Source organism: Mixophyes fleayi, chromosome 9 (assembly GCF_038048845.1).
Source record: "Mixophyes fleayi isolate aMixFle1 chromosome 9, aMixFle1.hap1, whole genome shotgun sequence".
Classification (NCBI taxonomy): Eukaryota; Metazoa; Chordata; class Amphibia; order Anura; family Limnodynastidae; genus Mixophyes; species Mixophyes fleayi.
This window is the reverse complement of record NC_134410.1, coordinates 110,958,575-111,030,663: the sequence shown is the minus strand read 5'-3', so window position 1 is coordinate 111,030,663 and position 72,089 is coordinate 110,958,575. Positions and strand designations below refer to the sequence as shown.

Below are 72,089 nucleotides of genomic sequence, written 5' to 3'. Positions count from 1 at the left end.
CTGGAAAGGTGCATTATCTAATCTATTTAGTAGTCTGTATTCTATAGTATAATGCTCTCTGTGTTGTATTTGGGATAGTAGAATGCCCTTTGTGTTGTATTTGGGTTAGTAGAATGCCCTTTGTGTTGTATTTGGGTTAGTAGAATGCTCTCTGTGTTGTATGTGGGTTACTAGAATGCTCTCTTAATTGCAATTGCTAGTTAGCGGTTTTCCCATGCTCCAATCAGACACAAGCCATTCTGACTGACTTTTCCGTGTTTAGCTGTTCATTCATTCTAATTGCAGCTCCACATGGAGCAATTAGTGTCACTCTCCTAAGGTTTTATATTTTAACCCATCTGGATGACTTCAGGAAAGAAGAAATACCAATCATTTAAGGGGTTAATAAACAGGTAGGTGGTTCCTGTAATATTAAAGTATTTAAAAATCCAGTGTCTGTGCCTTTCTCATATATAGACAAAATTGTGGAATTACATGTTCAAAAAAGTGTTTATGCTTGAAAGCCATCCCTGCTCCCTTGAAGAGGTAGAGGGTATTGGGAGGGTGGAACCTCTTCTTGGCGGCAGGGATGGCCTACAAAGTGACTTTGTGCTGGAAAAGTGGATTATCTAATCTCTTTATTAGTCTGTATTCTATTGTATAATGCTCTCTGTGTTGTATTTGGGATAGCAGAATGCTCCCTCTATTATAATTAGGTTAGTAGAATGCTCTCTGTGTTGTATTTAGGTTAGTAGAATGCCCTGTGTAATTATTCAGGTAAATTATTATTATTCAAGAAAGTGTTTATGCTTGAAAGCCATCCCTGCCCCCTTGAAGAGGTAGAGGGTATTGGGAGGGTGGAACCTCTTCTTGGGGGCAGGGGTGGCCTTCAAAGTGACTTTGTGCTGGAAAAGTGGATTATCTAATCTATTTAGTAGTCTGTATTCTATAGTATAATGCCCTCTGTTGTATTCAGGTTAATAGAATGCCCTGTGTGTTTTATTAGGGTTAGTAGAATGCTCACTATGTTGTTCTTGGGCTAGTAAAATTAATATTTGTTGATTTGTAGAAGCTAGAGTTTTCAGGTTTAATCCCAGTTATATTTAAATTATGTATTTATTTTATCTTTGAAAGCCATCCCTGCTCCCAAGAAGAGGTAGAGGGTATTGGGAGGGTGGAACCCCTTCTCGGGGTTAGGGGTGACCTTCAAAGTGACTTTGTGCTGAAGAGTTGGATTATCCAATCTATTTATTGGACTGTATTCTCCAGTAGAATGCTCTCTGTGTTGTATAGGGGTTAGTAGAATGAACATTTGTTGATATATGTAAGCTTGAATTTTTAGATTTAGCCAAAGTTATATTTAAAGTATGTATTTCTAATTATCCTTGAGTGCCATCCCTGCCCCCTTGAAGAGGTAGAAGGTATTGGGAGGGTGGAACCTCTTCTTGGGGCAGGGATGGCCTTCAAAGTGATTTTGTGCTGGAAAGGTGGATTATCTAATCTATTTAGTAGTCTGTATTCTATAGTATAATGCTCTCTGTGTTGTATTTGGTATAGTAGAATACCCTGTGTGTTTTATTAGGGTTAGTAGAATGCTCACTATGTTGTTCTTGTGCCAATAAAATGAATATTTGTTGAATTGTAGAAGCTAGAGTTTTCAGGTTTAATCCCAGTTATATTTAAATTATGTATTTCTTTTATCTTTGAAAGCCATCCCTGCTCCCAAGAAGAGGTAGAGGGTATTGGGAGGGTGGAACTTCTTCTTGGGGGCAGGGGTGGCCTTCAAAGTGACTTTGTGCTGGAAAAGTGGATTATCTAATCTCTTTATTAGTCTGTATTCTATAGTATAATGCTCTCTGCTGTATTCAGGTTAATAGAATACCCTGTGTGTTTTATTAGGGTTAGTAGAATGCTCACTATGTTTTTCCTGTGCCAATAAAATGAATATTTGTTGAATTGTAGAAGATAGAGTTTTCAGGTTTAATCCCAGTTATATTTAAATTATGTATTTCTTTCATCTTTGAAAGCCATCCCTGCTCCCAAGAAGAGGTAGAGGGTATTGGGAGCGTGGAACCCCTTCTTGGGGGTAGGGGTGACCTTCAAAGTGACTTTGTGCTGAAGAGTTGGATTATCCAATCTATTTATTGGACTGTATTTTATAGTAGAATGCTCTCTGTGTTGTATTGGGGTTAGTAGAATGAACATTTGTTGCTATATGGAAGCTTGAATTTTTAGGTTTAGCCAAAGTTATATTTAAAGTATGTATTTCTAATTATCCTTGAGTGCCATCCCTGCCACCTTGAAGAGGTAGAGGGTATTGGGAGGGTGGAACTTCTTTTTGGGGGTAGGGATGGCCTACAAAGTGATTTTGTGCTGGAAAGGTGGATTATCTAATCTATTTAGTAGTCTGTATTCTATAGTATAATGCTCTCTGTGTTGTATTTGGGATAGTAGAATGCCCTTTGTGTTGTATTTGGGTTAGTAGAATGCTCTCTGTGTTGTATTTGGGTTAGTATAATGCTCTCTGTGTTGTATGTGGGTTACTAGAATGCTCTCTTAATTGCAATTGCTAGTTAGCGGTTTTCCCATGCTCCAATCAGACACAAGCCATTCTGACTGACTTTTGCGTGTTTAGCTGTTCATTCATTCTAATTGCAGCTCCACATGGAGCAATTAGTGTCACTCTCCTAAGGTTTTATATTTTAACCCATCTGGATGACTTCAGGAAAGAAGAAATACCAATCATTTAAGGGGTTAATAAACAGGTAGGTGGTTCCTGTAATATTAAAGTATTTAAAAATCCAGTGTCTGTGCCTTTCTCATATATAGACAAAATTGTGGAATTACATGTTCAAAAAAGTGTTTATGCTTGAAAGCCATCCCTGCTCCCTTGAAGAGGTAGAGGGTATTGGGAGGGTGGAACCTCTTCTTGGCGGCAGGGATGGCCTACAAAGTGACTTTGTGCTGGAAAAGTGGATTATCTAATCTCTTTATTAGTCTGTATTCTATTGTATAATGCTCTCTGTGTTGTATTTGGGATAGCAGAATGCTCCCTCTTATAATTAGGTTAGTAGAATGCTCTCTGTGTTGTATTTAGGTTAGTAGAATGCCCTGTGTAATTATTCAGGTAAATTATTATTATTCAAGAAAGTGTTTATGCTTGAAAGCCATCCCTGCCCCCTTGAAGAGGTAGAGGGTATTGGGAGGGTGGAACCTCTTCTTGGGGGCAGGGGTGGCCTTCAAAGTGACTTTGTGCTGGAAAAGTGGATTATCTAATCTCTTTATTAATCTGTATTCTATAGTATAATGCCCTCTGTTGTATTCAGGTTAATAGAATGCCCTGTGTGTTTTATTAGGGTTAGTAGAATGCTCACTATGTTGTTCTTGGGCTAGTAAAATTAATATTTGTTGATTTGTAGAAGCTAGAGTTTTCAGGTTTAATCCCAGTTATATTTAAATTATGTATTTATTTTATCTTTGAAAGCCATCCCTGCTCCCAAGAAGAGGTAGAGGGTATTGGGAGGGTGGAACCCCTTCTTGGGGTTAGGGGTGACCTTCAAAGTGACTTTGTGCTGAAGAGTTGGATTATCCAATCTATTTATTGGACTGTATTCTCCAGTAGAATGCTCTCTGTGTTGTATAGGGGTTAGTAGAATGAACATTTGTTGATATATGTAAGCTTGAATTTTTAGATTTAGCCAAAGTTATATTTAAAGTATGTATTTCTAATTATCCTTGAGTGCCATCCCTGCCCCCTTGAAGAGGTAGAAGGTATTGGGAGGGTGGAACCTCTTCTTGGGGCAGGGATGGCCTTCAAAGTGATTTTGTGCTGGAAAGGTGGATTATCTAATCTATTTAGTAGTCTGTATTCTATAGTATAATGCTCTCTGTGTTGTATTTGGTATAGTAGAATACCCTGTGTGTTTTATTAGGGTTAGTAGAATGCTCACTATGTTGTTCTTGTGCCAATAAAATGAATATTTGTTGAATTGTAGAAGCTAGAGTTTTCAGGTTTAATCCCAGTTATATTTAAATTATGTATTTCTTTTATCTTTGAAAGCCATCCCTGCTCCCAAGAAGAGGTAGAGGGTATTGGGAGGGTGGAACTTCTTCTTGGGGGCAGGGGTGGCCTTCAAAGTGACTTTGTGCTGGAAAAGTGGATTATCTAATCTCTTTATTAGTCTGTATTCTATAGTATAATGCTCTCTGCTGTATTCAGGTTAATAGAATACCCTGTGTGTTTTATTAGGGTTAGTAGAATGCTCACTATGTTTTTCTTGTGCCAATAAAATGAATATTTGTTGAATTGTAGAAGATAGAGTTTTCAGGTTTAATCCCAGTTATATTTAAATTATGTATTTCTTTCATCTTTGAAAGCCATCCCTGCTCCCAAGAAGAGGTAGAGGGTATTGGGAGCGTGGAACCCCTTCTTGGGGGTAGGGGTGACCTTCAAAGTGACTTTGTGCTGAAGAGTTGGATTATCCAATCTATTTATTGGACTGTATTTTATAGTAGAATGCTCTCTGTGTTGTATTGGGGTTAGTAGAATGAACATTTGTTGCTATATGGAAGCTTGAATTTTTAGGTTTAGCCAAAGTTATATTTAAAGTATGTATTTCTAATTATCCTTGAGTGCCATCCCTGCCACCTTGAAGAGGTAGAGGGTATTGGGAGGGTGGAACTTCTTTTTGGGGGTAGGGATGGCCTACAAAGTGATTTTGTGCTGGAAAGGTGGATTATCTAATCTATTTAGTAGTCTGTATTCTATAGTATAATGCTCTCTGTGTTGTATTTGGGATAGTAGAATGCCCTTTGTGTTGTATTTGGGTTAGTAGAATGCTCTCTGTGTTGTATTTGGGTTAGTATAATGCTCTCTGTGTTGTATGTGGGTTACTAGAATGCTCTCTTAATTGCAATTGCTAGTTAGCGGTTTTCCCATGCTCCAATCAGACACAAGCCATTCTGACTGACTTTTGCGTGTTTAGCTGTTCATTCATTCTAATTGCAGCTCCACATGGAGCAATTAGTGTCACTCTCCTAAGGTTTTATATTTTAACCCATCTGGATGACTTCAGGAAAGAAGAAATACCAATCATTTAAGGGGTTAATAAACAGGTAGGTGGTTCCTGTAATATTAAAGTATTTAAAAATCCAGTGTCTGTGCCTTTCTCATATATAGACAAAATTGTGGAATTACATGTTCAAAAAAGTGTTTATGCTTGAAAGCCATCCCTGCTCCCTTGAAGAGGTAGAGGGTATTGGGAGGGTGGAACCTCTTCTTGGCGGCAGGGATGGCCTACAAAGTGACTTTGTGCTGGAAAAGTGGATTATCTAATCTCTTTATTAGTCTGTATTCTATTGTATAATGCTCTCTGTGTTGTATTTGGGATAGCAGAATGCTCCCTCTTATAATTAGGTTAGTAGAATGCTCTCTGTGTTGTATTTAGGTTAGTAGAATGCCCTGTGTAATTATTCAGGTAAATTATTATTATTCAAGAAAGTGTTTATGCTTGAAAGCCATCCCTGCCCCCTTGAAGAGGTAGAGGGTATTGGGAGGGTGGAACCTCTTCTTGGGGGCAGGGGTGGCCTTCAAAGTGACTTTGTGCTGGAAAAGTGGATTATCTAATCTCTTTATTAATCTGTATTCTATAGTATAATGCCCTCTGTTGTATTCAGGTTAATAGAATGCCCTGTGTGTTTTATTAGGGTTAGTAGAATGCTCACTATGTTGTTCTTGGGCTAGTAAAATTAATATTTGTTGATTTGTAGAAGCTAGAGTTTTCAGGTTTAATCCCAGTTATATTTAAATTATGTATTTATTTTATCTTTGAAAGCCATCCCTGCTCCCAAGAAGAGGTAGAGGGTATTGGGAGGGTGGAACCCCTTCTTGGGGTTAGGGGTGACCTTCAAAGTGACTTTGTGCTGAAGAGTTGGATTATCCAATCTATTTATTGGACTGTATTCTCCAGTAGAATGCTCTCTGTGTTGTATAGGGGTTAGTAGAATGAACATTTGTTGATATATGTAATCTTGAATTTTTAGATTTAGCCAAAGTTATATTTAAAGTATGTATTTCTAATTATCCTTGAGTGCCATCCCTGCCCCCTTGAAGAGGTAGAAGGTATTGGGAGGTTGGAACCTCTTCTTGGGGCAGGGATGGCCTTCAAAGTGATTTTGTGCTGGAAAGGTGGATTATCTAATCTATTTAGTAGTCTGTATTCTATAGTATAATGCTCTCTGTGTTGTATTTGGTATAGTAGAATACCCTGTGTGTTTTATTAGGGTTAGTAGAATGCTCACTATGTTGTTCTTGTGCCAATAAAATGAATATTTGTTGAATTGTAGAAGCTAGAGTTTTCAGGTTTAATCCCAGTTATATTTAAATTATGTATTTCTTTTATCTTTGAAAGCCATCCCTGCTCCCAAGAAGAGGTAGAGGGTATTGGGAGGGTGGAACTTCTTCTTGGGGGCAGGGGTGGCCTTCAAAGTGACTTTGTGCTGGAAAAGTGGATTATCTAATCTCTTTATTAGTCTGTATTCTATAGTATAATGCTCTCTGTTGTATTCAGGTTAATAGAATACCCTGTGTGTTTTATTAGGGTTAGTAGAATGCTCACTATGTTGTTCTTGTGCCAATAAAATGAATATTTGTTGAATTGTAGAAGCTAGAGTTTTCAGGTTTAATCCCAGTTATATTTAAATTATGTATTTCTTTCATCTTTGAAAGCCATCCCTGCTCCCAAGAAGAGGTAGAGGGTATTGGGAGCGTGGAACCCCTTCTTGGGGGTAGGGGTGACCTTCAAAGTGACTTTGTGCTGAAGAGTTGGATTATCCAATCTATTTATTGGACTGTATTTTACAGTAGAATGCTCTCTGTGTTGTATTGGGGTTAGTAGAATGAACATTTGTTGCTATATGGAAGCTTGAATTTTTAGGTTTAGCCAAAGTTATATTTAAAGTATGTATTTCTAATTATCCTTGAGTGCCATCCCTGCCACCTTGAAGAGGTAGAGGGTATTGGGAGGGTGGAACTTCTTTTTGGGGGTAGGGATGGCCTACAAAGTGATTTTGTGCTGGAAAGGTGGATTATCTAATCTATTTAGTAGTCTGTATTCTATAGTATAATGCTCTCTGTGTTGTATTTGGGATAGTAGAATGCCCTTTGTGTTGTATTTGGGTTAGTAGAATGCTCTCTGTGTTGTATTTGGGTTAGTATAATGCTCTCTGTGTTGTATGTGGGTTACTAGAATGCTCTCTTAATTGCAATTGCTAGTTAGCGGTTTTCCCATGCTCCAATCAGACACAAGCCATTCTGACTGACTTTTGCGTGTTTAGCTGTTCATTCATTCTAATTGCAGCTCCACATGGAGCAATTAGTGTCACTCTCCTAAGGTTTTATATTTTAACCCATCTGGATGACTTCAGGAAAGAAGAAATACCAATCATTTAAGGGGTTAATAAACAGGTAGGTGGTTCCTGTAATATTAAAGTATTTAAAAATCCAGTGTCTGTGCCTTTCTCATATATAGACAAAATTGTGGAATTACATGTTCAAAAAAGTGTTTATGCTTGAAAGCCATCCCTGCTCCCTTGAAGAGGTAGAGGGTATTGGGAGGGTGGAACCTCTTCTTGGCGGCAGGGATGGCCTACAAAGTGACTTTGTGCTGGAAAAGTGGATTATCTAATCTCTTTATTAGTCTGTATTCTATTGTATAATGCTCTCTGTGTTGTATTTGGGATAGCAGAATGCTCCCTCTATTGTAATTAGGTTAGTAGAATGCTCTCTGTGTTGTATTTAGGTTAGTAGAATGCCCTGTGTAATTATTCAGGTAAATTATTATTATTCAAGAAAGTGTTTATGCTTGAAAGCCATCCCTGCCCCCTTGAAGAGGTAGAGGGTATTGGGAGGGTGGAACCTCTTCTTGGGGGCAGGGGTGGCCTTCAAAGTGACTGTGCTGGAAAAAGTGGATTATCTAATCTATTTAGTAGTCTGTATTCTATAGTATAATGCTCTCTGTGTTGTATTTGGGATAGCAGAATGCTCCCTCTAATATAATTAGGTTAGTAGAATGCTCTCTGTGTTGTATTTAGGTTAGTAGAATGCCCTGTGTAATTATTCAGGTAAATTATTATTATTCAAGAAAGTGTTTATGCTTGAAAGCCATCCCTGCCCCCTTGAAGAGGTAGAGGGTATTGGGAGGGTGGAACCTCTTCTTGGGGGCAGGGGTGGCCTTCAAAGTGACTTTGTGCTGGAAAAGTGGATTATCTAATCTCTTTATTAATCTGTATTCTATAGTATAATGCCCTCTGTTGTATTCAGGTTAATAGAATGCCCTGTGTGTTTTATTAGGGTTAGTAGAATGCTCACTATGTTGTTCTTGGGCTAGTAAAATTAATATTTGTTGATTTGTAGAAGCTAGAGTTTTCAGGTTTAATCCCAGTTATATTTAAATTATGTATTTCTTTTATCTTTGAAAGCCATCCCTGCTCCCAAGAAGAGGTAGAGGGTATTGGGAGGGTGGAACCCCTTCTTGGGGTTAGGGGTGACCTTCAAAGTGACTTTGTGCTGAAGAGTTGGATTATCCAATCTATTTATTGGACTGTATTCTCCAGTAGAATGCTCTCTGTGTTGTATTGGGGTTAGTAGAATGAACATTTGTTGATATATGTAATCTTGAATTTTTAGATTTAGCCAAAGTTATATTTAAAGTATGTATTTCTAATTATCCTTGAGTGCCATCCCTGCCCCCTTGAAGAGGTAGAAGGTATTGGGAGGGTGGAACCTCTTCTTGGGGCAGGGATGGCCTTCAAAGTGATTTTGTGCTGGAAAGGTGGATTATCTAATCTATTTAGTAGTCTGTATTCTATAGTATAATGCTCTCTGTGTTGTATTTGGTATAGTAGAATACCCTGTGTGTTTTATTAGGGTTAGTAGAAGGCTCACTATGTTGTTCTTGTGCCAATAAAATGAATATTTGTTGAATTGTAGAAGCTAGAGTTTTCAGGTTTAATCCCAGTTATATTTAAATTATGTATTTCTTTTATCTTTGAAAGCCATCCCTGCTCCCAAGAAGAGGTAGAGGGTATTGGGAGGGTGGAACTTCTTCTTGGGGGCAGGGGTGGCCTTCAAAGTGACTTTGTGCTGGAAAAGTGTATTATCTAATCTCTTTATAAGTCTGTATTCTATAGTATAATGCTCTCTGTTGTATTCAGGTTAATAGAATACCCTGTGTGTTTTATTAGGGTTAGTAGAATGCTCACTATGTTGTTCTTGTGCCAATAAAATGAATATTTGTTGAATTGTAGAAGCTAGAGTTTTCAGGTTTAATCCCAGTTATATTTAAATTATGTATTTCTTTTATCTTTGAAAGCCATCCCTGCTCCCAAGAAGAGGTAGAGGGTATTGGGAGGGTGGAACCCCTTCTTGGGGGTAGGGGTGACCTTCAAAGTGACTTTGTGCTGAAGAGTTGGATTATCCAATCTATTTATTGGACTGTATTCTACAGTAGAATGCTCTCTGTGTTGTATTGGGGTTAGTAGAATGAACATTTGTTGATATATGGAAGCTTGAATTTTTAGATTTAGCCAAAGTTATATTTAAAGTATGTATTTCTAATTATCCTTGAGTGCCATCACTGCCCCCTTGAAGAGGTAGAGGGTATTGGGAGGGTGGAACCTCTTCTTGGGGGCAGGGGTGGCCTTCAAAGTGATTTTGTGCTGGAAAGGTGCATTATCTAATCTATTTAATAGTCTGTATTCTATAGTGTATTGCTCTCTGTCTTGTATTTGGGATAGTAGAATGCCCTTTGTGTTGTATGTGGGATAGTAGAATGCTCTCTGTGTTGTATTTGGGTTAGTATAATGCTCTCTGTGTTGTATGTGGGTTACTAGAATGCTCTCTTAATTGCAATTGCTAGTTAGCGGTTTTCCTTTGCTCCAATCAGACACAAGCCATTCTGACTGACTTTTGCGTGTTTAGCTGTTCATTCATTCTAATTGCAGCTCCACATGGAGCAATTAGTGTCACTCTCCTAAGGTTTTATATTTTAACCCATCTGGATGACTTCAGGAAAGAAGAAATACCAATCATTTAAGAGGTTAATAAACAGGTAGGTGGTTCCTGTGATATTAAAGTATTTAAAAATCCAGTGTCTGTGCCTTTTTCATATATAGACAAAATTGTGGAATTACATGTTCAAGAAAGTGTTTATGCGTGAAAGCCATCCCTGCCCCCTTGAAGAGGTAGAGGGTATTGAGAGGGTGGAACCTCTTCTTGGGGACAGGGATGGCCTTCAAAGTGACTTTGTGCTGGAAAGGTAGATTAGCCAATCTATTTATTAGTCTATATTCTACAGTAGAGTCGTCTTTGTATTGTCTTTTGGTTAGTATGCTTTTTGTTTATTAATTACGTTAAAACATTGTATGTTAGCATTTGTTAAATTAAAGAAGCTTGAGTTTTCCGGTTTAAACCCAAGTTATATTTAAAATTATCTATATCTTGCTAAGTTTGAAAGCCATGCCCCCAAGAAGAGGTAGAGGGAGGGTATTGGGAGGGTGGAACCTCTTCTTAAGGGCAGGGGTGGCCTTCAAAGTGATTTTGTGCTGGGAAAGTGGATTATCTAATCTATTTATTCATCTGTATTCTATAGTATAATGCTCTCTGTGTTGTATTTGGGATAGTAGAATGCTCTCTGTATTGTATTCGGGTTAGTAGAATGCTCTCTGTTGTATTTAGGTTAGTAGAATGCCCTGTGTTTTATTCGGGTTAGTAGAATGCTTTTTGTATTGTATTCTGGTTAGTAGAATGCTCTCTGTGCTGTATTCGGTTTAGTAGAATGCTCTATTTTTATTAATTGCTTTAAAACATTGTATGTTAGCATTTGTTGAATTATGGAAGCTTGAGTTTTCAGGTTTGTCCTAAGTTATATTTAAACTATGCATTTCTAATTACCTTTGAAAGCCACCCCTGCCCACAAGAGATACAGAAGGCATTGGGAAAGTGGAATCTCTTTTTGGAGGTAAGGACATGTCCATTACCATGACTGTAATACCCACAGGTGTGCTTATTCTGCCTACCAGTTGTTATGACCTGCATCCTGCAGCTCCTAACTGCAGGTACTTTGTTGGACCATTGTATATATTTGTATCCTGCCTGTAGTACCAGTGTCTACCAAAGGGGCCACTGTGGTACTTAGACTGCTCTTACCTGCCTCGTTATTGCTGGAAGCTTAAACACCTGCTTCTGGGCTATATAAGCTGCCTGCCCCAAGTAACCTTTTCCAGATCATCTGGTGCAATTACCTGTGTTGCTGTGCCTGTTCCCTGGCTCCTGTTTGCAGCCTGTTCTCTGAGTCTCCAGCACATCTATCCGCAGATCATTTCAGCCACTGTACTCCAGTATCCTGTGGCAAAGCTCTGCAGGTTATTGCTACCTGCTCTCCGAGTCTCCAGCACATCTATCCGCAGATCATCTCAGCCATTGTGTCTACTCCAGTATTTTATGGTATCGCTCTGCAGATTATTTCTACCTGTTGTCTGAGTTTCCAGCACATCTATTCGCAGATCATTTCAGCCACTGTACTCCAGTATCCTGTTGTAACACTCTGCAGATTATTGCTACCTGTTTGAAGTCTCCAGCACATCTATCCGCAGATCATCACAGCCTCTGTCTACTCCACTGTCCTGGGTAACGCTCTGCATATTATTGTTTCCTGTTCTCTGAATCTTCAGTGCCTTGCTCCGCAGATCGTAGCACCTTGTGTGCTATCTCTACTACTTCATGGTAAAGTCCTGCGACCATCGCATTCTGCATCTGTTATCCACTGTGTTCTTTAGCTATTTCTGCCATTCTCTACCGTACTGAAGCGAACCTGAAACCTGTGTAACCAGTGTTAATAAAAAACACTTCATTTCACTACGCTCTCTCTGTGGCTTTTATTGGGAATCCTGACACCAGTGTTTGCACCTCCTACAAGTGCAATGTGTCTCTTACTTGTGTGTGTATCTCTCAATCAGGGCCGGATTAACCCGAGGTCTAACTGGGCTATAGCCCAGGGGCCTCGGGCATCCAGGGGGCCCTTCAAACTCCTCAGCAGCATTATTGATCGGTCGGGGCGCGGGCGCCCCCGGCCCGATCAATGCTGCTGAGTACTGTCAGTGCAGTCCTCCGTCCCGGCGCGCTGTAGTCTGCTTACTGAGGATATCTCGCGAGAGTTCATGAACTCTCGCGAGATCTCCTCAGTAAGGAGCTTACAGCGCGCCGGGACGGAGGACTGCACTGACAGGTAAGTGCTTGGGGGGGTCCTCGTGGACGGCGGCGGACGGCTCACATTGGGGGCCTCGCAGGGAATGGAGGGCCCCTTAGCCCAGGGGCCTCCATTCCCTTAATCCGGCCCTGCTCTCAATGCGTGTTGCTTTGGCCTCGCTTGAATTTATACCAGTTAACAGAAAATAAATGATCAAAAAACTCTTTGGGGGGGTATTCAATTGTTAGTTTTAACGCGCTAAAACACAAAAAAAACAAGTGCTCGAAAAAAACTTCATATTATACGGTAATTTTGCGCGCGTAAACAGTTAATACGGTACTTACTCGCTGCCAGCGGGCTGAATTTCAGCTCGCAGCTCAGGGAGCTGCGAGCTGAAATTCCGCGAGTAATTACCGTATTAACGGTAAGAATTTTCGAGCGCTCAATTGTTAGCGTTAACAATTGAATACGCCCCTTTGTCTCAAGTGTTTTTTCTTATAGAAACATAAACACTACTGTAGAGAGAGGTCAGTATCTGAAATTATTTCAGGAAGCAGGTACATTCCAATAACTTTAAACATATGGTCATATGCTACAAATTGACTAATCTGCCATGATTTAAACAAACAAACATTTAAGGTAACCAATAAATTCAAAAGAAACTATAAAGTATCTTACATGTAGCTGTATGTAAAAGTATCATGAAATTGAAAGAATTAAAATAGGGTTTTTATTTACAATTAAAACTACTTTACAAATTTTTTCAAATATTAAACATTTTTGACTTTGCACAGATTTTCCTTAAGCCAAGTGCTGAAGTTCAATTCTAGAGAACAATCCTAGATGTTTGACTATATGAGGACAAACAAAGTTAGACTCTGTGTCAAACATATGACCTGTCCTGTCCTGTGAAACAAAGGACCACACAACAGGGTAGTTAGTGCCATATAGGACTTCACAATGAGTATTTGTTGCTAAATAAATATATTTATTAATCAAGGTTTTTTCCTTTTATTCATATAATTCAGCGAAGTTATTTTTTGGTGTTTTGGGTTTTAATAGAACTTTTCAGTCTCTGACTACAGCTGCTTTAGTCAGTTATTTGTTCAGTGTCTTAGAGGGGTATTATTTTTGTTTTTTATTGAGTGGTGGTTGGGAAAGAGAGACTAGTCTTCACCCAGCAGACAGGGATACTCATTGTGTTTGAGGAAACCGTTCCCTCTTAAAAGTGCTATGTTACACTCTGGACTCAATTCACCTTCCACATCAGAGAGACACAGAATGGTACTGTTTTGTGTTGGATATTAGGAAAGATCTCGTTGTTAGATGTCCTGGTCAGGACAGTTTCTGGGCAATGCCAGTTACAGAAATTTAGCATTTCATGTTTAACCTCATATAATAATCTAGATAGAGTCTGGCACTTTCCAGCTGTAGATAGCCAATAAATCAGGAAAGGAGAGATTAAAATTTGCTGCAAAATGTTAATTCTTTAATAGAGATGAGAATCCGACCAACATGGCCACTAGGCAATAAACAAACCAGGATGTGTCAAAAGTTATTTTGTATTTGATATAGAAGCTTGCAATAGAGAAAAATGCAGCAATATTGTTTGTGTTACCCAATATTCTATGTTCTCTTACATGACATCTACTGTATAGCTTTTTTGCCTATACTTTACAGCGTTCATCATTTGGCAGAACTTTTCCCCCCTCTCTCAATTAAAATCGCAACAAGGCAGGGATGTCCCTTGTCTCTCCCGCACTTCCACTCTGTGCCCAGGACGATCGCCTTCAGTCTCTGCGCAACCCCGTCCTGTCGCCTACAGACGAGATGCGCTCCGTTCTCTTTGCCTGGCATCAGCATACACATGCGAGGTTCACTCACATCTCCGTCACATACGTAACAGGACGCTTCTGTTGGCGTCCTGCACGCCAAATTCCTACCACCAATCAGAGGCTCCCTTACACTATATAAAGAGGCCTCTGACACCACGGTATCTAGGTCTTCTTATGCTCCAGCGCTCCTGTTTGCTCTCAAGCACCCTGCCTGATTATCTGGACTCTGACCCGGTTCTGTCTGACTCTGTTTTTGGATCTCCCTTTGGTTTATACAGATCTCCTGGTTTGACTCCTGGCTTCCTGACTCTGCTTTGTCTGCTCCTTCGGTACTTCCATTGCCTGTACGGTTTGACCTCAGATTGCACGACCACGCTTGTTCACCAATTACCTCGCTGGTGGCTAACTGGAAGGGCTGCGACCTCCACGTTTCTTAGCTGCAAAACCCAAACCTCCTTGCGGGGGTCCCTGGAGAAGACTGGGGGCGTGTTAAGACTCCACGCCTCTCAGTTTAGCCACGCCAATACCAGCAGGTAAACCTTCAGTCACGATACCTGTGACAGACAGACTTTAGACAAGTATATTCCAAGTCCAAGTCTAACTAAATAAATTCCATCTCACAACCACTAAATCCCCTGGCTCATGGAAAAGAAGACCCTCTGCCTCAACAATCTCATTTTGTTCTCCCAATAACACTTTATTCTGGGGCTCTTCTAATTGTCAGTCGGCCATGCTTGATTCTGGTGCTGGTAGCAATTTCATGCATATCACCTTTGCACAGGAAGCAAAAAAGCTCCTGTGAATATGGATACTGTAGAAGGATCACCTTTGTCTTTTGGGCCTGTAAGTCATGAAACCATTTAGCTACAAATGGCTATAGAACCAGGATATCATGAAACTATAAGCTTTCATTCGATTGCTTCACAATTAAATAATTTCCCATAATTTTGAGAATCTACTCATAATCCGTCTGTCAACTGTGATATTTGTACTTTATCCTTCTTCACTGAGTACTGTAAATTAAACTGCCTTTCTGGAACTTTGGTCTCTTAAGTCAAGCAGGTCACTGAACTCTCTTCTAAAGATTTGAAAAAATTGTCACCGCAATACAGAGAATTTTGGGATGTCTGTGACAAAAAGAATGCAGATATGTTACCTCCCCATCAATCCTATGACTGTCCCATTGAGCTATTCGGGGATCATCAATATCTTTTGGGTGGCTTTATCGTCTGTCTGAACCACAGTTAAAAGACCTATGGGAATTTCTGGATGAAAACTTAAACAAGGGCTTCATTTGCCATTCTACTTCTCCTGCTGGTGCAGCTTTATTATTTGTTGAAAAGAAAAACTCCACTTTATGCCCCAGTATTGACTATAGGGAACTGAATAAGATTATGCTCAAGAACAGTTATCCACTCTCCTTAATTCCTCAATTGTTTATGAGGTTACAGAAGGCTAAAATTTTTACAAAGCTTGATTTAAGTGGGCATCCAATCTTGTTCGCATTCGACCTGGGGGCATTTTGAGTCTTTGGTCATGCCTTTCAGTCTATGTAATGCCCCGTGCAACTTTCCAGCATTTAATCACTGGCATCTTTAGAGATCAACTAGATCAATTTGTTGTCCCCTATCTGGATGATGACAGTGTCATATTTTCTAAAAATCTGGAGGAACATCACAAACATGTCTGTACTGTACTTAAAAGAGTTCGGAAAAACCAACTGTATATTAAATTGGAAAGTGTGAATTTGAACAAGCTCAAATCTATTTCTTAGGATATATAATTTGCCCTGATGGTCTGAGCATGGATCCCAGTAAGATTGATGCAGTTGTTAATTGGCCTTTACCAGAACCTTTATTCTTCTCTGGTTTTAACTTCATAATTTCTTACCGACCTAGATCCAGAATTGCAAAGCGGATGCACTCTCTAGAATGTTTTCTGAGCCCCATCAAGAAGCAAATTCTGGAAAAACAATGCTACCTGAGCACAACTTCTTAGGGTCCATGGTTTGTATGGATGTACTCTCTTTTTTTGAAAAATGGTTATGACGCTGACCCTTTCTTCAGAAATCATTCAGATGTAAACATTTCATAATGGCTACTGAACTCAACTTCATCACCGTTATGTAGTCAGTACGAGTTGAAGTATTACATTTAGTCCATGATTCCAACCTTGATTGACATTTAGGAGTGTATAAGATTCAAAAATTGTTGGCACATTCCTTCTGGTGGCCAAATTTTAAAAGAGATGTCAAAAGATACGTTTCATTATGCCTGACATGTGCCCGAAACAAGACTCCACGCAACTCGACACTGGGTCTACTTCAACCTCTTCCTATACCATCTCATCCCTGCGGCTTTATCACAATGGATTTCATCCCTCATAAGGGATGACAACAATTCTAGTTGTAGTGGACAGTCTTACTAAGATGGTTCATTTTATCCCTGCTAAAGGAGTACCCACTGCTGAACAGACTTCAGAACTTATGATTCAGTAAATTTGCAGGCTTTATGTCATCCCAGTGTTAGGAACCCCTCCAGCCGGCACAGCACAACCCGGAGTCTACTCTGCCAGTCAGGTGTTCACTGGAGCCCCTGATGGTGGGGACAGACTGGGCTGCAGACTGACAGAGGGTCGTGAAGTGTGTACCGGCTGGGGAGAACCCAGGCAAGCGGAGTGAAGTCCAAGCAGAGGTCAAGGGCCGGCAGCAGGCAACAATACCAGTATACATGCTGAGGTCAGGGGTCACGAGCAGACAGAGAGATCGGTATTCAAGCCAGAGGTCAGGGTCACGAGATTCACAAGCAAAGTCCAAATCCACGCCAAGGGTCATACACGGGTAAATAACAGCAATTCCAATAGACAGGAACAAGGCAGAGAGCAGATTCAGCAGACTGGATACAGAAACTATAACCGGCAGTGAGGCTACAGACCTCACTGCCCTAAATACTAGTGGCAACCAATCAGAGCCTAGCTCTGAATCACACACAGCCCCCTGCATGATTAATGTACAAAGCATTAATCAGCCCACAGGCTAGAGCAAGGCTTGTAAAATCAAGCCACAGGTTTGTTTAACTGCTGTGCATGCGCGCCCGGCTTCCTCCGTTGCCGGGACGCAGCGCAGGGCACAAAGCTTCCGACCGTTGCCTTGGCCAGGATCCGTAAGTGACGCCCCAGTCGTCAAGGTGACGGCCGGGACGCCAGAGGGGGCCAGAAGCGAGCCGCAGCGGCTGTGAGTACTGCCACGGCTCGTTACACCCAGATGATATAGTTTCTGATCATGGTGTTCAATTCACTTCTAAGTTCTGGAAGAGTTTCTGCACTGCCCTTGTTGTGAAGGTTAATCTGTCCACTTCTTTTCATCCACAGTCTAATGGGCAAATTGAAAGGACTAATCAGATTCTTGAACAATACTACAATGCTTTATTGATTACCTTCAAGAGGATTAAATGGATGTTCTACCCATTTATAGTGAACGTAGAGGAATTACAGTTATAGGGATTAACCCATAAAAAACTGAGGGGAATAAGGCCTAATCATAACTGCAGTGTAAATATGGTATATCAAATAAATCCATTGATAAATTGAGCTACTAAGGTGTAAAATGTGAAGTCAGAGGGTCTGGTGTGTTTACTTGGTGGTTCTGCCCACCTCTATGTTAAAAAGATAACAGCACCACTTCAGGGGAAGCTAAGCAGCTTCAAAGGCCCTTGGGGTGAGCTACATGCTGACATGGGTCCTGAGTTTTTTGACGCCTAAGGAGACATTGGACAGACGGGAGGGAGCCGTTCACAGCTTTTGGTCTTACCCAAGGAGACCACGCGAGGAATGACTATATTTTGTATAGGCATATATATTCCAGTTTCCAAAATACCTCTTAAAATCAATAAAAGTAGTGATCAACCGCATATTCATCAATAGCATGATGAAGGGCAGCCCATACGTCAAATAAGGCATTCTGTCACACAGAGAAGTTGAGGAAATGAGTATAAGCTCAACTAATATGCTGGACCTAGGCCTGTTTGGTATCAATAAATTAGTAAATTCATATTAGATCTATTACTAATGAAATAGGGTCTGCATAACACTCCACAGGAAAGTTAGGTCACATAATAGAATTGGGTAGTAAATCTGGCAACATGCAAATGGTGATTGTAAAAAGTGTCACAGACCACAACCCCTGAAGGTGGGGATAGGTGTAGAAGTGTCTTCAAAAAGCAGAGACAAGTTACAAGAAATGGTCAGCTTTTTTGGAAATCAATCATCATTGAGAAGTTGTCCATCTTCAAGCCAATTTCTGTTAGCGTAGAGCAGTGTTGGCTAACCTGTGACACTCCAGGTGTTGTGAAACTACAATTCCCAGCATACCCTTCTAGCAATAAGCTGCTATATATTGGCAAAGCATGCTGGGATTTGTAGTTTCACAACACCTGGAGTATCACAGGTTAGCCAACACTGGCGTAGAGTATACCACTTGTCTGTAAGCTATATTCTGAATGTAATCCCTTTATTTTAAATTTGTTTTGCTTGTGTATGTCAATTGTTTACTAATTGTTTTTATAAACTGTAAGCATTATACTTTTGTATGTTAAATCAAAAAATTTAATTAGTGTTTACCTTGTATGCTAGAGGTGTGTCAGGTGCCATCCCCGCTGTTCCTCCATTAAGCGGGGACGGTCATCTGACGGATCCGGGGCTGGGGTGTCCTGTTGCTAGGCAACAGGCACAGTGTCACCGGCCGTCCTGGCTGTGTCGGGTGCATGCGTGCCGCCCCTTCCGGTTGCTAGGCAACGGGACACTTCTAGCTCTGCGCCTCTGCCTGCCCATCTTCTCCTCCTATCAGCCTGCTGCAGCCTCTATTTAAATCTCACTCTGGCACAATTTTGGTGCCAGAGTATCAGGTCCCACTGTTCTCCAGCGTTCCTTGTTCCTGTGCATATTTGGTTCTGACCCGCCTTCCACTGACTTCCCTCCTTGTTCCTGCTTTCTACCTTGGTATTGACCCCGGCTTGCTGACTATTCTCTGGATTGCTCATGACCCTTGACCTAGGCCTGGCCTATTGCCTGGCTGGGTAGGATTGTCTCTCTTAAAATGAATATATTACCCCATTTACTATACCTGTTTCAAACGCTTCCGGTGAGGGTACCCAAATCTACTCTGCTACAGTTGCATCAATGATTCTCACAATTTGTCTGGCCTCACAAACCCCCAGCTTTGTGACGTTACGTAGAGCCACCCACAATGGAGGTAGGGGATTTCCGGACATTAACCTTTATTATAACGCTACCCACCTGAGTCTGGCCGTGGCTTGGTTCTCGCAAGGACTTGGCCCACGGTGGATAGATCTGGAATCCTCCGCTTGCAAGGTATCTTTCTTAGGCTCGACGTGGGGGATGCCAGTGAGCGACAGACCTGGAACTATGAAAGCTCACCCGGTTATTTCATTGACATCCAACATTTGGGACTATTGCAGACTGCATTTTAAGACTACCACATTACCCTCTCTTATAGCGCCTCTCTGGGACAACCCTACTTTCTCACCAGGACAATGTCATTCACGTTTTCAATCCTGGCATGTGAGAGGCATAAAGTTGATTAAAGATGTACTTGAGTCTGCTCATTGTATTCTACTGGCGACCCTTAAAGAAAAATTTGATTTTCCGTCAATCAACCCTTTTGAAAAACATTATGTTGAATCCCTCTCAAAACCTGATGTTACAAGAGAGTTGACCCCTTTAGAATCTATTTGTGTGAGAGATTCCCTTCAGAGAGGAATTATTTCCAACTTATATAACCTACTTGTTGCCTCTAGACAGACCAATAACCCTCCTCATGAACTTAAGTGGGAGGCTGATTTGGGCAGCCCACCAGATGAGGACACCTGGTCAACAATTAGAGAGTGGGTCTCAAAGACCTCTATCTCCTCTTGTGAAAGAAAACGCTTATAAAATCTATTTTAGGTGGTACCTTGTCCCGACTAGGTTGAAAACAGTCTACGGGACCACATCTGACCTATGTTAACTAGGATGCGGCGACTGGTGATCATTCCTCCACATCTGTTGGTCTTTCCCCAAAATTGCTTTGTTCTGGGACGATGTGGCTGCCTTAATAAGTGAAGTTACACAGATTCAAATTACTAAATGTCCCTGGTCCTTCCTTTTGGGATCTCCACTTGATAAATATGCAGAGGAGCTTTCTACACAAATCCTAAATGCAGCCAGATGCCGAGTGGCTAAGAACTGGAAAAAAACCAGACCCTCCATCTAGACAGCATCTCATCAATAAAATATGGTTCCTGCCATTCTTCCAGCTTTCCTTGCTGGTCATTGATGTTCCTGAGCCTGCTAATGTTTGCTTGTTTCTGGACTACCTGCTTTTTTATTTGCTGTTTCTGTGGAGATGCTTGTTTTAGCCAGCTCCTGCTACTCACTTGTACCTTATCTCCAGGAAACCCACTGTCACACATTGCACCAGCTAAATCTGCATTATGGTCACTGTTCTCACCTGTCTCCCTCTTTCTTCATTCACTTGCTGGGCTGAACTGAGCAGGCACACACCTGGTCTGCTCAATACTTCCTGCATCCTCTTGATTGGCTAATTGCCTGTCAGCTCTGTCTATTTAAAGTAGAGATGGTCACTGACCCCCCGTGTTTTGGTTTTGGATTCGGTTTTGGATCTGGATTACCGTCGTGTTTTGGTTTTGCAAAACCGGCATTGCGTGTTTTTTTTTTGTTTTGCTATTTTGTTGGAAAATCAATGTTTTTGGGCCTAAAATAACCCAATTTAGTGCTCCAACTGTTTTAGAGATAAGGAATCTAATTGTAGAGGTAATAAATCATCCAAAAAACAGTTTAATTCTTCGTTGGTAGGCCTTCATTTATTCTACACACAAAACAGATTGTCTTCCTCTCCATCTATGCATATTGGCAATGCAGCCATCGTCTTTGGATGTATATTACACCCTACACTTATAGTTAAATATGTAAAGAAATGGAAAAAGGCAGTTTGCATTCTGTCTCTATAGGCCCCCCTCCACTTGTTTAAAAAAACTAAAAATTCAGCTGTTATAGACTGTACAATATTAATTGACATGGAGAAAGCCAGTTTGGTTTCTGTCTCTCTAGGCTCCCCTCCACTTGTATAAAATACAAAAAAATTCAGCCGTTATAGACTGTACAATATTGACATGGAGAAAGCCAGTTTGGTTTCTGTCTCTCTAGGCCCCCCTCCACTTGTATAAAATACCCAAAAATTCAGCCGTTATAGACTATACAATATTAAGAGAAATGGACAAAGGCAGTTTGTGGTCACTCTGTCTACGACACCCTACCCTTAAGGAGAAATTGCCCAAACAGCAGCCTTTCAAGACGGTACGTGATATGGAAATGCCACATGTCCCTTTCCTCTTTGGGGGTAGATTGCACCCTACACTTACATAGAAAGTTTAAAAAAAGATGTTGTCGTCATCATCTTCAGCTTCATCCTCACCCTCATCAGTGTGTATGTCATAATCACAGACTATCAATTCATCGCTGCTTGAATCCGCCAATAGAGAACAGTCAGTGCTTGGATGTCTTGGATGGTGAAGGCCTTCCTCGTGGAAGATGTAGTTCATTTTTATAAACCTCATTTTCTCCACATTTTTAAAAAGTAACCTTCTACGGCGATCACTGATTAAGTTCCCTGCTGTGCTGAACACTCGTTCAGAGTACACACTGGAGGGTGGGCAGCTTAGGTATTGCAAAGCAAGTTTGTACATGGGTTTCCAAATGGCCTGCTTTTCTTCCCAGTGAGGAAAGGGACTATCTGACATTTCCATATCAACTACCTCTTGAAAGTAATCCTCCACCATCCTTTGCATGTTTATACTCGTATTGGATGGAGTTACGGGCAAAGTGACACATTTTTTTGAAAAATTCTTCAAACCAGCCCAGATGTTAAATTGTTCTGGTCTGCCCCCTGCGTCTTCCCTGCTTCTTTTTGGGAAATTTAATTTTTTACGAGCAGCAGCAGCTTGAGAAAGTGAAGGAGGACACGTTGTCAAGCCGAGGCCCAGTTCAGCGGCCAACTTGCTGAGCAATAGCTCCTTGCAAAAGTTCACATCTCGCTCATTTACAAGTAAAGAATCAATGTAGGTTTAAAACCTTGGATCAAGCACAGTGGCCAAAACGTACTGATCCGAGTTCAAGATCTTAATAACTCGAGGATCATTGTGAAGCAAATTAAGTACTTGATTGACAAGGCCAACATACTTTGCTGAATTGCTCTTCCTTTATTTTCTCAAGCTGCTTTTCCAATAGTCTAATTAAAGGAATGACTTGGCTCAAACTAGCAGTCTGCACTCACCTCACACGTCACAACTTCAAATGGTTTCAGCACCTTGCACAGGACTGAAAGGATTCCCCACTGTGCAAGAGTGAAATACATCCCCCCTCCTTTTCCAATGTCATGGCTTGTGCAATATGCTTGGATGGCTTTGCGCTGTTCCTCCATCCTCTGAAGCATGTACAGGGTGTAATTCCACCTAGTTACCACCTCTTGCTTAAGTTGGTGGCAGGGCAAGTTAAACTGCTCTTGGAGCTGCTGTAATCTCCTACATGCTGTGGCTGAATGCCTGAAATTTTACGTGCCACCGAAAGCATCTCCTGCACCTCACGGTTATTTCGTAGGAAGCTCTGCACCACCAAGTTGATGGTGTGAGCAAAACAGGGAATATGTTGGAAATCACCCAGCTGTAATGCTTGCACTATATTGTTGGCGTTATCAGAAATGACATACCCTGGGGAGAGTCTGAGTGGTATAAGCCATGCATCAATCACATCTCTCAGTTTGCGTAACAAATTGTCAGCCGTATGCCTGTTAGTGAAGCCAGTGATACAAAGAGTGGCCTGCCTGTGACAAATGTTACGTAGTGGTGTACATGCTGCTGCTGTTTCTGCTGGTGAAGGTAAATGACCAACCCAGTGGGCTGTCACAGCCATATAGTCTTTGGTTTGGCCACTTCCACTTGTCCACATATCTGTGGTTAAGTGGACAGTGGGCAGAATGGCATTTTTCAGCGCAATCTCTACATTTTTACACACTTTTTGGTATAGTTGTGGAATTGCTTTACGGGAGAAATGGTGTCGCGATGGAATTCTGTAACGCGGACACAAAACCTCAATTAACTGTGAAAAACCAGCTGCGTTTATTGTGGAGATTGGACGCAGATCTAACACTAACATTGCAGCCATGGCGTCTGTGATTCGCTTGGCGACTGGGTGACTGCTGTCATATTTGCTTCCCCTCGCAAATGATTGTTTCACAGATAATTGCTGAAATGTAGGACTACTCATTTTCTTGACCTGCCTCTGGGATGAAGATTCACCCCCAGCAGCAGCAGCAGTGGGACTAACGCTTTCTTCAGAGGAATCAATTATAGTGCAGGAGTCATCCAGCCTTAAGTGGGATATCGGGCTAACTCCGAGCGCTACTGAGGATATTGATGAGGATGGTGTGGTGGGTGTATTTTGTAGCCGTCGGGATGTCGGTGAGCGGAGGGTCTTAGCTGATGATGGAGTGCTTGTATTTTTTGGGGAAGAACTTTCAGCTTTTCCCAACACTTTGCCATGAACTCTCGTTAAATGGCGTAACATAGACGAGGTTCCAAGATGGTTAAGGTCCCTCCCTCGACTGACTGTGGCTTGACATACACTACAAATGGCTATACAATTGTTGTCTGGATTTGGGTAGAAATAATTCCACACATAAGAAGTGGATTTTTTTGTTTTATGCCCAGGCATGACAATGGCCTTTTTCTTGTCACGTGCCAGAACTGCTGCCACTGGTGCAGGACTTACACAAACAACCTCATCCTCATCAACATCCTCATTAGCGCCCTCGTCGCCTACACAAATCTCCCCCTCATCCTCTTCTAATTCCAAAGTGGCATCCTCAATTTGGGTATCACCGGCTACACTCGGGCTATTAAGGCACAAATCAGCAGAATGCTCAAGATTAGACATCCCACTGTTGGATGGACTCTCCACAGAGATTGTTGTCATTTGTGAATCAGAGCAAACATTATCCTCTAATGCCTTACTGTTATCTTGCAGCGCGGCTTTGACGCGTAACAATAGTTGTGCACCAACTGTAGCCTCGGTAACTTTTTGGGATCTGCCACTAATAGCCAAAGGTGAAGGCCTCATTCTCTCTTTTCCCCTGCGTGTGTAGAATGGCATGTTGGCAATTTTTTTTTTTATCGGCACTTAACTTCTGCTCAGTAACACTTCTTTTTCGCTTTAACACAGTAAATTTATTTTTTGATTTTGTTTTTTGGACTGCTTTCGAAACACTCTGCAGTTTGACATCGCCTTGTCCAGATGACGTACTCGAAACACTAACATCAGGACTGGTGACAGAACCTGGTTGCTCATTCTGATCAAATGTGGACTGCTTTGAATCCATTCAAAATTATTTGGTAAGATGCTGCTGACAGATATGACTTTTGACAGCCAGAAATATTTATGCACAATTATGGGGGACACCCCAAAAGCACTGAGAAGTGCTAAAAATTATTTGGTAGACACTGCCGACAGATATGACTTTTGACAGCCAGAAATATTTATGCACAATTATGGGGGACACCCCAAAAGCACTGAGGAGTGCTAAAAATTAGTTGGTAGATACTGCTGACAGATATGACTTTTGACAGCCAGAAATATTTATGCACAATTATGGGGGACACCCCAAACGCACTGAGGAGTGCTAAAAATTATTTGGTAGACACTGCTGACAGATATGACTTTTGACAGCCAGAAATATTTATGCACAATTATGGGGGACACCCCAAAAGCACTGGGGAGTGCCAAATATTACAAAAATAAAATAAACCTCTATCCTCCTCTCTTCTCTCTTTTTTTGTTACAGCAATTGGAATAAGAATATTGTATTCTCTGTCCCTGCTCTAATCAGCCTGTGACTACACCCTGCTCTCTCCCTCTGTCAAATGGCGATGGATTGCTGTGGAGGCGTGTATTTATAATCTTGAAGTATCGCGAGAACCGAGCCACGAGATCCGACGACGTCACGATGATTTGGATTTGGACTCGGATACCCAACGTTCGGGTGGGTTCGGTTCTCGGGGCTAATTTAAAGCATCTGCTTCTCTACCAAGTTGCCAGATCTTCAGGTCTACTTTCCTGTTCAGATGTCCTGTTCCCTGGCTCCTGTTTGCTGCCTGTTCTTTAAAGTCTCCAGCACATCTATCCGCAGATCATCACAGCCTCTGTGACTACTCCACTACCCTGTTGCAACGCTCTGCACGTTATTGCTACTTGTTCTCTGGGTCTCCATCACATCTATCCGCAGATCATCACAGCCTTTGTGTCTACTCCACTATCCTCGTGGTAAAACACTCTGCCGGTTATTGCTACAATCGCTACCAGCCTGCTGTGTTAATCAGCACACTACTCTACTGTCTCCTAATCTGTGTTTTCGCTGTAATAAACAGTATAATGTTTGTATCACATTTCTGGCTCCGTAGCTATAATTATAAGGATTTAGATTTTGAACAGAATCCGAACACCCAGTTTCCACACAATTTCCAACTGTAACTGACAGAATCACAACTTTACAAGAAACTCAAGAGAGGCTAATTGAGACTTTGAGAGAGTCTCAAGAACCTTATAAACAAGCTGCAGACAGATACTATATTGCTGTACCCAATTTTCAGATTGTAAACAAAGTCTGGCTATCCACTAAAAATCTTAAACAGATGCCTTCTCTGAAACTGGATGGAACCATCTAAGAGTCTATCACAAAGTAATAAAGTTGCTTTCCAGTCTCTATGAAAATACATTCAATATTCCATGTTTCTTTGCTTAAACCTTAAGTTAACCCCTTTCCTGGTTGAATTTTGGCCCCATCACCAATCATTGTGGAAAGAGAAGAAAAATATATTGTTGAAAAGATTTTGGACTCTACAATCCACAGAAATAGACTACAATATCTGGTCAAATGGAGGGAATATAGTGCGGAAGAAAATCATTGGGATCCAGCAGAAAATGTTCATGCCTCTAGATTAACTAGATAGTTTCATCTATGACATTCAAACAAACCTGCTACCGAAATGTTCAGAGGACATTTCAGAAGTAGGGGACAGCTATTCTGCCTATTGGACAGCTCCCTGCGTTTACTCTGTGTTCTAACTCAGTTTAACTGTTCTCCTGATGTTCCAGCATGTTCTAGCTCCAGCTCTCGACTTCCTATATAAGTCTTGCCTGCTCCTTTCTTCCTTGCCAGATCTAAGACATTGTCTTATTTTTATGAATATTAATACTGACAATATTTTCTACTACAAAGAGCACCGGCTCAAATACAGATCCCTGGAGTAGACCATAGTTAACTTTTAACTCCTCTGAATGCACTCCATATATTACAACTCTCTATTGTCCATCCTTCAAACAACATCTTATTTACTCAACCACCTTTATCACAGTGGCACAAGGGTCAGCATTGTTGTCTCACAGCACTTTGGTTATGGCTTCGATTTCAAACAGAGACCTATCTTTGTGGAGTTTCTATGTTCTGCCCTTGTTTGTGTGGGTTTCCTCCAGCTACTCCGGTTTCCTCCCATTGTCCAAAAACTTACTGGTAGGTTACTTAGATTCGACAAACATGGATCTGTGTGTGTGTGTGTGGTAGGGAATTTAGAATGGTATGAATTATATATTCTCTGTACAGTGCTGTGTTATATGATTGGCGCTATATAAACGATGATAATAATCCAATTCCAGTTTATTTAACATTCTTCAATGTGGGACATTGTCAAAGGCATTACTTAAATCTAGATAAGCTATATCTGTGACCCACCAATAATTCCATGCTGCTTGGGCTCATGTACATTGTTAGATTTTAGACATTCTGCTGTTCTTTCAGCAGTGATTCCATTATCTTTCCCACTGTAAATGTCTGGCTCACTGGACTGTAGTTGCCAGAATTTTCCTTATTTCCACTTTTGTGCAGCGGGACTACTTCTGTTAATAGTGACTGGTTGAGTCATTTTAAAGGTGTCCTTAGATTTAGTTTCTCTGACTCCACTGACATGTCCACTTTGAATTTTGAGAGCTTTGTTAGGATATTCTCTGTGAATAGACTTGTATACTATTTATCTCCTTTTCATCAATATTCATGCTAGTACATTCTGGTCTCTTTCTTCATCTGTGAATACCGAACAAAAATAATTATTATGATCTGCTATACCCTTGTCTCCCTCAACAAGATACTTTTCCTTTAGTTATTAAAGAACAGAGACTATATTTTCAATTTCAATCACGGCACTAAGTCTATGGAGTTTGCATACTGTATCCGTGATTGCATCATTTTTTATTCCATGCTCTTGTTTCAGCCCATGGTCCAAAAACAGCAATGGGGGGTGTGTGTGTGTGTGTTATGTACAGAATTAAGACCAGCAATGGCCAACAGGCAGCTCTACAGCAACATGTGGCTGTTTGAGCTCCTTCGTGGTTTGTGGTCAGAATTGTTTGTTATAGCTTGCAACAGTTGCTTAAACTGCCTGGTGATATTTTATTAGACAGGCATCTATTTCTTTGATTTAATATATTGTTTTGGCTTATTATTGAGATATGGGTAATGGATGAACCTTTTAAAGTGTATCAGGTTGCCTACCACTTATTCAGACCATAACTCCTAAATTTCCTGATTTGGGTAGGACAGTCCTGATTTGTGAACCTAGAAAAGGGGTGGGGCTTACAAAGTTGATGACGTTTTGCCCCAAAGTGGCCATTTCTGCACAGATCTGATTTGGGGCAGGGCTTATTTTGTCCTGATTTTGCATTCCTAAATGTTGGGAAGTATGATTTAGACTGTAGGATCCACTGGTATGGGGACTGATGTGAATTATTAAACTTTCTCTGTAAAGCACTGCATAATATTTTTCAGCTATATAGAGGATAATAATAGCATTCATTCCCCCTTATTTTTCTCCTTTCACTTATATCTGTGTGGAATTTGTATGTTCTCCCCGTGTTTGTGGACCTTTCCTCTGGGTGTTCTAGTTTCCACCCAGTCTCCAAATTCCACCCAGTCTCCAAATACTGGTAGGTTAATTGGCTGCTGACAAAATTGACACTAGTCTGTGTGTGTTAGGGAATTTAGATTGTAAGCTCCAGTGGGACAGTGACTGATGTGAATGACAAATATCCTCTGTACAGCGCTGCAGAATTGGTGGCACTATATAAAAAAAAATGATGATATACCTTAAGACAGTTTGCCCCATTTTCTTACTGTTTGTGAAATTTCCATGAGACTCCCTAATTAGGGGCACTTGTCTCTCAAAATGGGCTGGGACGTAGTGTAATGACACAAATTAAGCTACCAGCGCCTCACCAACCTCAGTGAACATAGACCAGTGAGGGGAGAGGTGATGCAATTAATGTCATCATGCACACTCCCTCCTGAGCTGGGCCAATAGTGGGCTACCTTGGGCTGGGTAACCAGACTTTTTTTTTCATTTAAAGTGGGGTTTTTTTTTTGTTTTTTTTGCACGGTGCTCTCGAAAATTACAGCGCATAAAAAAAAAAAAGTACTCAAAAACACAAAAAGGTGCCCAGGGGTGCGGTACGTCAGACCTTCATCAAAAGAGGAAAGGCCCCTCTATCCCCGAACCCCTGTAACCAAAATGCCTCCCAGTGGGCAAGGGTCTTTTAACCCCGCTTCCTTCACAACAAGGCTAGGAGGGGTTCCTTTCCCTGGGGATCCACTGAGGCATCACCGAGGGAATGAATCTTCTGCCTCATCAGGAGGGGAGACACTAGGACCACACCACCTCTCCTAGATCTTAAGAAGCAGAGCCCATAAGGGTCAACCACACCCCGTCCAATCCAAGTGAAAAGACAAAAATACAAGTAAAAGTGACAAAATAGTGAGGGAAAATTAATAAGTGACCGTGAATATGGCTCTATCTTTCCGGTCAGATTTGTAAATAGTTTCCCAATCAGCCAAAAGGCCTGGACAAGGACGAGAGTGCAACAAAAAGTGAGACCAGTGCTTTGGGCTGTAGTCTTTTTACATGGGATCACTACTCAGTGATTTTTCGCGCATCCCTGGGGCACTACTCAGGGGGCACCTCTGTCCAAGACTTTCTTGTTGCCAGCTCTTCAGCCAGAGGACCAAGGTAGACCATCCTCTATAGAAGGGAAGCGGCTTATCCTCCTAAGATAGTACTAAACATGATCTTAGTCAAAAGGCTGCAAAGAGGCTAATAGGCTGCTGAGTAGTCTCACCATCATCATCATCATTTATTTATATAGCGACACTGATTCCGCAGCGCTGTACAGAGAACTCACTCACATCTGTCCCTGCCCCATTGGGGCTTACAGTCTAAATTCCCTAACACATACACAGAGAGAGAGACTAGGGTCAATTTTGATAGCAGCCAATTAACCTACCAGTAGGGGAGGAAACCGGAGCACCCGGAGGTAACCCACGCAACATGGGGAGAACATACACACTCCACACAGATAAGGCCATGGTCCATCCAGGCTAAAATTTTACCAGCAAGCCCCTGTGCCTCTTGATGGCACAAATGGCAAAATTAAGTTATAACCACCTGTTTTCAACTCCATTCAGATATGAAACAGACGAATATGCTCAAAATATAAGTGATAACATCACTAGTCAACATATATTTTACATATATTTGTTACTTCGGTTTTACAAAAATATATGCAGGGGACTAGAGCAGTGGGTACAACCAGTGATTGCCAACTTTGAATGAAGTACATCCTCCTACCCACCATTTTGTACAAGAGCTCAGTATCAGAAACTAGCTTGCCCACATTTAAAATGCGGTTATCTGCTATATGTGGATAGAGGTGAGCGTATGCGGACGTAAGGTTCACTAAATATCATTGACTTACAAGCTAAACCCTTGTAAGGGCAAAAACTTTGTCCATATCTTTTTGTTTTAAGAACCGCCGCTGTTCAGAATGGCTGAAGCGAGTAGTGGGTGCTGTCGGGAAATGTAGTCCCGATTTCTCATCCGCGCTCAATAAGCTGCTTCTCGCTTGACGAACAAAACTACAATACCCAAAATGCTTCACGTCACAGCACTTCCCAAGAGAGTCGTCTGAGTTCTTCTCTCTTGTTGAATGAGGCCTACATTTTATCGTTGCTGGTTTTTAGAAAGTGATATCCAGCAAAATATTTTTACTGGACAGTTTATTAATGAATGAATGAGTATGGGCGCCTTCACTAACTCCTAAAAAAAAGCATATAGGGGAAGACGAGTTCTGACTCCGCGAAGGCTCTCGGGAATTGTAGTCCTTGCTTCTCTTTCATCGGTCCGCGATGACGAGGCCGTGACTACATTACCTAGGCTGCACCGCGCGTTCAAGTGGTTAAGGGGGAGACAGGGGCGTAGTAGTGAGAGCTGCCGAAGAAGAAGGCGATTAAGATGGCGGCTTGTGCCGCGCAGGGACTGTCCCCCCGCACCCAGGTCTTGTGAAGGAGGAAGCCATACGAGTGACCCGTCCCTGGCCGTGCAGTGCGCCCAGTGTTCATCTCCTCACTCCATCACCCGCCTCGTTCATCCGGGTCACTCCTGTATCCCCGCGGCCCGGCACAATGGGGGTACAGGGCTTCCAGGAGTTCCTGGAGAAACGATGCCCGGGAGCCGTAGTGCCCGTCGACCTGTTGAAGTTGGCCAGGACTGTGGCCCGGCAACAGCACCGGGCCGGGATGTCACCCGGGGGTTACCCGCCAGCCCCTCCACCGCCACAGCCCCCCTCCCCGGCGGGGCCCCCTCTCTGCCGGGTGCTGGTGGATGCGGACTCTGCCCTGCAGCGGCTGTACGGCGGCTACCAGACGGACTGGGTGTGCGGGGGCCAGTGGAACGCCATGCTGGGCTACCTGGCGGCGCTGTCCCAGGCCTGCCTCTATCAGGGGGGCCTGGAGCTGGTAGCCATGTTCAACGGCACGCTGGCCAAGGAGAGGTTGCCCGAGTGGGCCCGGCGGGCGCAGGGGGAGCGGCAGACGGCTCAGCTTATTGTCAGCCACGTTGGAAACAAGGGCACCCCGCCTCCCCGGGCCTGGTTCCTGCCACCCGCCTGTCTGGCGCACTGCATACGCCTGGCCATGATCCGGTTTAGAGTGAAGGTAACCAGGACTATGTGCCCCCACCCTCCCCCCATTATATATTTGTGTAGACCCCCCCCCTACCCCATCCCCCATTGGGCTCATGTGCAGGACTTGTCTGCTTATCAGCACGTGTTTCCCCCACTAGTGGGACAAACACTCCCCCACCCACCTGGAAACACAGCATAGAGGAAGTGTCCTTCTCTCTCCCTGTGGAAAGGTGTCCTCAAGACCTTATACATCATAAAAGGCCAATTTCAGAAATGCTTTTAGGCTTGTCCTTACCACTACATCATCAACATTTATTTATATAGCGCCAGCAGATTCAGTAGTTCTATACAATTGGAAACAAACAGTAATAAAACAATACTGGGTAGTACATATACAGACAGAGAGGTAAGAGAGCCCCAGCTCGCAAGCTTACAATCTATGGGGCGTATTCAATTGTCGGCGGAAAGGCCAAAAATCCTGCGGTCCGTGCACTATTACCGTTATTACGGTAATAGTGCGCAGGAAAAAAACGTTACTACTGTAATTTTCTCGCTGGATTTCAGCTCGCAGCTCCCTGAGCCGCGAGCTGAAATCCAGCTAACTACTACCGTAATAACGATGGTAGTTTTTACGCGGCGGGACTTCCGGACAATTGAATATGCCCCTATGGGACAGTTGTGATTTATTTTTATTTTGCAAATTGCACCTCGTGAGTGGAGAGGCCAAGTCGGGAGCAGAAGCCCTATTACACTAGTTTTTCAGCTTCTCAAGTGGATTAGCCACATTGTTTTCTCTAGTACTCTATACTCCAGTATAGTCCTCTTTAGAGTGTAGTCACTAGCTGTCCATGCACAGACAATGTGACAATGTAGATATCACTCACTGTTAATATATTTTTTTGTGTGTCTAGGGGAGGCACTTTTCTGTCAATGATTGACACCTGGACTTTGACATCTAAGTGTCTTGTTCTATATAAACAAGCATCTCTTTTTATATGTGCATGTCCTCAGGGGCCAACAGCCTACCAGGGTTTTAGGACAATTAGCCAGCTAAGATTTTGTATTTTATATGAGTCTTCGTGAGACGTCACTGAAACCTATAGTGCAGGAATACAAATTGAATAGTGCAGGAATACAAATTGAATAGTGCAGCTATAAAGATATGTCTAGTAAGGTTTTGTTTTTGCTTACTATCTGCTTGTATAGTTCCTCAAGCATGTGGCAAAAAATCGTTTAGTTTGTGCTATTAAAACTAAATGCATGTACGCAGCGCTCCCTAAAATAATTTGAACACGGTAGACCCAATTGTGTTAATACGACCTAGAAAACAACCACATGACGCAAATAACACAGAGCTATAGTGAACAGTGTAGGCGAAAGTCATTGGTAATATCTGTGCTTAAATAACAAGGAAAGTCACCATTTAACATTCGTGTCCAATGGTGTTTTACTGATCTGAATTAATATATATTAAGTAATTGGAGGGTTTATTTATGGCCAAAAAATATGCAATGTAAATCTGTCCAGCATCCTCTCACTCCTCTGCATCAGGTTGCCATGTTTGGAGGGAGCAGGCAGACTCGCTTTGCAGATGTACACTGTGTGGATTGGTTTACTTGTACACAGGGACAGGGGGTGTGATGTGACATTAATCTAGATGACCACTTTCACAACTTTTTCACATGTATGAGATGCCATCAGGCCACTGTCCTAAAGATGTGACAGGAGCATCAGCTGTCTGTAATGGGAGTAAGGTAGTCATTTTTAACAGAACTGTAGGGGAATGTCTGCTTAACATTTAATAATGTATTTTACCTTCATAGTTCTTATCTGAAAATTTCGGTTTTGCAGTTTAGTGCGTTTTAGTATTTTTAATTAAACTAATGTAAAATGGTAAAATCCAAGTTGATCCAATGGGAAACCTTTACTGATAAAAAAAATGGACATTTCTCAATACCATGACAGAAAGTGGCATATGACCTTTATGTGCTATGCAGCAAAAGGCAAGCTGTAGCTCTATTATCAGCCATTTCAGACTCTGGGAGGCTCCCTACTGTGTTTTTTCAATAGGCTTAGGGTATTACATAGGGCGGTTTACTTGTGCCCGTATTTAGTTGCCACTAAGCTCTGTTCACAGCATGGTGAATGAAAGGTTAAGAGTTCTGTAATTGGCATCATTGATCCCTGTGCCAAATGGAAGCATTCCCATGGGATTTTTACAGAACACCGTATTTGATCCTTTATTCTTTCTGTAAATAGTCTGTGGTTAGGCACATATAAGTGGAGGTCAGCAGCTTGGGACAGAGAAAGGTCTGTTTATGGGCAAAATGTTCCCAAATAATAAACAAAAATAGCGTCAATACCTTCCTGTCCTAGAAGTAACTCTTGTGTCAACTTTTTTTTATCTTAAGTTTAGTTGTAGGGTGTAGTTCAGTGTTGGCTAACCTGTGACACTCCAGGTGTGGTGAAACTACAAGTCCCAGCATACCCTTCCAGCAATAAGATGCTATATATTGGCAAAGCATGCTGGGACTTGTAGTTTCACAAACACCTGGAGTGTCACAGGTTAGCCAACACTGGTGTAGTTTGTAGCAGTCCTGTTTGAGTCCTCCCCCTTGTGCAAACAAAACAAAGAGATGACACTTGCTGACCAGAGGACATGTACACCTTGTGCTGACAGGCAGGACTTGTAAGTTGGCAAATTATTGTATCAGTTAAACTAATGGTATTGACAACTGCTTGAGTTTCATATGTAATTTGTCCTATTCAATGGTGTATTTCAGTGGCCTTTATTAAAACCTCTTTGTAGTGGTGTTGCTGATCCTGTCACACTTGATGTTTAAGTGTATTATGAAAAAATCTACAAATGCAAAGTGAAAAGGCATTAACCAGTTTGCAAAATTAAAATTAAATAGCCAGCAGATGTCATGTGAAGTTTTGTAAAGCGTGGTAAACAAAGGTTGTGTCTTATTACTGTGTAGGGCAGCCGTTTTGCACACAGTGCTCTGGTTTTGTCTAAAGGAGATTTATTTCCACTGATCTCATTAGACAGGAGAGGAAGATATTTGTTGTTTACCCGCTGTGGTTGATTGTGTTTTGTAGCTTCCTGAATAAGTCTAGTGGAAAGAAGTGCAGGGCCGTGAAATTGTGCTCAGCCGCTTAGAGGTCATATTTGGGGAAAAGACAAATTATACAGCCCACAAAGAATAAATGAGGGGACTAAGCAGCAATTAAGATTAATTTGTTGGCTAAATAAAAATTGTACAAATGGAGAGTGTAGATATTATGAGTTAAAGCTGGTCTGCCACCTGCGGAGAAGGTTTGGCTCCCGCGCCCCAATACGGATCCACAGTGGCTGCTACTTGTAGTCATTTTCCCTGCTGCTTCTCTCTCCCTCTCAGAACCTGGCTGAAAACCAGGGGGAGTGTGAGTGGAGAAACCATTTGCAAGACTCGATTAAGAGAGTGCATTTTTTAAAATGATCCTCTGTCGCCATTTTTATTTTTGTACACATACTATTTTTTTCAATAAACAATTTTATTGAATTTTGCAACACTAGTAAACAAGTATGAAAAGCAAGGGGGGGGGGGGTCACAGAAGTAAATAAAAGGGGGATATGAGGGAAAAAATGTAAATGAGAACACATCATCAGAACAACAGCTAAACGGCAATAGGGATGTGCAGCAAAGCACTATGCATAGTAACAAAAGAGACTAAAAGACAGCTTCCATCAAAAGTAAAGGGGAAATGGGTAGAGTGATGAGAGAGAGGTAAAGGGAGAAGGGGGAGAAGTCACGGCTCTAAGAAAAGAGAGCGAATAAGAGAAAAAGGAACATTAGACCAATAAAAGGGAGAGGTCCTGTAGTACTCAGTCCAAGGACACCACAGACAAATTTATTATGGGTATGATGAAGGATGCTCGAGGTAAATTCCATATGATAGGCTTGCCATACGCAAGTAATGGGCGGAATTGAAGGTGTTACAGAGTTCTTCCATCATAGAGCAATTTGGCATTTTGTGACACTAAGAATATGCGTAATAAGCTTCTGTGTATACTTGGGAACATCAGGGATATGGCAGGGTAACAAAGAATGGGAGAGGGAATCGGGGATGGTGATACAAATGGTGAATAGTCTTCCAGAGAGGGATTCATTTCAGGCAATGCCACCAAATTTTCCAGAAATTACTGAAATGTAATTAAAAATGCCAATGATTTTAGTTGCTCCCATTTATGTGTTTGTTTGTTTTTTATTTCCTTTTTCGTACAAATGTTAACGCATAAAACCCGCTAGTGTGTGTCATTACTGAGGTGACACTCCAGAAGTAACCGCTTCTCAAATAATCATTCCTACACAGGACCACTAGGAGAAAAATTAAAAACTGGTCTAATAGTACATTCACAAATGTAAAAGTTCTGACCAAAAGACAATGTTTCACATTTTGTAACCTAGAGTTCATCTTAAACGATTAGGTTATTATGTTAGGATCCGAAAGACTCCCTCCGATGCTTTCAGTAAGTTTTTTTTTGTTACATATATTTATGAATTTTGCTAGAATCTTTTGTACATTATTTTGATCAGGGTTTTTCAAATCCAGTCCTTGGGTAGCCCCAACAGTTCATGTTTCCCATATCTCCTTGGTGGAGCACAGGTGTATTCCAGAGGACCGGAATTGAGAAACTTTGATTTAGATTATTGCATGCCAGTATCCTATATTGGAAACAATGTATGCAGTCTCAAATGCACTGTTTCATGGTCCACATTGTGGTTAGCATTGCTGCTTTGGAAGCCATGGGTTCTATTGTGACCAGGACATTATCTGTGGGTTTCCTTGCGGGTGCTCAAGTTTCCTGTATAAGATTTTTTTTAACTGTAAGCTGGTAAGAGACTGATGTCAATGATTCAATAAAGTTAAATAAAACCATTCTCGCTCTGCTTGAATAGTACTAAATGTGTGTGACCAAATTATCTACGATTGTGCATGTCTGATATTAGTAGCCATTTTAATTAAAATTTCATCCAGTTGGCCTCATCAGTGACCATTCATCATCATTTATTTATTTATATAGCGCCACTTATTCCACAGCGCTGTACAGAGAACTCACTCACATCAGTCTCTGCCCCATTGGAGCTTACAGTCTAAATTCCCTAACATACACACACAGACTAGGGTCAATTTTGATAGCAGCCAATTAACCTACTAGTATGTTTTTGGAGTGTGGGAGGAAACCCACTCCATCACGGGGAGAACATACAAACTCCACACAGATAAGGCCATGGTCGGGAATTGAACTCATGACCACAGTGATGTGAGGCAGAAGTGCTAACCATTTAGCCACCGTGCTGACCATTACAAGAATGCACCTGTCCTGATCTGCTTAAGCAAACATGAGGTTGAGTTCAGTAGTGGACAGGCTCTAGACTCTTCCTTCTTACATTACATTTCTTTTTGGGCTTCTCTGGCTCATAAGTTAAATGATTGTAAAAGTAGACAATTTTTTTGTATTCCCTTCGGAGGTCCCCACTAAGAGAGGATCAGTTAAATTAATTTTTAACTTCAAAACTCCCTCCCCCCCCTAACAAAAACATTTACACAATACTTTCCCACTATTGAGGTCATATTTACAGTTTACTTCTCTGATCCTATGCAGCTGAACAAATCATAAGTTGGCAATCAAACACATCACATATTCAGGATCTAGTTGGTTTTGACTGGATATTTAATGGGATAGCACAGTCCAGCTAATGAATAAAAATCACTTCTGTAATGGTTCTTGCACATGCTGCGATACGGTGGTTTGGCATGATTGCTGAACAACAGGATCCGTGAGTGATTTGTCTGCTTTAATAGATGAGCAGATTGTATTATTTGAGGTAGGAGGCCCAGTATTCTGATCACAAAACATCACGTGTGCTTACGCTTCTTGGTTGAAGAATAGCCAAACTCAAATAGCAAGGGGAACAGTTAGACCTTTTTTTTTTATCATCTATCCCATCAAATCCATGTGTAATCATTTGGGAGACCACGTAGTACAACGACAAGCTAAAGTTGATCATATTATCCAGACCTTGTAATAATTTTGTGGAAAATAAACCTAGATACTATTCACAGATTCATAACGTAAGAGAGACTGCACTGATATATGGTTAATACAAAAATAAAAACACCTGTAGAATACACTAGTTCATTAAAGACTTATGAATGGGGGTTTGAGGTTCAACTGTTTCAGCTCAGAAAGAATTATCATAGGACAAGGGAATGGATCCATTGACCGTTATCTGTTTGACACCTTTTACGTTCTCCAGGCCAATAGGTGCCCAAGATGAAGGGGAAATGACTAGGGAGATGAGAAGTAGAGGATTAAAAATGTCCTTGGCCTGTTGAAAAGGTGGGGATTCCTCTCTCGACAAGCTAGCACCGGGGATTGCTATTCTTATTGGGCTAGATTATATTAGTGTGATTGTGGTACCTACTTACTATATGTAATAGGCAGCAGGCAAGTAGAATAACTGATCAAACTACACAACCCTGGGAGTTGTAATAGTAACACTTATTTTTCTTTAATAAATATTACAAATATAATTACCGTTGTGACAATGTTGAGGCTTCCCTTAACTGAAAGTGCCTATAAAAAAAATCAAGGTTGCCTAGAAAATATAACCCCACGTCTGCCCTCCATGCCTGCAGCAGTGCAACGTCACCTAAGCCCTTCCCTTTTGGTAAAAATGAAGTGGATACTTGTTAATTATCTATGTGCCACTGTAACACTGACAAGATCCACTTTCACTTGTATGGTTGTTTGAAATCTCTGTAAGTTCACCACTACACCCCAAAGATACACGCTGCTCGCGTACCCTGTTTAAAGATACTGTGAATGAGGTGGGCCGGGTGCAGTTGCAGGACAGAGTGAAAGAAAAAGGCAAGATCCTGGCAGCAATACTGTTGTGGCGGCAGCTGCTACTCCTGGGACTGACTCCGCACTCCAGTGCTTGACTGCCCTGCCCCTGCCCAGCTCATCCTCCTACGTGTCAAGTGACGTCTGTACAATTATGAAGTACCGTTTAATGTTTCTTGAAGTACTGGCACGTCTACTTGACTTTTACAAAACAAAACCCTCCAGGGCCTTTATTTTGTTATTTTGTTTTGTTTCATTCATAAGTGTTCTACAATCTAACATTGAAATGTCACAGAAAGCAAAACAAAACCATGAGGGTGATACAAGCAATGTACAAACGAGAAACAGCAGAACATAACATGTAAAGCTTGCAGGTGGCCTGTTCATATATTGGTTACTAGCTCTCTTGCTACCATCTTCTCTTCAGTTGTATAGTGCTCTATTATATACTGATGGATTGGTCCTTCATCCAATTATGCTTTTATATATATATATATATATATATATATATATATATATATATATATATATATAATAATAATTATTTTTCTACTGTCTAATGCAAACAATCCATAGAATAGCACCCTTCAAAGATTTACTGGCTTTCCAGGATGAAAGCTAATTGCTGCTGGGCTGATGCGATTTAACCCTTCTGAAAACTGTTATGCTGCTGATGAACTGCAAAATTGTATTAATGACACATACCCACTAGTGTTACCAGAAGTGTAAATGACGTTCTTTCTTAACCATCTCATGAACAGACCGATCTTCGAAGTGTGGGGCCAATGGGTCAACTTTACCGAGGGGAAAAAATGGATGCAAATAGAAAGCATCCACAATACTTCCCCAAGTTACTTTTACTTAAATAGTGTTACTCCAAATATTATCTCAAAATGTAATTAGCATGTTCTCCCGAGTATAAGGATACTACATGTGTGTATACAAGATTTAACATTGTTATAGGGTCCAGTCTAGTTTAAAATGTGTTGTGTTGTGGAAGATCTATAAATGTTAGTGTGAGGGGAGATCTTATCTGGACCCTTCTCTACACTTAAAAATGGGCTTCCCTCATCTTAATGAATTCTGCTGTTGTCATAGCAATGTCACTGGGTTTCATAGGTACTTCCTCTGTGCTGAATGCAGAATCATCATCATTTATTTATATAGTGCCACTAATTCCGCAGCGCTGTACAGAGAACTCACATCAGTCCCTGCCCCATTGGGGCTTACAGTCTAATTTCCCTAATATAAACACACACAGACTAGGGTCAATTTTGATAACAGCCAATTAACCTACTAGTATGTTTTTGGAGTGTGGGAGGAAGCCCACTCCATCACAGGGAGAACATACAAACTCCACACAGATAAGGCTATGGTCGGGAATCGAACTCGCGATCCCAGTGCGGTGAGGCAGAAGTGCTAACCACTAGGCCACTGTGCTGCCTGTAGTTTAAGCCAGCTTAGCTATGTGCCAACTGCTCCAATGCAGATAGCTTATGGTGGGTCATAAACTGGTTAACAAATAACGTTATCCAGAACATGAACCATATACACACCTTTTATTATTCACAGCCAAAATGTTTAGTAATACAAGAGACACTACTATGAAATTACTGTATTTGTCACAGTTTTCAGTAAAGTGATTTCATACATTCCATGTGTAACAAATCTAAGGGCTAGATTTACTAAGCTGCGGGTTTGAAAAAGTGGGGATGTTGCCTATAGCAACCAATCAGATTCTAGCTTTCATTTATTTAGTACTTTCTACAAAATGACAGCTAGAATCTGATTGGTTGCTATAGGCAACATCCCCACTTTTTCAAATCCACAGCTTAGTAAATCTAGCCCTAAATGTTGATCTTTGGGACATTTCTTCTAAATATACGATTTACCCAAAAAATTACTCTTATGCAAGCTTTTAACTTGTACATTATAATATGTAAAACATATTTATCTCCTCTAGGTCATCTCCAGTTTTACAAAAAGAAAAAACCATGATCCTTCCTGTATTTTAGGTGTTTCAGAGTTTGGAGGATCATCACCTGGAAGTGGTTTCCTTCTTTCGGGAGAATGGTTTCCACGGCCTCATTGCTCATGACTCTGAATACGCTTTGTGTAACATTCCATCTTACTACAGCTCTCATGCTCTGAAGCTCAGCTGGAATGGGAAGAATCTCACCACCAACCAGTTTCTAATGCAAGAAGTGGCCAAGCAGCTGGGTCTCAAGATGAGCAACTTCCCCATCTTCGCTGCCCTTTTGGGTAAGGCGGCAACCAATGGGCGCAACTGTACAATTCTGCAGCCTGAAACGTTACCCAGGTCATAAATATTCTTGATTGACATGTATACATAAATACACTTTTAAATTGTTTTTTTTTAACCAAGGAAGAGTGGTTTTGTTAGGGAAAATCCATTTGTATAAATGATGCATTAGTGGGTAATGTCAGGGATATGTTTTAGCATTTATATGAGATATTTCTTCTAAATTGATTAAGGGTTTAGAGGACGATGGCGGAAAAGGCTTAATAAAAAATGCAATATTTATTATTTTGCCTACACTGAATATCTAATACACAAGTGCCATGAATAGATGTCCTTAATTTTGGTAAGTAATAATGTCATGTCTGTTAAATATAACTATTTTTGGTAATGTCACATGAATAACTGAGTGATACGTGATTGATTGCATATCTCTGTGAGGGCTAAACACCTAGGTATGAAGATCACATGCTAAATGCAGCTTGCTTTTTATCAAATTGAAACCTATGTGTTTGGAATACTGTATCCCCGCTATAATATTATCAAAAAGAGAAAGTCCCCTTATTATTATTATTGTAGATTTGTAAGGCGCCACAGTGTTCTACAGCGCCGTACAGTAGGGAAAACAGGACATACATAAAACAAGGACATAAATGCCGACATGAAAAAAAAGTTTATGGAGGGCCCTGCTCATCAGAAAGCTTACATTTTAAGTGGAAGAGGCCACAGCTGAAACGAGGAGCGAGTGTGGCTTAGAGGGGAGATTGGGACAGCGTTGAGGGTTCATTAGTGTGAATAGTATCATCAGGGATAAGATAAGCTCTAATAATGAGATGGGTTTTTAGAAAATCTCTAAAGATTTGAGGGCTGTGAGAAAGTCTGATTCAGTGTGGTAGGGAATTCCATAAGTGGGGAGCAGCACGGGAGATTCTTGTAGGCGCGAGTGAGAGGTGGTTACCAGAGATGAAACAAGGCGCAGGTCAGAGGAAGAGCTAAGAGGGTGGGAGGGAGAGTATTTTGATATAAGATTTGAGATGTATGCAGGGGTAATGTTGCTGAGGGCATTGTAGGTAAAGATGAGTAATTTAAATTGGATTCCAGAGGACACGGAGCCAGTGAAGGGATTTGCAAAGTGGCGCAGCAGATGTGTAGCGGTGAGAAAGGAAGATCAGCCTTGCAGCAGCATTTAGGATGATTTGAAATGTGGGTATATGGGTGTCGGGAATGCCAGATAGCAGGAGGTTGCAGTAGACAAAATGGGAGATGATGAGAGAACCCATAAGAGTTTTGGTAGCATGTTGAGAAAGAAAAGGCGTATTCTGGCAATGTATTTAAGGTGGAATCAACAGGACTGGGAGAGAGTCTGGATGTGAGGAATAAAGCAGAGGGCGAAATCAAGCCCTCAAGGAAATTGTGGTGTTATTGACGGTGAAGGAGATTTGAGGGCAGGTGATGACTCTGGCAGGAGTGAAGATAATAAGCTCTATTTTGGACATGTTGAGCTTTAGGTGAGTTGGGACATCCATGTGGAGATAGCAGAAAGACCGTTCGTTACACGAGAGTACAGAAGGAGAGGGGTCGGGAAGAGATAGATTTGTGTGTTATCATCATAGAGGTGGTACTGGAGGACATTAGTACCAGCGTATTCTATTATAAAACACTTGGTGCTCAGTGGCTTATAATATCCTTATTTTAAAGTTGGAGCTACATTATTCCTGGGATAAAGTATGCATAAGGTGCAAATCTGGGTGGTGTTTTCACTATCTTACAGCACATTGTTTCTTGGATCCAACTGAGCATATGACGCCCAACTGCTGTGATTCCAGCATTTGAGGGAGGATCATCTCTTCAAATGGCAGGACTTTGGGCTGCACAAATACCCTGTTTTTCAACACATACAATTTTACTCAACAAATGTTAGGAAGTAAAATTTCCCCTTACGGTGCACTTCACACAGATGATGCCCTCATTTTTGTGTGCTATGTTGGCGTGAATGCAGCGCATTGATTCACTAAGAACCAATGGCACCTGAAACACAGCAGATGCAGCAGCCATGTCCTTGACTAAACCAATATTAAATCCCCTCACTGCTAAGGGCTAGTGATCCTTGCAGGTATGATTGCGTTGGGTGAGTCCTACTTGTCCTCCCCAGTGCACGGGGTTCAGGGACAAATGAATATTCACTGTTAAAATGAAGTTTGCAGATGAAGGGGCGACATAATGTGACATAACGTCATTACATTAACCCGCCCTCCAGAACTAGGGTGAAATTAAATCTCGGATAGAGGGAGGACTAACACTTCCTTCTTAGCTACTACAGAGAAGCCTGGACCTCCTAACTGTCTGCCATCAATTTATTATAATATAACCACTGCACTACAGAAATTATAAAACAGCCAGTATGCATAAAAATGTGCTTACTATAAAAGAAGATAAATGTGGTACAACTCTTCTGAAAACCCTCAGCTATTCAGCCAGTTATAGCACTCCCAAGTCATTCTGCCGCCTTCTAGAAATTGCTGTGAGTTCTAGGCTTTGGTTATAAAGAAACCGATTGTATTCTATTGGTAAATAGAACGTCTTCTGAAAAAACAAGGTATGGAGGGTACTGCACAGAAAAGCAATTAACATGACAAAGGAATGTGTCCAACCCAAAATAGGCACAGCGCAGGGAGGAATAAAAACCTCAGTAGTGAAGGGGTTAATGAGGATGCAGATTATCAATTCACAATGTAACTCAATGACATCCTTGTGCATTGTCATAAAAGTAGTCACAGGCTACACAGCGGTGGCCTCCACTGTGTGCAAGCAACTGGCGCACCTTACCGATTGTATTGCATTTGATTTCAATGAGAGCTTATTGTTTAATTTGCAATAATGTATTCCAGCCTCTGTCAATCATGTAAGACATGTCATCTTCTTGGTTTAGGTAATCATATTCTTCCTGATGAGGATTTAGCCGCATTTCATTGGAGCCTGCTGGGACCAGATCATCCTCTGGCATCTTTGAAGGTGCTCACTATTTGCACATTTATACATTATTTGTACATCTACTTGTTATTTCCCCATTCCTAGAAATGGTTTGACGCTGTTAAATGAAAGTAATTTGAAGCTGCACACAAAAAGAAGTAAACGTATCTAAAGGTAGAAGCCTAAAAGACTTAAAATGAGTTAATATTTTAGTTTACAAAACAGGGAATTAGTTTGTTCTTATGATATGGGAAAAATATTATTTTCTAAATTATGTGCGGGTTTGAAAAGTGGAGAAGTTGCCTATAGCAACCAATCAGATTCTAGCTGTCATTTTGTAGAATGTACTAAATAAATGCTAACTAGAATCTGATTGGTTGCTATAGGCAACATCTCCACTTTTCAAACCAGCAGTTTTAGTAAATATACCTCCTTGGATTGTTTTATTTTTAATTTTCTATTTCACTGCTCAATGTATATGAGTAGACCCTGTCTATAGCATTGTGGAAATGTGTCTAATCTATGTGTTATTCAAATGCTGGCATATGTCTATAAGGTACAGCACATTTGCTAGTAAAAGTAGACATTAAAAACCTTCACATACAAATGTAGAAATGTGGGATAGAAGAAGAGCTATTCACTATCAGCCCCCCTAAATACTTACTGTGGATAGAATCTGCCTCTAACAGGCTGAGCACTGATAAGAAGATAAAATGGTGTTCATTAGAAGACAAATAGGTTTAGTAACAATTAGTCTATCCACCCAAACCGGTTTCTTAATATGTTACCAGTTGTGGACAGCTTTTTATTAATGACTGCTCTGCGTCTCTCTGTTTCCCTACATTTGTGGTGCTTTCTTCCAGATCACAGCTAGCAGGACTTGGGCTGTAAGCTACGCAGTAGCTCCCATTGAAATAGATCTTTACAGATAGTGTTTTATTTTTTTACTGTGATCGGTGCTTATTATGCTTATTCAACTACTGCATGAGGTATGTGAGCTTGGAAGTGTAGGAAAGCAATGACCATTTGGAGGCACAGAGTATTATTTAGCTTAAGTTAGCCATCTCTTGCTTTGATAAATATTCTGTGAATGAGACTCTGAGAGCTAAAACCTCATACATATACAATATAAGATGTCCTTTAAACGCAAGGACACATGGCAAGAATTACACATGGCTTTGGATTTGGAAAGTGTTTCAGTTGACACTTGTTACTACAAGTTCCTTTATAGCTGACATCTGAAAAAACCTATTTTGTTGTGTCTCAGTCCATGATATTGATAAGCCTAAGTCTTCATCATCATCATCATCACCTATTTCTATAGCGTCATTCCTTTCACAGCGCTGTGCAGAGAACTCTCTCACATCAAGTCAAAACCTATTATAACACAAAGCCCTTTATAATGAAATTTACTGAGCTTGTATTCTGAAATGTTTCCAGGTCCGTGCTCATCAGCTTGTCCTGCCACCTTGTGATGTGGTAATAAAAGCCGTTTCCGAGTATGTAGCGACCATCAAAGATGCCTCCAATTTGGATGCAGTGGGAAAGGAAATATTCAGATACTCACAGGTGAGCAGGGTTTATGGACCTGTTTCTTGCTTTTGCATTTTGCAGCACTTGGCATATGACACATTGAGTACTATGTTTAATGTGACCTGTTATCACAAATGACCATATATTGTTATTGGTGCAAATATATATTTATGTATGTATATATATATATATATATATATATATATATATCTACTATATAAATGCCTAGTGGCGTGTGTGGGGGGGAAAAAAACAAGCTGCAGCGCCACCTGCTGGGCAGAGTTATACACTGACCTATATATTTCTTGAAGGAGAAGTGACAGTTGGGAGTGGTTGGTGGTTGCCGGGGGTGACAGTGGGGAGTTTTTAACACCTTAAGTAGCTTGATGAAGGATGTGGCGATGAAGATGAAGGATGAGGTGATGGAGAAAAATGATGAGGTGGTGACATGTGGACAAAACCACGTTAAAAAAGGGCGCTTGCGTCGGGAAGTAACGCTCTTCCCCTGAGGAGGGCTGGGCTAGGCCCAAATGCATGACAAGAACCTTTTTAACACCTTAAGTAGCTTGATTTGACTAGAATGCATGAGTATCATGCACGGGTTAACTTGTGTGTGTATATATATATATATATATATATATATATATATATTACACACTCATTGCAGACAAGCATTTTCTAATGCCAGTTTTGTTTTACGTTTCGTCGATTGTTCCCCACATTCTAGTTTTTTCAAAGTAAGCTTGTCCATTATTTATTTAACAGTTAATTTTATAGTGCATACATATTACACAGTGCTTTGCAGATCATTTTTAATCGTTCACTTCAGTTCCTGCCTCAGTGGAGCTCATAATCCATATTCCCTATCCTATGTGAACACACTCTAGAGCCCTGGTCGGAATCTAACCCATGACCGCAGTGCTGTGAGACAGCAATGCTAACTGCTGTGCCACAGTCCCACGCCCCTGTAGCAAGCAGGAGTGGATAGGAAATGTCATTAACATAGATTCTTTTTTGTTGTTGTTGTTAAGTAGAGATATGTTTTTAATACACCAAAGTGATTTTGTGTGGGCATGACCGGTCATTATATAGAAAGGGATTTCCTTGCAGCAGACATACTCATCAGGGCTGAAGGGAAAAAAAGCGCCCAGATTAGCTGAAAGGACCAAATCACTTTAATATGAACCTCCATTTGGCTTCTGAGAAAATGATTTAGCAAAAAGTAAAACTAAAAAAAACCACATTTTAATTCTTTCCATAATAGTTGTAAGAATGCCAGGGTGAAGGTTATCGGAGGAAATATGCAAGATACTGAGATATAGCTGAGGTATAAAATCAGACGTTGGACTGAGTAGCTTGGAATGTTATACGTTTCTTTGCAAAATTTGCTTAATATTTAGGCAGACAGCGAGGAAGAATATTCTGTAGTGTGCAACATGGGAGTAGTTTTTGAGGCGGTCTTAAGGGATGATAAAAGGCATGTCATTGGCAGAGCTTGGGTTTAGAAAGGCATAAGCAGCATTTTCTGCTTTGAAGGTGAGAACCGACATTTTCAAATGAAATACTGTTGCAGTGCATTGACTGCCAGAAGGTTGCAGTATCAGCAAACTGTTAGCAGGAAAATGTCACACTCAAAATGTATTAAGGACAAGTCAATTTAGAGATGGGCAGAGCATTTAATAAAGGATTGCAATAATGAAGGTGGGAAATGAGTGCATATGTTAGAATTCAATTAGTGTATTTAGAAATGTGAGGAAATAACAGGATTTTGAGGGCGATTCAATGAGGAAGGTAAAGGGCAGAGTCAAAACTGGCCCCCTATATAATGTCAGATTTGAGGGATGTCAATGGAGTGTGCGAACACCATAGTTCAATCATACGGAAGAGAGGAAACCGCAGAACGACAGCCAGAACGGATGGTGAAAGTTCACATGAGGAAGTATAATTTTGAGCATTGTATGAATAAAGATTATATTGTAATGTAAAACCGCCAGTTAAGTTGCCAAAGAAAGACGTGTAAAATGAGAACAGATTTAGACGATTGATCCCTGTAGCACCCCCAAAGGAGAGAGGACATGGAGACGTTTTAAAGCCTCTATATTTTGGTTCCAGTCCTATTTTCTATTGCATCTTATTAGAAGTAATGTTTAGAACACAGTATATCAGAGATTGGATGAGAAGGTTGTGATCATCTTATAAGCAGCAAGTATTCCTTAACATTCTTTGGCATCTTGAAGACTGTTGGCATAGTCAGGTAGGTTAAAGAGGTTGCAGATTTCAGGATGGTGGGCAAATGAGTACTGGAAACTGATTCCAAGAGCACCAGTTGTTGGATGAAAAAAGGAAGATAAAATCTATGTCCAATGGTATTTATCTTGTCTTAAAATTAGGGAACAAGATCTTGAGCTGTGAGATGAGTGTCTTTGCTGCCGGTCTATGGATGGAGCCAAAGAGACGTGCAGACTTGTGCACTCTATAATAAGATGGATTGGTTAGAGCTGTAAGAGCATGCAATGAGCTTGCCTTGTAAGAAGTCTGCAGTAGAGCATGATTTCCTTTAATAGTGTTCAGCAGTGTGGAAAGGTTGGTTGATTTATGTGCAGAAATGTCTCAGGCTGCTTGGTCAAAAGCAGATTTGAGGGTTTGGTTGTAGTGCAATGTAACCATACTCAACAGAAGATAGGAGAGAGGAGGAGGGAGTGAAGGTTTTTAGATTGTTAAAGAACAGCTATATCTCAGTGGACTTCTCATTTGTGGCCAAGCTGTGGCTCTCCGAATGTTGTGAAACTACAAGCTGGGACTTGTAGTTTCACAACACCTGGAGAGCCACAGAGTGGTCAGGGCGGTCTTACACTATCCCGGCCTCTATTCAGCTATTCCTGGTGACATGAATGGTGATTGAGTGGCGAGGTATTGTACTAAACTGTTATCAGTAAAGCTGTGTACACACTACAGAATATTTCTCCTGATGCGATATCTTTATTGATTTTACCAACCACTGAAAGTCCTGATCAGCATGCCGATATATGTGTACACGTTTTACACGATTTACCTTTAGATCTGTGCTCTTCATCTGTCATAACCAACGGCTGAAATGATCATGACTGTAAACGCTATGGAAATCTGCCTACACTGCTGGTCATGAGTGTATATACACTGCAGAATTGGAACAACATAGTTTATAGAGATATTTAGACCGGTTATAACACGATGTGCTTTGGTACACTAAAACATGATCGTGGGAGCGTGCACACTAATGCGATATCGGCCCTAACAGTCCTTTATTGTGTGATTGACATGACAGTCGGGTGAAAAACCTGTAGTGTGTGCCCAGCTTAACTCAGGCTGTTTATATATGTTATCTTTCCTCATGGGATTATACAAAGTTTCACCATATAATACGTTTTATAAATGTGTTTATATCTTCCAAACTTGCTTTTTAACCGGTAGGTTGCAGTAGACAGAAAATCTTAGTTAAACTGTTATTTATTGTAGACTGCACTTAAGAATGTTTACTATGACTAATAACTTCACATTTTGGGGGGTTTTATGTTTCACTGGTAAAAAATGAATAAATGAAATGACTGCAAAAAAAGGATCTTGCACCAAAAAAAATGATGATTCTCTCTCTAGTCTAGGACAGAAGATAAGATTGAACGATTTAAGAAAGCTGTGGAATACTATTCAGTAGCGACCAAGCAGCGTCCACCTCAGCTCAACACCTCTCCTTTTCTTAGTGAGTATTTGACTGTGAGTCATGTATGCACACTATGCCGGTATAGTCCTGTAACTCCACGCAATTGCTATTATTAGAGTTATACTTAATACTATGGATATGCACTGATGCAAACCTTCCTCCCAGTTGCAGGGTATGGGCCAAACCAATTTGGGATTCCCCCTCTTCCTCACAACCAGATGGGAGGAGTGCATGTTGGCAAGCCCATGGTGAGTAATCTCCTCTACATTATGGCAATTGAGCTAAACTTATTATTAGCTGTACAGTAAATGCATGCTTTCTTTTGGCCCAAATACCTAAGTAGCAAAATTATTATTATTATTATTATCGTTTATTTGTAAGGCACCACAAGGTTTCCGCTGCGCCGTACATGGTACAAACAGTAGACTATACAGGGTAAGGCAGTACAGAACAATAAACACAAAGTACAGGCAGGCAGATACAGTAGAGACGGAGTGGAAGAACAGCTATGGAGACAGGAGGGAAGATGGTTCCCAAAAGATAGTTCTAGCTGTTCATATCTGGATGGAATAATGTAGAATTACGACGGGTGGTTTGTGATTCTTTATTTGAATAATGGCTAATTTTCCAAAAGAAAAGTTTTGAAAACCTTCAGATGTTTTTTTTATTAGTCTCCCCTCCGCTCTAGCTTCTGACGGGTAAACAATGTAGTGACCGATACCTAAGGGAGAGCCGAGGCTTCATTGCGTGCACATGCTTTACAGTAGCAGATGAGTATGGACAGGGAAAGTAGGACACTTCCTTTTTCTCCCATATTCCATCATGCACCTCTTTAACGTGGGCACTTTCAAGCCGCCTTGCCCATCAGTGGTCTCTTTGTGAGTATCTTGTCACAAACCGTAAGGATGGATTTAAAAAGGATCATTGTTGGTAATTCCTCACCAGTATTTTCTCTGCTACATGTCACATGAATTGTGATTGAATGGTGGTGGTAAAGGTTTAATGTTATGAAAAGCTTGAAAGGAAACGTGTTGACCTGAAAGTAGAGAAATATTTGACTCTCAAAACTGGTCTGAGTAATGCATAGTCTTTTTAAAACATCATGGATAGGCATGCAAATGGTTTCTAAGGGAAGTTGTCGAAGGAAAGGCTGTCCCTCAATTGTATAAGAAAAGCTCTGTGTTCACTTCCTATGCAAATCACTGGATAAATAACTGATAAGAGAAGTAGGGGGACAAGGATTATATGGAGGAGTTGTCCTTTTGTTTGTCTGCCTCTCATTGTTTGGTTGTCTCCTGGGGTAAAACATAACCTGCGTCCCCTTACAGCTTCAACTCTGCACAGCTCTGTGATTACAAGCCGCAATCTCCGAGATCAAGAGATTGCGGCTTGTGAATTGTCCTCCTATTCACACACCCCATCTACCTCCATTAATTTGCTGGTTCTGTTTTATAGCCCAGAGTGGAGGGAGCACATCAGGATTTTTTTATTTTATTTCCTAGGTGGTAATGAAGCTTGAACAACAGGTGTAAAGGCAAACCTCCTTTCTTTGACCTATAACAGACACAATCATGCCTCTTCCTACATATCTTTATTGATCTACAAATATTTTATTACCTATGTATTTAACACTTGCCCTGTAACCCTGGCCCCACACAGTGCAGTATTGGTCGGTTATTTTGGCCAAATGTACCAACTACTGTATCGTGCAAGGTTTCTTCTTACCTGATCAAAATATCGAAGGTTGTGGCAGAAAATTCAGTTGGACCCCAATATTGTGTGGTTGTTAGTAATGACGCTGAATAACCCAATTGCAGTAGCTGTAGGACAATAAGGACAATTGTCATTGTGTCGTGCACAGATATGCAGTTTGTTTTAGACTTGAAGACTAGAGAGGATCTCTCAAAAGATTGTCTTGCGAAATGATCTTATACTTTTCTAGTTTTTATTGAAGAGAAATGGATATGAATGAAACAATACTGCTAACATTTACAATGTTTACTTTCCATGTAAGAAAAGTTGTGACCTGTTGCATAACAAACTTATATAATCCTCCAAACAAAATGCATAAAATCCTTATACTTGAAATAGTCTGTAATCCTTCATTGCTTTGAATTAAAGTACAATCTGCTCTTTATCAAACTTCTTGAGAGCCTGTAGTATAATATTGGTTAAGGGCTCTGGGTTGGATGTTAAAATCATTGGATCACAATCATTTGACAGGCGCTTGGGCACTTTTAAAATGACTTCCCCCTCTGTATCCCGGAAGTCTGCTGGGATTTTTTTTTCTAAAATGCCTGCCAGAGCAGGCCTCTTAGGTCTTTTTAAACTTTAATTTTAGTTAATAATTGGCAGGTGATTCTCCAGCGGCAACAACCGCTAAGCTGCTGTGGGATGCCTAGAGCAGGTAGAGGAGGTATCATGGTTATTGTCGTCTGCCCACTACCAACGTGGGATCGATTCTGGGGTGGACTGCTCGGGACAGCCACCAGACAGAGGAGCAGCAATATGTTAAGTAGGTCTCTGGTTTCCAGTAGCTGTTAGCCCCCAGGCCTGCACATTATGTGGTTGTCAGGGTTAGGGGGGGCATTATCATGTGGGCTCTCAGCCATGGCAGCTTTGCACTGGGCATAGGCAGAGGGTGCCATACTTATGGATAGCAGCCTTCCTTTGTGCTCGGCCCTAGGGGGGACATGTCATCCCTGACTCCCCTGCAACTATTGTGAGCCATCTAGCAGGCACTAAATATTCAGGATAGTGAGAAGTCGTAGGTTCCTGACAATACACTGTTTAAGCAGAAGAAATAACAGACTGCATCCTTCCCCCAGTTGGAAGACTTTATATGTGAAGTGTAGAACAAACCTGATTGTAAGTTGCAAGTCACACACAGGTTTCAGTCCCTTTATCCTTTTCTTCACCTAGGGAAGATGGTCCCATAGCATGCCTGTCTTTTCAATAATAGTTTTTATTGAAAATTTTTCATTTACATGGTATAAAAGAACAAAAAACATTGAGATGTAGGGAAAAAGGGTAGGGAAGGGAGGAGGGTAAGGGACAAGGATGGTAGTACACACATAGTACAGTAGATTTAACAGCATACAATTTAGGAACTCAATGACAATATTTGGTATCACAGTCCTTGAAGTTAAATCGTTATTGGGAGGAGGGCAGTGGAATATTGGAGGTATCTTGTGGGATAGGGTTTGTGGATAGAAACTCTTTCCAGGCGTATCACATCCAATGGGGTGAGGAAGCAGAATATGTATATGGGACACCTAGAGTTTCCATGAACATGCCTGTCTTAAGACCACCACTTCCGAATGCTGATACCTGAGATTGAATGTATAGGAAGATTGATACCACCCTTAAGTCCATTTGCACGGAGGAAGACGCCTACATTTACCTACATCAACCTTCTTGGTTGGAGCAATTGGTGGAGGGTCTGCGGTCTGGTAGACTCAGATAGATTTGTTCACTCCAGATACCTAGGGTAGTCAATGCGTGGTTCATTGGGGAATGGCTCTCTGCCTTAGTAGTCTTGGCATTAGGGCCTGGGAGGCAGATGTGAAGTCCAAAAGGTCTCTGGAGTCCCTGCCATTCACAAAGGAGATTTTTGGTCAGCCCTGAGAACAAAGATATGATTCTTTCCCTGGCCAGAGGGGTTAAGAATTATTTTCTTCCTGTTAATGACCTGAGGTCCCTAGGTTTTGCTCCTTTCATCTCTCAGGGAAGGCAAAGAGTCAGACCTCCAGGGGACGAGCCTCCTCTCCTCATGTTTGGGCAGCTAAGCGTCCAGCTCCCAAGCCTTCTGACAAAGAGCATGACAAGCATGGTATCCACCTAAGGTCTTCAATGGTGGGAGCCCATCTGCTTCTTTTCTAGAGGTTTGATTCCACCATAGACGTCTCGATTAGAGGAATTGTATAAAAGGGATATATGTTGGACCTCCTGAAGTCTCCAAACGGAAATGTTTCGGCCATCGTGGCGGTGTTCATCCCAAGGGTAGAGCACTGGGAAGCTGACTTCTTCAGGAGACAAGGCCCTTCATCCCAGCGAATGGTACCTTCACCTGTAAGTGTTACAGCAGTTGGTGAACAGGTGGGGTCAACCAGATGTGGACAGGATGGCATCTCTGTTGAACCACAAGGTGGAGCTCTAATGATCACACCATAGTGGTACCTTGGGATTCTCACTTGATTTACTAGTTTACTCCGGTAGCAATGCATTCTAAGCGTTTTTGGGTGATGTTTGGTGGCCCCAGACTGGCACAGAAGGTCAGGGTATCTGGATGTTCTTGGCATGGCAGAGGGCGCACTGTGGCTTCTGCCTCTAATAGCACACCTTTTAGGTCAGGGTCCTTTACTGCAACAGTTTACCTCAGTTGACTTTAAAGGCTACTCATAGCCTTAAGGTCAAGAGCTTATCTAACAGTGTGGTTCCGTCCATACTCAAGGCTAGGAAGCTAGTGTTGGACAGGAATTCTTACAGGGTCTGGAAGACCTAGGTCTCTTAGTATGAATGGAATAAGTTTGGGTTTCCTACCTCTTCTTGTCAGTTGTTCCATTTACTTCTCTTCTTACAGCGGGTCTGGTTGGGAGATTGAGACTTCGCTTGTTGACGATCAAAGCATCTGTCTTACCGGTTTTCTTTCAGAGAATACAAACATTTTTACCAAAAGTACAGGCCTTCTTACAGGGAATGATGTATGTGCACCCACTTCACATCCACCCAGTAGCTCTTTTGGATCTGACCTCGTTTAGTGCAATTGGTTTCTGTGGAGTTAATGTTCCTTATCTGGAAGACTACCTTTCTCTTGGCTATTGCCACAGCTAGAAGAGTTACAGGGCTAAGTGTCTTGTAAGTGTCCTTTCCTCATCTTTCATGAAAATAGGGCTGTTTTCAGATTAAACCCACCTTTTAAACCTAAGGTGGTTTCCAAGTTCCACGTGGGGGGCAGTTAAGCCTGTTACCGAAAATGTCTACACATTCTACCAAGTTAGTGAGTGATACCAGGGAGTTTCTGCATGGGGTCTTTATGCTCTTTCAGTTTTTGCTCTTCATCATCATCATCATCATCACCAGGGCAGCACAGTGGCCTAGTGGTTAGCACTTCTGCCTTACAGCACTGGGGTCATGAGTTCAAACCCGGCCATGGCCTTATCTGTAAGGAGTTTGTATGTTCTCCTCGTGTTTGCCTGGGTTTCCTCCCACACCCCAAAAACATACTGGTAGGTTAATTGGCTGCTAACAAATTGACCCTAGTCTGTGTGTGTGTGTGTGTTAGGGAATTTAGACTGTGAGCCCCAATGGGGCAGGGACTGATGTGAGTGAGTTCAGTGCTCAGCACAGTGCTGCGGAATTAGTGGCGCTATATAAATAAATGGGGATGATGATCATTATCATCATCAACATTTATTCATATAGCACCAGCAGATTCCGTAGCGCTTTTCAATTGGGAACAAACAGTAATAAAACAATACCGGGTAATACATATACAGACAGAGAGGTAAGAGAGCCCTGCTTACAATCTGTGGCACAATGGTTTGATACACAAGGGTAAGTGCTACATCATATTGAATATTTGTCCAGCTAGAATGCAAAGGTTAGTAAGTATTTAGTGGGCTGTATGCTCAGTCACACAACTATGTTGGTCAGAGGGTTGTTGTCTTGTGTTAGCTATGTAGAGGGTGGTAATAGGGTAACCTAGGGAGATTAAGAGGGTGCTCTCACTGTTCTCATTGTTAAGGTTCTCGTTGCTATTGTTTTGTTGGAGAACCTTCTTCTCTCCTCTCCCTCTTGTTGCGTACTCCTGGTACTGACCTCAGGGCTTTGTTAGAAAAATACTGAAGTTCCCGGCAGGAAATTTTTAGTTTACAGACAGACCCCTGTTAACGATACAAAGGACAAGCTGTCAGCCTGGAGATTTGGTCTGCAGGAGGAGGTTTTGTTTGTTTCTTTAGTGTCCAACATGCTGGAGGCAAAACACAGAACAGAATAGTAGACGCATAAATAATGAGGCAATCGGGAATGGATGAGTACTGTTTTTAACTCAACTGAAGTGTTTTGACATGATAAAAGTGGGTAGGCAATACAAGACATACTAAAAAATAATTAATAAGCTGAAATGTGTTTGTTCAGTCAGATTATACTATACTATTAGGATATTTTATTAAACTTGATCACATTATAGGTCCCATTTAATGTAGGGACACAGACAATGCTAACCAGTTCAAGCTTTCTCTCCCAACTGTCTATCTACATTGCCGAGGTCAAAATGCAAATAATCTTGTTTATTCCTCTAGTTTGGACATCAGATGCCTGCAAAGCTACATTATCAGCACCATCCGTTTCCTCCAGGCCACAATTCTGGGTTTGTGTTTCCTACCCACCACATGGCTGACATGTCTCACTTCCACGACGACAGCCTTCTGAAGGGGGGCCCATTTTCTGGCTGGCCCCTGCCCTATGACACGTCAGCTTCCAAGTTTCACAATCATTTGACTTTGAAGCCTTCTCCTTCATCAGGCCACGAATCCTCACCATCCTCTTCCTCTGATGAAGATCAGAATGGTGCCACATCTAAGTAAGCTGCTCCTTCCAGTAGCATATTCTGTTGATAGTGTGGTGGTGTTGTCTTGAAGCTAGTGACAGCTATGGTGGGGTAAGCCATCACCATTACAAAAGATGCCCTAGGGGCAAGGGAGGGAGTGGGGCCCTGGGATGCTGGTGTGGCAGGAGCAGAGAGCAGCAAAAGATCACAGCTGCTCTATTCTTAAGTTTGAAAATAGTGTTGATGGGATGAAGTTAACACACCTGCCTACTGTATTCATTGTATAAGTCTGGGACTTAACGCTATCTTTATTATAGGTGAAGTGAGGGGTAGTTGGTGTACAATAACTAATGAATAGCAAGATCAATATGGAAAGTCCCTCCAGGAAATGTTAAACAGGTGAAATGCCGGGGTAGGAAGGATTTCAATAAAAAATACAATGTGTTACCAACACATTTAAGTTAAAATGTATTTGTAAAATAAAAAGTTGGTGTCACGCAAAGCTTCTGCATGTACCTCTAGTTTTTCAGCTACTATGGTGGGATGAAGCATCACAAGTGTGTTTATAGAATTATAATTTGAACCTGTGTAGTTATGCAGCTCATTGACTTCATTAGGGCTTTTCACAGGCCAGTGCTATTTCTCCATTTTTCAAGATATGAGTTCACTCCTTTTTTTGAAAGCAGCACTTCTATTGCCGATTTTCAGGATCATTGAACTCTATGTAAGATGGATTCTCAGTGCACACAGGCTTTGTGGAGAACGAAGGGCGGAGTAACAGGGCATGCACAATATCCTGCTGCTATATAACTGTTCTTAAAAGCCTGTGTGCGTGTGTTAGTTTGATGGCATCACCACCCTGTGCCATTTAGATGCATGGATTGTCACAGGAGTTGGTTGATCTGAACTGCTCTGTAACATTTTAATGCTGGCTACAAGCTGTTCCTGCTCTGCTCATTTTATCACCTTGTCAGTCATCTGTATGTCCCTAGTCATGAAGGAAGATTACAGTAGGTGCTCTCCTGGCACAGCTTGGCCATTTTTCCATGTACATTTGTTTCAGGCTACATATACGTGTATTCTTGGTTCAGGGATCCTTTTAAACAAGATACCATATTGTCTGTGATTTCCATTGAAATCCAAGTTGTTAGATCTGCTGATAATGATAATAAAGTGAATTTGCAGTTACTAGAACACAAAACATAGACAACATTATAAACTTGTTCTGAAATATGAAAAGTGATAGCGGTCTTGGGGGCACTAGACGGGCCTAAGTTATGCTGCACTAAATCGTTTACTGTTGCAGTAGTCTGATTGCTTCCTATTCCTCTTTACCGCAGTCATGTAACAGAGGCTCGTCCACATAAGACTAACTGGGAGGAATCCTCTGGTGAAAAGATTTCTCAGAACTGGGGCCATCAGGCAGCTGGTGGAGAACCTACCCAAAATATGGGGCACAATGAATCGCAGATTCCATCTTTGCTGTCCATGGCAACTAGGAACCACATGGACATCACCACACCACCTCTGCCACCGGTGGCCCCTGAGGTTTTACGAGTGGCAGAACACAGACATCGTCGTGGTCTTATGTACCCATACATCTACCATGTTCTCACTAAGGTGTGTTACAATAATATATGTGTGTGTGTATGTGTATATATATAATATATATAAAATGTATTTGGGTAGCGAAGGTTGCTTGTAAAGAATTGCACAATTTTACTTTATCTGAATGTGTATTGCATTATTGTATTACAGGGTGAGATTAAACTGCCTGTATGCATAGAGGATGAGTGCAACACTGATCTCCCTCCTGCTGCCATCCTTTTCCGCCCAGCACGCCAGTATGTGTATGGAGTCCTTTTCAGCTTGGCTGAGACCCAGAGGAGGCTGGAGCGGCTAGCCATGCGCCGGCGCCTTCCTGTGGACGGTGAGGGAATTGTTAGCACATGTGTTTTATATATTTGTTTTGTTACACAGTTGTTACTGGTTTTATTACCTTTTTGTGTATATATGGTTGTGCTTACAGAGCTTTCAGCATTTCACAACATTTAAGATAAGAATAGGTTATTATGCTTATAGTTAATGTATACAGAAGAAACTACAACATTTTTATGACTCTTGTTAATTTCCTGTATAAGCTAATTTGTTTTTCTCTTTCCCAATGCAAATCCTTTGTTCTTCTAAGCTGCCTTATCTGTAACCTAATCTTCCTAAGGATATTTTTGTCTATCAACTCCTCACTGCTTACCCTGCCAAGTTGTTTTTTGTTTTTTTTTTAAAGGTGTTTTAATTGGTAACCACAGTGTCCCAAATTAGAATGTAGAGTAGATATATTAAGCTGTGTTTATACGTGTTGCAGAATAGCTAGGTGTTTTAGTTTCTGGGGCCTTGCAAGCTTTCACACTCCTTGTGATGCATATTACTTGCCAGTAAGCTACACCCAAATACAGTTTGGCATCTTTTGTAAATACAAATCACATTTAACCATTATGTTTTTGGAGGTCACCAATGTATTTATAGTCCACTTCATCAATAGCCCAAACTCTTCACATAAAGCATACGATTCATTAATAGCTATCTGTGGCTCGCTAGCTGTTGTACTGCCACCTCCATTGTGATTGATTAGCCTAAAATTTTGAACAAAAAAGGGCTTGGTTACACACATAATGAACATGAATTCTGTAAATTTGCCTGTTTTAGTTCCACCAATGATAATCAAGGAATGGTCCGCCTACAAAGGGAAGTCTCCTCAAACTCCAGAGCTTGTGTCCGCCTTGACCTTCAGAGAATGGACATGTCCCAACTTGAAGAAACTATGGCTTGGCAAAGCTGTAGAAGACAAGAACCGCAGAATGAGAGCTTTCTTGGCGTGTATGAAGTCAGACACCCCCAGCATGCTAAACCCAGCCAACGTCCCTACTCATCTCCTACTGATGTGCTGTGTACTGCGGTGAGGAGGAGCGGTGTTATACCTTACAGAGTTAAAGGGGCTTTTTTGGTTCCTCTGAATGGGAAGGAGTCACAGCTTATTCTTATTTGCAGGTACATGATGCAGTGGCCTGGAGGAAGGATATTACTTAGACATGAGCTGGATGCATTCTTGGCACAAGCTGTATCTGCACAGCTATATGAGCCAGACCAGCTGCAGGAGCTCAAGGTAAGAGGCAGATTGCAATCTGGGCTTCAAACTGTAGATTTAATTTCACTACAACATACCATGGCCTATAGAAAATGTAATCCTGTCTGTATATCACGTTTCTGTGGCTTTAAGAACTTGACCTATATTAATACACTGATACTATTAACCAGATTGAAAAGCTGGATGCCCGCGGGGTGCAACTTGCTGCACTCTTCATGAATGGGGTGGATACTGCACTATTTGCCAATGATGCCTGTGGCCAGCCTGTCCCTTGGGAGCATTGTTGTCCTTGGATTTACTTTGACGGGAAGCTGTTCCAGAGTAAGCTGATCCGAGGAGGCCGGGAGAAAGTCCCTTTAATAGAACTGTGTGACGGCCAGGTAAGGACTGAACATAGTTCCTAGTAGGAAAATGCACCTTGTTTTTGCAACTTAAGTATGTGGGGTGATGGAGATGTCATCCTAGCCAGAGTATTTAAAGATATAACATTGTTCTGACTGAGTACTGAAGGGACATCAAACTAAAAATCGTGCTCAGGAAATTGTACTGTGTAAAAAAGGGATGAAGCATACTGGCTTAACATTGACATTTATCAAATCTAAGTACACTGGGTCATCCCTGATGTGCAACATGCTGACCAGGAGGTTGTTTATAAAAATACTCGCTGCTTCCGTTTTGCACAGTTTTATTGAGCTTCCCTGTTATTTGTAGAACTGCAAAAAGCAGTTTCTTGTGGCTGCTGTGTTTGAACTTACACCGTTCGCTTCACCATATAATATTGTTTGTAAGTAGTATCTTAATATCTTTAAACTCCAATAAGAGTTTATTAATAAGCATATATACCTATATTTCAGTTTATGTAAATGAATCCAACCAGTAAGGTTAATTCAAAAGTTAAGTCATTATTAAAGCCATACTTTCTGGATCTGTCTCTTTGGATCACAGTCCCTCAGTATTTTAGTAGTTTTGAATGCACTGTTGACTGATTGAGTGTCTTTATTCATGGTGGCAGGTTTAGTTTAGGTTGCAATTGGGCGTTGCTTGCTGTTGGGCTGTAGAAAAATTTCAGTTGTTTTGTGCTTGGGGATGTTTTAATAATATACTTGTGGTTTGCCCTGACATGTCTCGTGTAAAGCCTGAATCTCTTGACCGGATTTCTGGGTCCTTTAGCACTATTAGCACTATTACTTGATTAGCATTTAATTGGCAGCATTGTCAACAAAGGTAAAGTTAGCAAAATCCCCTATCTAGAGATAATTTCCCCCAACATGCCCCCCATATATTATACTAATACCACTATTAACGTGTTGATTATGTCAGCATTGTCTGCATAATATGGCCTTATAAATAGGGTAAACAATGGTGCCCACATTAGCAGCAATTCAACTGACTCTAGCGCATAATGGTTCGGGGCAGAAATGACGGGGCAGCACAGTGGCCTAATGGTTAGCACTTCTGCCTCACAGCACTGGGGTCATGAGTTCGATTCCCGACCATGGCCTAATCTGTGTGGAGTTTGTATGTTCTCCCTGTGTTTGCGTGGGTTTCCTCCGGGTGCTCCGGTTTCCTCCCACACTCCAAAAACATACTGGTAGGTTAATTGGCTGCTATCAAAATTTACCCTAGTCTCTGTCTGTGTGTGTATGTGTATGTTAGGGAATTTAGACTGTAAGCTCCAATGGGGCAGGGACTGATGTGAGTGAGTTCTCTGTACAGCGCTGCGGAATTAGTGGCGCTATATAAATAACTGATGATGATGATGATTTAAACTAGTGCAGGTAATGTACGTATATATGTGTATATATGCACAAATAAAAAATATATACACAAATATATAAAAGCAGGGTGTGTATTCAAGAGTTTTGTTTTTTAAAGGCTATTGAGAGCATTGAGTTGTATACATAGATAGCTGCATAACAGAAAGCATGGTGCACATTCAAGAAATTGAAATGCATAAATTTGACAAGACCCCGGCAAATCGAGAACAAGTTTAACAAAGTAGCTAATAGATGATATTGCCTAATTTCTCAAAGGTCAGAAATAGGGGAAGATGTGAAGGGAAGGTAGTAAAGAAGGATGGGGAGAGACTTGGAGAAAGTGGGTTGGTTGGGTCAGATTACAGTGGAGGATTTAAAGAGCGCACCAGGAAGATGATGAGCGACCACTTATTTTTTGAGTGTTTTTTGTTGTTATTTTTTTTTATAAATATTGTCAGTCTGCTCTCTGCATCCCAGAGCCTTACCAAATGGTTTGGGTTCTCTATGAATAAAAGAAACAAAAAAAAGCAATAAATAAATAAATTCTGTTGTTGTTCCTCACTTACATAGTTTAATATAGTTGATACACTATAGCAGTATGGTCAGTATATCTTCCAGCTACCCCTCTGTTGCTACACCTTTTTGTGGACAAATGTTGCAACATCTGAGCATTCTGCATTATAAGATCGGAAGTGTGTGTGTTTATGTAAGGGAGATCCTGGTTAAGTTACAAAAGTAGAAATGAAACTTGTAATTAAAGGACCATTTCCAGTACTAAAGAATTCTACTTAAATTTATATAAAATGCTTTTAAAAATGATTTACCCCTTGTACCTGATAAGTAAAGTCCACCCTCGTCTTGGACCTCATCCTCTCTGCTGGAGGGATGACTCTGATGAAATCAGGCCTCCATGATGGAAATCAAATGGCACCTTAATCTGTGAGCAATATCTGGGATATCCTGGAAATATATATACATGTCCACTGTTTATCTCTTCCTTCTATGTTCCTGATGATAATTACAATGTATCATGTTATTTTAAGATACATTGCATATTCAGTAATCCTAATATAGTTTCAAATAGAAAGTCCCTTCATACTCAGAATGTTATTACACTAGATATTTGTAGGCATCAGATTTCTATTAATTCTTACTCACAATTACATAACATTTTATATAATTAATTATAATTTTATATAATATATCAAACTGAATGGTTTATAGACATTCTGATCGTACAATCCTTTGATAGCAAAATATATAATTGTGTATTCTATTGATAGTGGAAATCATCCTAAAGCGTTTTGGGATCACAATATATGAAAATTCAATTCCTCCTGACAATGGAGAACATATCTTTAGTAATTTTCTCAAATACCCATGTTTCACTATAATCCGATATAGTCTGATTCCTAATAAACTCCGAAGGGTAAATGTATCAAGCTGAGAGTTTTCCGGCGGGTTTGAAAAGTGGAGATGTTGCCTATAGCAACCAATCAGATTCTAGTTATCATTTTGTAGAATGTATTAAATAAATGATAGCTAGAATCTGATTGGTTTTTCAAACCCCCTGGAAAACTCTCAGCTTGATACATTTACCCCCGAGTCGTTAAATCACATTTCTAATAGTGTCTCCAACCCCTCTCTCTATATTCACTATTTATCCCCTGTAAGGTTGCTATGTATGTATGCTTTAGTGAGTGCCTCGATATTAGAATTTTTTGGAGGGAGAAAACTTAGATTGCAAGTCCCATTAGCACAGGGTGTAAAGGAATAAACACAGTGATTGTACAGTGCTGTATATATAATATGTTAGCATTATAGAAATGAAGAATCATGATGATAATAATTTCAATGACCAGGGAATAAAACACCCTGGTAATGTGCTCATTTACACCTAATCATGTAATATATATTTTTATTTTATGAAATTAAAATACACAATAGTATACTGTTTTATAGTTTCCTTTTTTTTATCCAGTTTTACATGCTGTTGGTGGTTTATTGATTGTTATTTTTACTCCAGGGAGAACAGGCAGCCAAAGTGGAGAAGATGAGACAGAGCATCCTGGAGGGGATCAATCTAAATCGCCAACCTCCTCCACCACTTCTGCCTCCTCCACCTTTCATGCCCCCTATGATGCCACCATTTTACCCTGTCCCACTGTACCCCAGAGCCATGGGTTCCATGCCCCCTCCTCCTCCTGGAAGAAACAGAGGATTTTCAGGTGTGTGTTTTATCCGCTAACAGGACAAGGTATTTCGTCTTTCTCCTCCACTTACCTGTTCTTTATTTTCCTCTAATTAAGGAGTTCATCCCATACCTCCACAAGGGGGCAAGCTGGAAATCGCTGGCATGGTCGTAGGTCAGTGGGCAGGCAGTAAACCATCCCGCGGCCGGGGAGCTTTTGGCATGCAAGTGGTCTCAGTGGGGGGCCCAGGAAAGGGGTAAGCGTTCTGGGTCTTTATCTGTTTTGATATACTATTTTGTAGTCAACATAAACACTATAATGCATTATATTGCTGTTTTAAATATAAGATTTTTTTTGTAGCTAGTTGATTTCCAATTGCCATGAGTAATGAACAAAACTGTATTAATAATTATAACTAGATTATAAACTATGATGTTCGCTTTCATAGGTGTCGCTACCAGAAGTAATTTCTTTTTTTTTTTCTTTTTTCTTTTTTTTTTAGGCGTGGAAGAGATCCTGCAGTTAATAAAGTGACAAAACCAAACAAAAAAGTGAACAAACAGGTATATAATAAGTTTTTCACACCTTCACAATATAGGACTATTGAAAAATAATCATGGATAAACCTGTCTTTTCTCAGCCTGAAGGATCTCCCAAGACCAGTCAACTGTTGAACTAGAATTCCTGTTGTCATCCTAAAACTGTCTTTAGACACTTTTCCAATAATTAAATGTATCTAGGTTCCATGTGCACTATTCAGATCAATTATCTTTATTTTGACAGGTGTCAGAGCTTTGTTCATGATACAGTCGCTTGTGTAACCACGGTGTGCATTTACCCATACTCTAGTTCTTCCAGAATGTTACAGTGGATTCACAATTACAATATTGCTAATTTGTAAGCAACAGTTATGTTCTACCTGTAAGACTATTTGAGTGGACAGAATATGAAGTAATGGAAAGATTTAAGCATTATTTAGCGGAAGACAATCTTAACGTTATGTCAGATAAAGACACCAATTTGGTCATTTTTTTTACAGCACACTCAGTTTACATTCTTGTCGATTGCTCTAGGGTTCGACAGACAGCCGCAGCCCCTCCCACGTGAATGGGACCAGTGGAAATACAGTTACAGAGGAAGAAACCAGCCCTCAAAGTGTAACGTGTGCCGTATCCAGAGAGTGCACTGACCCTTGCAGCAATGGCAACGCCACTCACTTAACAGGAATAAGCAGTGAAGACGGGGACAATTGCCGTGACGACAAGCTGGGTCCAACAGCCCTCCAAAAGGAGGAGTGAACAGTGCAGGGAGATATACAGTACAAGCATTGGAGGAGGAGAGTGTAGTAGGGCGGTACAGGCCCCCCTTCCCAAAAAAAAATTATCCCTCTACACCTATATTTAACTAAAACCTTTTATGGTGCTGTGGTTGTTCAGTTATTCCTGTGGCACTTCCGTTTAATTTTTTTTCCAATACTAATGAACCTTTTGTTCCTACCTAATGTTAGTTGAGCGTTGTTCAATATTTGATATAAGCTACTATTCTTCAGTCTTTTCTCTTTTAAAAATCACGTAATACAGAGAAAATGATTGCCTTATGGTTTTATATGTATTATAAGGCTGCTAGCTGTTCATGGCCACGGGATGATTAAGCTGTGACTTAGATTCACTTTGAGACCATGATTGAGGTAGGATGGCCACAGGATAACTTCTCACCTTGATCCTAGATATTATTGATATCCAATAAAGCAGGGCTATGCTCTGTCCCCTAGTGAAGAGGGGGGTATAATACGGACTCCCAGTAATACATATTATTAGGATATGAGGAATACGGGAGGTCATCACTGTATTCTGTGCCTCCCCCATGCTCTCCTCCTCCTGGAATCCTCCTGCCAGATTACCACAACCTGTAGATAATGTGGGACTTTTTGACGGAATTTTATTAATATTATTTTTTATATGTACATATATCTATATATATATATAAATATATATAAATATGGCCTTTGTACAAAGAGGAATTTCAGGAAAGAGACTGTCACGGGCAGATTTTTCCTGCCTTCGGATAAGGTCAAGCCTGTGTCGTGCTGGGTCATTTCATTTTGATACAGTTAAAGCTGAGGAATCTGCTTCCCATCTCCTCCATACAATCTCAGCAGCTTTAACCATGTAATGCTGCTGATATGGTGCTCTCTGTCACCGCTCCTCCCACAGAGCAGTCCATCGCATTGCAGTACATGACTATGTTTGCCTTTGTAAGCTCCTGTAAAATCGGCAGGGCAGCTTTTCCTACATCTGACAGATGATCACTTAACGTGTCGTATGGAAGACACTTTACCCATTTGTAATGTGTGCTTCTACTGAAAGGCAATGTTGAAAGGAGGTGGGGGGGGAAGGGGGTGATCTAGAACTTAGAGCTGCCAGGGTGATCAGTTGAGACTCACTCTGTAATGCCCCCTGCTGGTAGCAAATTGAGATTACCTATCTCAGAAGAGAAGCGCACCACACATTGCTTGACGCCAAGGAGGTTAAACCTCAGTTTTGATGAAGGTGTAATGTGAATGATTGTATGTGCATAATATGTTATCTGCTGGTACACACCACAGATACATGCTGAGTACGTATCTAGAACTTGTCTAACAAGGCTCACTGTGTATATTGTGAATATGCATACGTTTGTGCACAGACTTTATGTACAGAGAGAGGCAGAGAGAGATCTATTTATGTAACCTATAAATCTATATTTAGGTAAAAGCCACATTTGCATCCTGAGCAGAACCAGTATTCCTTCGAGAACGCTGCCGCTGCTGGGGGGAGGTTTGTGGTGATTCTGAACTGTACTCCGGACGTGTAACTCGCTAGAACAGGAGAGGGCAGACTTAGCTCTCATGTCCAGCGCTCCATTTGGAAACCTCGCTCGACGCCCACCTCTCCGAAACTATCGAAAATGAGAAAACTTATGTTTATCTGTTTTTTTTTTTTTGTTTTTTTTGTTTTTTGTTATTGCCGAAAAAATACCCCAACACCCATCGGCCTTTTATCTGTTTGAGGGGCTTGCAGTGTGTTGCTCTACACTCGTCTCTCTTACTTTAGTGAAATGACCCATTTTTATTTTTTGTTCTTCCCACTTTAGTAACCATAGGAAATAAACACAGTTACTAAGTACAATGCAAAAGCCCTTTGCATCCCAAAGTTATCAATGTTTGGGCCTTTGATTCTAATTATTGGTAGTAGATACTGCTTGACTTGTGTGCAAAGATCAAATTGGGAACTCTATAAAAGGATTCTAAAGTATACAATATATTTTACCATTAACACAATTTAATGTGTTCTAACAGTTCCTCTTTCGGGATTTTAATGTGATATGGGGTTTAGAGGTTAGGTTTGTCTCAACTTACCTTATAAATATAGCAAGTGTGGCAATCTCAAACATTAATGGTTTATATTTACATTTAGGACTGTGGTTGTACACCCTGTTAATCTGCACACTGTTCTGCTGGTTCTAGAGGTTGAGTGTTGCAGTTGACCAGAAGGGTAGGTAACCTGTGACCCTGAGTCTGTATCTGAATATTGGCTTCCACCTTGCTTTGCCATTTAAGCAATTTTGTTAAAGTGTGCACATCACTTGTATACAGTGGAGGCAGACATTGTGTGGGCTTAACCAAGATTCAGCCTCTCCATTCGGTAAGAACTAGTAATGATAACTTGTTCATCAAACGTCAGTGATGGCACGAGTTCCTAATGAAATTATAGACTGCGTTTTCAAGAATATTGGTTAAGCTCGCAGGTGGCAGCATCCATTCCATGCATGTGACAGGTACACTTTAATAGATGGGATTAGGGTGTTTAAGGAGGATAACAAAAAACTGCCCCACCATAGTTTTCAACATTAAGGGCTAGATTTACTAAGCTGCTGGTTTGAAAAAGTGGGGATGTTGCCTATAGCAACCAATCAGATTCTAGCTTTCATTTATTTAGTACCTTCTACAAAATGATAGCTAGAATCTGATTGGTTGCTATAGGCAACATCCCCACTTTTTCAAACCCGCAGCTCAGTAAATCTAGCCCTAAGGGTGCATTTTAGTGGGCTCAGGCCACTTTGTCCCTCTGCTTAAGCAGCAAAGAGTGAAGGTTGCGCTTTGGTTTGTTTTGTGGCCCACGGGTTGCTTACCATTTTATGTTTATGGAGATGGCATTCATTATACTGCCTGTAAATCTTAGGACAGGCTGGTTTATATCTTCAGACACTGGTCATCATAGCCCTTTGTCCTAGTGTGCTTAGAAGCTTTTTTCTGTTCCCTCTTAAACTTTTCTTGACTATGTAGCTGTTCACCTGCTTATGCACAAAGATATCATGTAAACAAGCACTTGGCAAATTAGTTTTTCATTTAATGGAAAAGTATCCTTTGGTAGGATCATCAACCATGGGCAGTGCCTGTGAAGAGAATTGTGTATCTGTAACAGCGTATTGCTATTCCATTATTCTAAAGTAGTTATGAGAGGTCTCCATTCCATTTGTTGCTTTTGCAGAAGTGTTTTGGAGGTAACTGAAAAAAATCAGTTTGTCATTTCATTTTTTTTGCGTTCTGCTTTCCAGTTGATGAAAGTTGACAATGTTTCCCAGTGCCAGTCTTAACTGGTGCACATGCTAAAATTATTCTCTGAGCGGCTATGTAGAGATTATCGCATATTATTTTGTAGAAACTAAGCATCCTCAATTTTGAGCTCAGCAATCAGGTTTGTGTCCCTCTGTTGCAAGAATTCTTCTACATAAACCCTAGTTGGGAGCATGCCACATCTGCCAAAAAAAAATAGATGGTTTGTCGGAGTGGAAACAAATGGTTAGAATACATATATTGCTACCAATTACTGCTTGCAGCAAGAAAGGCTAAACTTTTTTTTTTTCTGTTTTACAGATAGTGTTTTGTTCCCTCCCTCCTGTGCTGAGTAGAAGTAATCTCAATGTGTCCTCAGCAAAGCTGAGACGATTTTCCCAGCGCAGAGCTGGTTTGATGTTGTTGCAGTGTTTTGGCTCTGATAATAGCCATTTACATTGCATTTACTGGTTATTGTTTTTTTTTTTGTTTGTTTGTTTTTTTTCTTTTTCCAAAGCTTATACAAAAGAAATGAGGTAACGTTACAACGGTCTTATCAAACCTCAGATATAATTCCAGCAGTGGAACAGACTTGGGCATCTGCGTTCCCATTTTATACCAGATAGGTAATGGTGGGGGCCATACCAAGCCCTTCTCTTCAGATGATGGCATCCATTGATGTCCTGCTGCTTGGATTTTTTCTTTAGGCATCATCATCAAAAAATGCCCTGGGAACATTTAACCCAGGAATTGTGACGAAAACTCCCCTCTGTCTCGACTTTGGCCACCGGATGGACTTGGAGTTCTTCCTCTGGGAGAATTCCTATTAACGGTGGCCTCTAAACATGCCTATTTTTACCGCAGCCATCCTGGCTAACAGAGGGCAAACAGTTTTGTTCATAAGGGGGGAACCTGTCCTGATAATTCACAGGGGGAAAACAGCCAGTTCCCACCTAAGGTGTCAACTTGTGATATTTTTAATATATTTTTTTATTTTGTAAGCAGTTGCAATTTAATACATTTTTGTTTTTTTTTCTTTTCTTCTTTTTACTGCATTTCACAACTGAAACTCATTTTAATCACACATGAACATCCACGTAATTATCCACTATTAATTGCAGTATGGATTTAGTCTTTTTTTGGGTTGTATTACAGAGTACACCTTTTTATATGTATTTTTTGGGTGGTGTGTACACTATTTAGCTGGTGAGAGGTGATAAAAAGTAGAACTTTTCTTACTCACCAAGGCATGTTTAAATGATTTCACTAACCATACTCTTTGATGTTGATTTAAAGGAATTGCTAATCTCATTTATTCCACATAATTGTTTAAAGCACTTTCCATGCTACCTTTCTGACATTAAACACGCTGTCGTTTTTGTTTTGGGGGGGAGGGGTTGTATCCTATGATTTGTCTGCATCCGGGTCATGCAGATCAGCTTGGCACATCTTTAAGAAACAAAAACACAAAAAGGTTTTTCTAAAAATCTGTTTTTATCAAAAAAAGCCTTGTTTGATGTCAGAAAGACAATTTTAGCATGAAATGCTGGTTTAAACCAATTAATCACACATAGCATAGCATTGGTTAATAGTAACCCTTTCCTTCTGTTTGCAATGTTGAACTACCAGCTGGGTTTTACTTTGACGTTAACAGGGAAGGTGGGTGGTCGGACAATTATCTTTGATGTAACTCTGTTCTATAGGATACATATAGCTGAAATGGACTGGTAGGTTCCCAAGAACCCCTGTAATCTATATAAAGCCAAACTGGTATGGCTCGTGACCTGAACCCATTGGAAGGTAGGATGTTTTGGGATCAGAAGTCGTATATTGATATGCTCCTTGCATTGTGCACAGTTTGACACGGCATAACAAGGCATATTTGTGACACTTTTACCTGAGGTTACACAGCAGTGCAGTACTTTGATTTACAGTATCAAAGACCACTCCCAGTATTCTCGGGCCTTCCCTGCCTTCTATGACAATACATATTAGATCTGCTGTTTTTAGTGGTTCTTAAAGCCTATCCCTTTACCACACTGTGAGTGACAAGTACACGTTTAACTTAGATCATCACAATAGTTTTAGTGCCTGATCATCCAAAGGCTTCTATTGTGTTGTGTGCGGGGAAGACTGTAGAGCGTAATGCTGCCCATTTCCGGTAAAGTTTTCTTTTAATGCGATCTGACATCCAACGCCTGATCATTTAACTTTTCCAATGTCTCGTGAAAGGGCAGCCATTAAAAGCCATTCTTCTCCTTTATTAACTTTTTGTCATATGTATTTTTTTTTTTTGTTTTAATTTAAGGATGTTACACATCCTTGGAGATAATTCTAACACATACTGCTGAATCAATGTGTTTTTTTTTCTTTATAGATGTTCTAAAAATACATATAAACTAACTGAACATTTTCTTAAGATTTAAATGTAAGAAATGACAATTAAAAAACCCAAAAAAATGAAAAAAAATTCCTTACACCTGAATCCTTTGGGTGTAAACCTGACCCATCTGTATCTGCTGCACATGTACTTGTGATATTATGCTTCTTTTATTCCTGGTTTAGTGGTAACTAATTGCTAATTAATTTTCAAGAAGAAACAAAACCTTTGAAAGGAAATATTGCTGACTTTCAAAGTGTAAGTATATATTTTGTAAGCCCGCTCCCTGTTGAACCCAATTAATATAAACTTCCGCTTTCTCTTTCAGGTTTCTTTATTTAAGTTTTTATTTTAGCTAGGTTAATATTTCACTGCGATGAATCTTTGTTAGTAATTCATGTTTAATGGATACTGTCTGTGTTAATTACAATGAAAAAAAAAAACATGGCTTCTGGATTATATTTTCTCCCCTGTTAATAAATGCCCCTTATGCTAGTCACCTGTTTAGTGGATGGGTAATGTGTAACTATCTCCCACCTCCCAAAATCTTCCCGTCCTGTAATCCCTGCCCCCAGCATCTCCATAGTTTATCAATGTAAGTTAGAGCGGCTAAACTCTGGGAATGTCTGTCATTACTGAGAAGGTGAATTTATGATGCAGAATGTTTAGGAATGCTTCATGGAGGAGCTTGGTTTCCAGTTAGAAAGACTTACAATGCTTAATAAAGTCTATTCTTTTAGTAAGACATGTCTCTTGCTTTCTTTGTTTGGTTCACTTTGTTTTTGAACTTTGGTGCATACAGCATGTATGTTTATTACGTGCATGGGCAATGTACTCACTAAATAGTTGTATAGAAACACATTCACAGTCATGCCCAAAGAGCAGAGTAAAGATTACCTATGGGGGAGGGGGGGCTCGTTCCTCCCATCTATTGCTCCTAGACCTAGGGGTCCTTCATTCCTTTTACCTCCCAGGAAAGTCTAGAAGCCAGACTAACTCTCAGCCAGAATCTTTGGGACCCAGAGTAAATCAATCATGGATTGCAAGGCGTTCCGCTTCCATGCCCACTAATAAACAATGTGACGGGTTCTATATAGGACCCTTTGGTCAGGGGCATCCTTTCCAGGGGATATGTGATGGATATCCCGGTTTCCCCGCAGAGACTTTCTACCACGGGTCCACCAGGTGAAGACAAAAAAAAGAATAGCCTTCATGGAGACCATTTAGATTCTTCTGTCTTCCAGTGTTATCTCCCCAGTTCCAGAGAGGGAAAGAGGAAGGTCTTTTTTTTTTTCACTGCAATATTTCCTTAGTCCGGAGACCAGATGAGTCTTTCAGACCAATCCTGAATCTAAATTCCTTGAACATTCATCTAGTGGTGAACAAGTTCAAAATGGAAGTTGCTGAGGTATGTAGTCAGCAGTATGGAGAAGTTGGAGTTCATGGTGTCCAAGGACATCAAGTATGCCAATCTGGGAAGGACACCAGTGTCGCCTTACGTTTGCAGTGCAGTCAAAGCATTTCCAGTTGAGGACCCTACCTTTCAGATTGTCTACAGCCCGAGGATCTTTACAAAGGTTATGTCAGTTATGGTGGTCTTACGGACAAGAGGGATAACTGTGATCCTATATCTGGACGATCTTCTGATGAAAGCAAGTTCTCTGGTCTCATTTCTGAACCATTTAACAGAGACGCCCAGAACACGAATCACACGGATGAAACTTAAACTACAAAAAATCCCAACTTGGTACAATCGGAGAGGATGGTTTTCTTGGGGTTACTCTTTGACCCCTTCTACAAAGGGTGTTTCTTCCGCAGAACATCCCCTATTAGGATGTGGTGGAGTTAATCTTGATCAAGAAGGAGGTGTCCATTCAGTTTTGCATGAGAGTCTGGGCAGAATTGAGGGATTTCCAAACTCATCTCAAAGTGGAAAAGATCCCAAGTACAGCTAACCTCACAATGCATTGCACTGGCTGCCAGAGTACGTCAGTCCTTACTGTGTGGCTGAAAAGACGCAACCTCACCAGCGGACATCCATTCACCATCTGAAATTGGATCCTTCTCCCCACAGATGCCAGCCTCTGCAGTTGGGGGGCAGTCTTCCTCCAACAGCGCTTCTAGGGTCGATGGATGCCAGAGGAGTCCAGGCTCATACTGGAGAAGCGGACATTATTAAAGGCACTGTCCAAGGCCTGGCCCATTCTTCCAGAGAGAGTTGTAAAGGTGCATTTCCGCAGTGGTGTATTTGAACTACCACGAAGGCAGTGGGATCCCCAAGGTTATGAGGGAGACGGTTCACATCATGCAATGTGTCAAAAATCTTTATGCCCTCATGGCTGTGTTCATTCCAGGGTGGACAACGAGGAGGCGGGCTATCTGAGCTGTCAGGATCATCCAGGGGAGTGGTCACCCAGAGGTCTTCTAAGAGCTAGTGAATCTGTGGGGATGGCCGTATGTTGATCTGATGCCATCGCGGCTAAACCACCAGAGCCTGGTCGAGAGTCCCGGGGCTGTGTTTGTAGACACCATGGTGCTTCCTTGGAACTTCCCAGTCGCCTACCTCTTAAAGTAGCTATGCTTCCAAGGGTCCTAAGGAAGATCAAAAGAGAAGGAGTTTATGCATTCCTGGTGGCCCAGGAGTCTTAGTACTCAGACTTCCATTGCGAGCAGAGCTTCTCTCAAAGCCCGTCCCTGCATCAGAATTTAGCATGGCAAGCCTTAACTGGGTTGCTATTAAAGTCACTATCTTAAAATGAAGGGTCTCAATGAGGTGCAGACTATGCTGAGGGCCAGGAAGCCAGTTTCTGCTAGGAACTGCCAGAGGGGCCAGAAAGCATGTTTTTCTGGTGCAAGGAAAGAGGGTCCCTACATTTGCCTTTAGACTGTCAGGGGCTCAGTTCTGCTGGTACTTTCTGGTGACACGGCTGGGT

At 41.0% G+C, this 72,089-nt stretch overlaps 1 protein-coding gene across 1 annotated transcript; it reads left to right on the top strand.

Annotated features, from left to right (window-relative positions):
- The first annotated feature begins 30,365 nt into the window (after positions 1-30,365).
- Positions 30,366-69,899, top strand: FAM120C (family with sequence similarity 120 member C). The gene is made up of 16 exons (XM_075184919.1): positions 30,366-31,217; positions 40,097-40,343; positions 43,271-43,353; positions 44,752-44,880; positions 48,478-48,580; positions 48,707-48,789; positions 54,844-55,124; positions 56,432-56,711; positions 56,850-57,021; positions 57,795-58,044; positions 58,137-58,251; positions 58,404-58,613; positions 62,017-62,218; positions 62,300-62,438; positions 62,685-62,745; positions 63,256-69,899. Exons 1-16 carry the CDS (start codon positions 30,687-30,689, stop codon positions 63,478-63,480), a joined length of 3,111 nt encoding a protein of 1,036 aa, XP_075041020.1. The 5' UTR covers positions 30,366-30,686; the 3' UTR covers positions 63,481-69,899.
- The last annotated feature ends 2,190 nt before the right edge of the window (positions 69,900-72,089 follow it).

What these genes read in the sequence shown, in the direction of transcription:
- FAM120C (XM_075184919.1), top strand. Translation starts at nt 30,687, where the DNA reads ATGGGGGTACAGGGCTTCCAGGAGTTCCTGGAGAAACGATGCCCGGGA. An exon ending in CCGGCGCCTTCCTGTGGACG is followed by an intron (nt 57,022 to 57,794) that starts GTGAGGGAATTG and finishes TGCCTGTTTTAG; the next exon opens with TTCCACCAATGATAATCAAG. An exon ending in GTGGGGGGCCCAGGAAAGGG is followed by an intron (nt 62,439 to 62,684) that starts GTAAGCGTTCTG and finishes TTTTTTTTTTAG; the next exon opens with GCGTGGAAGAGATCCTGCAG.